The sequence below is a fragment of the Castanea sativa genome, chromosome 5, assembly GCF_040712315.1.
Source record: "Castanea sativa cultivar Marrone di Chiusa Pesio chromosome 5, ASM4071231v1".
Taxonomy (NCBI): Eukaryota; Viridiplantae; Streptophyta; class Magnoliopsida; order Fagales; family Fagaceae; genus Castanea; species Castanea sativa.
In genome coordinates, this window is record NC_134017.1 from 81,551,481 (window position 1) to 81,622,141 (window position 70,661).

The 70,661-nt window shown below is 35.2% G+C and overlaps 7 protein-coding genes and 2 pseudogenes across 11 annotated transcripts; 2 read left to right on the forward strand and 7 right to left on the reverse strand.

Annotated features, from left to right (window-relative positions):
* Window positions 1–2,133: 2,133 nt before the first annotated feature.
* Window positions 2,134–5,156, reverse strand: LOC142633519 (reticulon-like protein B22). Its single transcript, XM_075807758.1, has 4 exons — window positions 4,825–5,156; window positions 4,597–4,738; window positions 4,031–4,100; window positions 2,134–2,508 (listed from the first exon to the last, which is right to left on the reverse strand). Exons 1-4 carry the CDS (start codon window positions 5,046–5,048, stop codon window positions 2,399–2,401), a joined length of 546 nt encoding a protein of 181 aa, XP_075663873.1. The 5' UTR covers window positions 5,049–5,156; the 3' UTR covers window positions 2,134–2,398.
* Window positions 5,157–5,985: 829 nt separating this feature from the next.
* LOC142636171 (pumilio homolog 5) lies at window positions 5,986–15,965 on the reverse strand. Of its 2 annotated transcripts, XM_075810289.1 has the most exons (10): window positions 15,230–15,965; window positions 12,220–13,326; window positions 11,876–12,132; window positions 11,608–11,749; window positions 11,381–11,488; window positions 9,178–9,390; window positions 8,979–9,089; window positions 8,690–8,884; window positions 7,225–7,396; window positions 5,986–6,282 (listed from the first exon to the last, which is right to left on the reverse strand). In XM_075810289.1, exons 1-10 carry the CDS (start codon window positions 15,875–15,877, stop codon window positions 6,224–6,226), a joined length of 3,012 nt encoding a protein of 1,003 aa, XP_075666404.1. In that variant the 5' UTR covers window positions 15,878–15,965; the 3' UTR covers window positions 5,986–6,223. The 2 variants fall into 2 exon arrangements, with proteins under 2 accessions (XP_075666404.1, XP_075666403.1); XM_075810288.1 differs by having other exon boundaries at window positions 11,876–13,326.
* Window positions 15,966–24,948: 8,983 nt separating this feature from the next.
* LOC142634029 (uncharacterized) lies at window positions 24,949–29,427 on the reverse strand. Of its 3 annotated transcripts, none has more exons than XM_075808296.1 (5): window positions 28,986–29,427; window positions 27,991–28,461; window positions 26,561–26,965; window positions 26,201–26,406; window positions 24,949–25,512 (listed from the first exon to the last, which is right to left on the reverse strand). In XM_075808296.1, the coding sequence occupies exons 2-5, from the start codon at window positions 28,427–28,429 to the stop codon at window positions 25,267–25,269; spliced, it is 1,296 nt and encodes a 431-aa protein (XP_075664411.1). In that variant the 5' UTR covers window positions 28,430–28,461; window positions 28,986–29,427; the 3' UTR covers window positions 24,949–25,266. The 3 variants fall into 3 exon arrangements, with proteins under 3 accessions (XP_075664411.1, XP_075664409.1, XP_075664410.1); XM_075808294.1 differs by having other exon boundaries at window positions 26,561–26,977; window positions 28,986–29,376; XM_075808295.1 differs by having other exon boundaries at window positions 27,991–28,628; window positions 28,986–29,351.
* An 8,002-nt stretch (window positions 29,428–37,429) lies between these two features.
* LOC142636021 (uncharacterized) lies at window positions 37,430–42,426 on the reverse strand. Its single transcript, XM_075810082.1, has 5 exons — window positions 42,408–42,426; window positions 41,249–41,509; window positions 38,753–38,904; window positions 38,128–38,264; window positions 37,430–37,796 (listed from the first exon to the last, which is right to left on the reverse strand). Exons 2-5 carry the CDS (start codon window positions 41,500–41,502, stop codon window positions 37,629–37,631), a joined length of 711 nt encoding a protein of 236 aa, XP_075666197.1. The 5' UTR covers window positions 41,503–41,509; window positions 42,408–42,426; the 3' UTR covers window positions 37,430–37,628.
* Window positions 42,427–43,736: 1,310 nt separating this feature from the next.
* LOC142636020 (uncharacterized) lies at window positions 43,737–48,691 on the reverse strand. 2 transcript variants are annotated; one of them, XM_075810081.1, is made up of 7 exons: window positions 48,312–48,691; window positions 48,047–48,108; window positions 47,694–47,760; window positions 46,630–47,610; window positions 46,076–46,276; window positions 45,646–45,841; window positions 43,737–44,286 (listed from the first exon to the last, which is right to left on the reverse strand). In XM_075810081.1, exons 4-7 carry the CDS (start codon window positions 47,515–47,517, stop codon window positions 44,105–44,107), a joined length of 1,467 nt encoding a protein of 488 aa, XP_075666196.1. In that variant the 5' UTR covers window positions 47,518–47,610; window positions 47,694–47,760; window positions 48,047–48,108; window positions 48,312–48,691; the 3' UTR covers window positions 43,737–44,104. The 2 variants fall into 2 exon arrangements, with proteins under 2 accessions (XP_075666196.1, XP_075666195.1); XM_075810080.1 differs by lacking the exon at window positions 47,694–47,760 and having other exon boundaries at window positions 48,312–48,621.
* Window positions 48,692–49,384: 693 nt separating this feature from the next.
* On the forward strand, window positions 49,385–52,671 carry LOC142636343 (pentatricopeptide repeat-containing protein At4g20740). The gene is made up of 3 exons (XM_075810531.1): window positions 49,385–51,877; window positions 52,420–52,462; window positions 52,577–52,671. The coding sequence occupies exon 1, from the start codon at window positions 49,642–49,644 to the stop codon at window positions 51,826–51,828; it is 2,187 nt and encodes a 728-aa protein (XP_075666646.1). The 5' UTR covers window positions 49,385–49,641; the 3' UTR covers window positions 51,829–51,877; window positions 52,420–52,462; window positions 52,577–52,671.
* Window positions 52,672–53,008: 337 nt separating this feature from the next.
* Window positions 53,009–58,495, forward strand: LOC142636344 (NAD-dependent protein deacylase SRT2-like; annotated as a pseudogene).
* A 5,768-nt stretch (window positions 58,496–64,263) lies between these two features.
* On the reverse strand, window positions 64,264–65,183 carry LOC142635936 (serine/threonine-protein phosphatase 7 long form homolog). The gene is made up of 2 exons (XM_075809977.1): window positions 64,938–65,183; window positions 64,264–64,494 (listed from the first exon to the last, which is right to left on the reverse strand). Exons 1-2 carry the CDS (start codon window positions 65,181–65,183, stop codon window positions 64,264–64,266), a joined length of 477 nt encoding a protein of 158 aa, XP_075666092.1.
* Window positions 65,184–70,265: 5,082 nt separating this feature from the next.
* The window catches only part of LOC142635937 (uncharacterized), a 1,600-nt pseudogene continuing 1,204 nt past the window's right edge, over window positions 70,266–70,661 (reverse strand).

Here is a 70,661-nt window from a genome sequence, read left to right on the forward strand (position 1 = left end):
AATTTATATTTTTGAAAAATTTATATATAATTTTTTTTACTAAGTTGTGCATCGCACAGGTATAATACTAGTACTATATAATAAAAGTTAGGCTTAGACGCCGAGATTGCGCCAAGTGGCAGCACCGAATTGCAGAAAATTTTTCACCAAATTGTTGAAATTTTTTTAGATTTTTAAAAGAAAGCGTTTATATATAAAAAAATAAAAAATAAAAAGTCTAATGCATCTTAAATTTCTACAACATAGACGTAGTGTAATCTAATTCTTCTTATTCTTTAATTACTTGACTAAAAAAAAAGTCTAGTGTATCTTAAATTGCAGCAACAATATATTACACGTAAAAAAAGAAGTTTAATGCATCTTAAATTACAGCAATGTACACTAAACTTTTTTTTTTTTAGAGAGTTTCAACTTATAGCGTCCGCTCCTGATGATAGCTCTTTATTATCAAACCAAGACACCAATCAGTTTTTGATGTAGGCGGAGATTGAACCCCAGATCTCTTATACAACCATCAGAGACTTTACTAGTTGAGCTAATTGGAACCCACTCGATGTACGCTAAACTAAATCAAAAGGTCTAATGTGTCTTAAATTGTAGCAACTGTATAGTACACTAAAAAAAAAGGTGTAATGCATCTTAAATTGGAGCAACGTGCACTGCACTAAATCAAAAGGTCTAATGCATCTTAAATTGCAGTAGCGTATACTACACGAAATCAAAAGATCTAATGTATCTTAAATTGTAGCGACCGTATACTACACTAGAAAATAACATAATTAATTAATTACTTTTACTTTTGCAAATTATGATGCATCACCAATAGCATTTTTCTTATGTTTCTTCTTTCGTTTTACTTTCATGAATTCAATAGTTACAATAAAAGATGAATAATTTGAATGACTCCGTTAAAAACAACAAGAGGTGCTAGTGATAATAAAACCTCAATTTGTTGAATTATTCTGATTTATATATTATTTGAGTGGTTTTTTTTTTTTAACAAGCCTATAAAATATATATATATATATATTTTTTTTTTTTGCTAGTGTATAAATCATTAATATTTTAATATATTTAAAATATAAGTTTATGTTTAAGTATATGTTTATATTTTACAAAAAAAAAAATTTGTTAAATCAAACAAATGTTTAAATATAAAAATAAAAAATTTTGAGAAAAAATAATAATAATTAAGAGCGTAAGTTGTAATTGCATGTTATCCATAAAAGTTTAAATTCTCTGCAATTTAAATTGAACCTCAATTTGAAATATTTAAGATTATATATTAAAAGAAGTGCTTAAATTTCTTCTTATAAAAAATCCACCGTAACCATTCTAATTGATTTTTTTTTTTTATAAATTTTATTGGGGCTTATTGCAGAATGCAATTCATTGTTTACACCTGGCTTTTTGCTTCTTTGAACTATTCGATTTTTACATTTAAGGTATAATTGTCTCCTCAAATCCCTCTTTTTAATTATGCCAGAAATGTGCAATAAGTGGTGCTTAATTACTCTATTTGTTAGATTCTACTTTCATTTTTTTTTTTTTAAAGGAAATTTTAATCTCAATAGGTGATAGTTTCCTAACTAATTTTTTCAGCTATCTACATTCCCTGTAGGCTGATATTGACTACAGGGAATTTATTTCTCCACCTTAAAAGGTGCAGGTTGAGAAAAATATATATTTAATAATGAGCCAAAATGTATATTTTTTGAAGATAAAAATTCACTTATCAATTATTAATTGATTTGCAAGTACAAGTACAAATTCAATGTGGCCTTTTTTTCTTTTTTTTTGGAGAAATAATTATAACATGCTATTAATCCTGCGGCTCGAACCTTTTTTCCCCTAAACCCTAAGCACTTTTCTTGCAATGTACAAATTCAACGTATATACTACTTAGTATATAGTTTGATTTTATTTTTATTTTTTTAAGAAAACATAAAAACATAATTAAATGAAGTGTCAAATGCACCTTAACTTGTGCTTGCAGGACACTCATTAACCAAAACTTAAAACGAAAAGGCTAATATTTGTTATTTCAGGCAGTGTATGCATTGTGTGCAATAAACAGTCCAAAAGAAAAAGGGAGAACAGTAGCATCTCCATTGGGTATTAGGATCATCCACATTTAAAATAACTACATTTCATTGCTAAGATTAGATATTACAAATATAACAATGTATCAACGTACTACGTTATTTAAAATTTAAAATAACGTGAGACTTTACACATTGTTAGATCCAAAAAAATATCTTATAAAAAAAATCCAAAAAAAAAAAATCTTAAACCTGAAATTGGTTCTCTACAGCTAACTCTTTTGTTAACACTAATCGAGTGGGATAAATTACAAATATAACAATCGCCATACATTATAAATTAAAAAACAAGCAGACTACATGATATCCTGCTCTGAAGTATCTGTATTGCCATTTCTTCCCCTCAGAAACTGAGACACTGATTGAGACGTCTCTGCTAACATGTACAGACAAAACAAGCACAACCCTGGTGCAAGAAGAAAAAAAATATACAAATAAGTGGCTGGAATTTCAAGCGAGACTCAAAGATACATAAAAGCTTTGAGATCTATAAATGTAACATGGATATATCAGAAAAATAAGCCTGACTAAAATGGAAGACAATCCAAACAAATGAACTTTGAATATTTTAAGCAAGTTACAATATCTTCCCTAGTTTATGTATGATTCCTTTTTGAAGAGTTTTTTCTACACTTTTAAAAACCATAATAGGGCTTTGGAATTTTTCTTTAACCTACATGATTTTTTTTTTTTTTGATAAGTAAAGAATTAACAATTAATATAATATATCATCAGAAAGTTTAAAAAGACTGCCATAAGACGAACTATGCTCTATGATATTGAATATTGGTCTATTTAGAAACATGTTCTAAAATAAGTGTAGTTGAAATGAGTATTGAAATGAATAAGTGAAAATACAAGAGGGAGATATTCAAAATGAAGAGATTTGCTTAAAGATAGCAATGACCCTTATTAATGAAAAGATGAGGAAGAGGAACTTGAGATGGTTTGGTCATGTGCAAAGAAGAGCAGAATATACATCAAAGAAGAGTGAGTTGATTCAAGTCAAGGAAATGTAAAAAGATGGAGGATGACCTAAAATGATATTCGTTGTAAAAAATGAAGTGTCAGAGAAGGAGCTTACAAGAAGTGATTTTGCATAGGATAGAATGGCGGGAAAAAATAACTGTGGCCATCTTTGATTAGTTTGTTGAAGAGCCATAGCTGACCCCAAAGTTTTTGGAGTATAGCATCCAAATTTTAACTGTTGTGTTAACTAGGCATTCGACGTTACATGCATGACAGCATGGATGGTATAGAAATAAAATTGTTAAAGCTAACACAGACAGTTTGACATGGAAACTACAACAAAATTAGATAAGGCTTCACAATTGGCAGTCATAATGATATCAGAAAGGGGAGTATCTCATAAATGGTGACATCTAAGTATGATTCCTACACAGTAGGCACTCCATGAGTAGTAGATCAAATTGGCTAGCATCAATATTGATCTAGGACAGCAGGAGGTCTCAACTTTCTAACCTTATTTATTATGGCCAAACATTACCATGCAACATTACCCAAATATATGTATAATATATAAATGCACTATGCACAGCAAGTCCACATCCAGGAAGCCAGTTGCCTCTCATTACATGGTTCCTAGCAACAGTGTAATATATCCTTCAAGAGAAAACGTACCAGAACCATTTCCCAGCAAAAATGATGGCATCATAAAATAATAAGAGTAGACAATCAGACTCACCACAGACATGTACAAACAGAGATTTATACCAGAAAAAGAAGAATGGGCTAGACAGATGAGTCTAGGGCATCAACCACAATGTATCTACAAATTAGAGACTTCATTGCATCTTTGTTGACAAAAGTTATTAAAATCATGCGCCACCCATGAAAATTTGCTAACATTGATGTAAAACCATTCAGATTGTCATCAAGTTTTGATGTACATGTAAGCAGCAACATACCAGCATAGGCAACCGTAACACCTGAAACTAATCTTCCCAAAGCTGATAGTATGTAAAGACTAATCACCACCTGAAGAAAGAATTACATCGTATATAAATTATCAGGTTAGCTATCCACAACAACCATAACTAAAAAGGAAGCACAGACACAGGTGCAGGTACAGGTACGACACGAGCAATTTTTGAAAAATTAGTGGGTACGACACTCAAAATGAAGTGTCCGTGCTTCCTAGATGAAATGAGCCACCTCCGCCGCACCTAAAGAGAAGAAGAGGGGGGAAAAAGAAGGGGGGTTCCTAATAATTTTGTAGCAGGGTTTGAGTGCTTCACCAAAACATGCTTTAGTATATTTAATTAAACCTATTTTGCCTGCAGCAATGTCATTGTCACATACACAGGAATAAGGTGCGCAAATTAGAAGATCCACTTAGAAAGTCTCAATTAAAAATGAAAAATATATAGTTGCTTGCAGGTTCTTCAAATTAAGATTTTGAAGTACAAAAATCTGCCCCCATCTGAAAAATCAATCATCATCATATAAACAAAGTAAAAGAGAGATGGACCACCTTGAAAAAGAGGCGCTTGTCATGGCCGGTGGCAGCAACCCTAAAAACAGACTCGGCAGCACCAATGGTATTAGCTAACCAAGCCACTATGCTATTCGCTGTGTCCTGAGATATCTGCCATTCCAGTGGGTCTACGGGAACCCTGTATTTATTTATTAATTAATTAGTAAAAATAAAATCAGAATTAATTAATTAATTAATTAATTGAGCAAAGAAAAAGAGAAGTACTGGATGGTGAGTTGGCGGAAGAGGAGGCCGAGAATGGCGAGAGAGCAAAGGAGGACGATGAGAACGTCGGAAATCAAAGAGACGACGCTGGCTCCTCGATAGGCGCAGTGATAGTAAACCAAAGTACCGCTTACGATTGCTCCTATCAACATCAACACTCGAGATTTCTCTTTCTGCCTCCTCCTCTTTTCTCTCTTTGCTGCTGTGTTGTTGTTGCCGTCCATCTCTTTCTTTCTTTCTGTTGCTCTACTTCTACTTCTACTTCTTCTTCTTCATCTTCCTTCCTTTCCTCTTCTTCTCCTTCTTACATTTTGGACTCATTCAAACCCCAAAATATATATATATAAATTGCCGAAATGGGTCGGGTCAAACAAACTCCTAGTTTTTTTTTTTTTTTTAATTAACAATCAAACTTTGACCCACCCACCTATTCAATAGCATTGTCTACTTCTACTTTTATTATTCAACCTACTAATTTTTCATTCTAGAAAAAAAAAAAAAAAAAAAAAAAAAATCTAATTTTCAGCTCTTTTTTTTTTTATAATTATTATTAGTTTTACATCAATAATTTGGAAGGAGAGGTAAGGATTTAAACTTGGATGTCTCCAAATTTAAAAATATCAAGATGTTCCTATCACATTAGTCCAAATTAAGCAACTTGTCATTCTTGGAAATTGATTTTTCTGTTGTTTCGAATGCCATTATAGGGAAAACTCTTTCCACCATTGACTGCTTTTGTTATGTATGGAATTGTTCTTAGGAAAGGCAATAGCCCTATACATTTGTTGGCAAAACATGCTTAGGGTGTTGAGCATTATGTTATAGCTCTTGTTCTATAGAACATACTCTCTCAAACGATATATTCTCTTTCAGTTTATTTTTAAAAATTTTAAGAAATTCATATTTCATTCCGTCTCATTAACCGTTACCAACATCATAAATTCATCAAATGTTTGTTTTGAGCCGATATTGAACATTCCCAATTAATATAGTTTCTTTTTCTATATTTGATTTATATAAATAAAAGTCCAACTGACTAATCAACTCCCATATTCGTTTTTTTCCTCACTTCAATTACCTAGCAGCCACGCAATGGCTTGCAAGAACAAGCTTTCCTTTATAGCATAATAATTAACGGAAATTTAACAAGGATAAAGATTATTGCACATGAAACCACATAATTTCCAGGCAGTGAGATTACTTTGATCAATGATTTATTGATAATTTCTATACATATATATACATAGACACACTTTGATGATATTTAATTACATAAATATACTTGGCAGCCAACAGCAGCAGCAATAATGGGGATTACATTTGAAAAGAATGAAACCAGTTTTTGCCCATCTTAAGTTTTTCTACTACCGTGTACCGACTATCTGCTTCCCACCTGCATTTAACTTGGAAGCAATGCTGTCCCATTCTGAGTACCTTCAGATTCAGAGGCTTGGCTTTCTGCATGTTACAAAATTAACAACAGAAGATATTTATAATCTGATCAATAAAGCCACAGTTTAGGTGCAGCCACCATCCAAGGCAAATATTTGTTTCATTGAACTACCAATTTGTGCTGTCCTATAATCTGTGCTTGTGGAGTGCATCTGAGTGTGAGTATGCAACACACAGAGAGAGGGAGTTGCTGTTCTATTGAACTACCAATTTCGAAAGCCCAATTGCAACAAAGTGATGTGTGCACAAGCTATTTACCAAAGTATATGCTAAGATGAATAAGATCAAAATGGCAATCAGTATTTACGATACTTTCTACTAAATGGTATATTGTTCTGTCTTCGTGAATGATGGTTAGTTATATTGCGTATGACTAGATCAATTGATCAGTCTTTTGACAAAGAATTTTGAAAATATCACTACATCAATTTAAACAAACATTGAGGCTAACTGCAATAAGTCAGTTGAAATAAAAAGAGATCCAAGTTAGTGTTCCTTCTTGTTCAGTAACAAGCCTGTATTCTGACTAGTCGAAGGATAAACTGCAGTGTGGAGTTCGATATACAGCTTAAGCATTAAAATAAAAAAGTTATAGCATTAACAATTATTCTGACTTTGTCAAAGAGAGGTGAGAGGACAAGCGGATGTAATGGTCAGAGATATGGAATCATACGTTAATCGGCCAATGCCTTTCTATTGCAACTGATGTAGAACTCATAGTATGTTCAAAGAGGACTCATGATGACAACTATTTTGCATATTTGGACCCCTTTGGTCTGAATGTTAAATAAGCATTTCGCTCAAGCCATGCTTAATTGCGTGCAAATAAGTGTGTACATGTACAAAGCCAAGCTAAGCTTTAGTCCCATTTCCCTTATAGATAAAATGGACACCAAATAGTCATGGATTTAAATATGCACATGGATTAAAGAGAGACAATTTTCACACCTTCACCAACGAGTTGTTCAAATCGAGCAACTATGTGTTTCCCGTAAGTGTATTTCTTCAACGCTTGTAGATGAACTCTTACACGATTTAGCAATATTTCCCGCTGTTTATCATTGCTCATTTCAAGAATCTTCTGGACCACATAATTTGCAAACTGGTCCTTCATCATTGCCTAGTAAATAAAAATTGAAACAACAAAAAGCTTTAGTAACTAGGAAAAAAAGGTTCCAACTTCCAAGATGCAAAATAATGTATTTCCATATTATAATTCCCAAGACTAGCAAACTATGAACAATGTCCAGAAATGTCCATATTTTACATCACAACAAGCTCATTAAAGAGAGAAGAATATGCAATGACATTGAGTAAACCCCTTTTTTCCCTTTTGGTAAGTTACACATGCACTCAATGGACCTTAAACCCATGACCACACCATGTAAGGAGGAAGTAATATTTGACCTAGAGCTCACTGGTGCACATCAAGTAAAACACAACATTATTTCATTTTTTCAGCGCTTTAAAGAGTTTACAACAAGCTAAGGGAAGAGAAAATGGGTTCACATTAACAATAAAAGTACAAATAAAGTATCATTAGGATATACGGGGAAAAGCATCTCAGCAGTTAAAAGACACAAGAATTAAGTACTCAATGGAATCGGGAATCCATCAGTATTGAAAACAAAAGCAAAAAAAATTAAAAGTTAATTAATTTAATGTCAAATTAGCCATATCTAATCTGTAGCTGGTGGAGACATGAGGAAAAGCACCAGAATGGTATATTTTATTTGCTACATTGTGAGATCTAAATTTCTTGGCAGTAGTTCTAAAAACTAATATGGCATTGGGTGGGCCAAGTTCAATTTTTTTTTTTCCCGATGGGGGACCGGAGGGGGGGGGAGGACCTTGGCGATTTTTCTTAACGAATTTGATTTCTTGTAACTTTCTTTTTAATGGTAAGTTACACGTGCACCCATTGGGTCTTTGATCTACGGCCTCACCCTATACCTTGCTCATTTAACTTTCTGTTAATGTTTATACATGATTCCTGGTAACTAAAAGCATGGCTTAAGAGTTGCCTAAGAAAAAAGGCATGATTTGAGATATCTTCATAGGAAGCATCTAAAAGCAGCAGTTATCAACATGCCTGGTTTGGGGCCTATATATTTGTACTAATCCTGGATCTGGTTTCTATCAAAAAGTAAAATAAAAAAAGCCTGGAATTAGATCCATACTTAACTGTTAAACCATGGGAAACAGTTGAAGCCAATATAAACAGGCTTGGGTCAGCTGACCACAGTGAGTCGAGCCTAAAGGTCAGGCCAAGCCAAAGTACTAGGTAAGAATATCAAGACTGAGGGTAATAATCAATCTTGAGATACCATGATATTACGAACGATATTAGCTTCCTATATCTGCTTTTAAGTTGATTTACCCTAGGCAAAAAAAAAAAAAAAAAAAGGTTTACCAATAAAGTATCATTTTCCTCAGATTGCCCAATAATCTCCTCAATCAAAAGCTCTCGTTCAGTAGTATCTCCATGCTCCAAACATTTCTCAACAACATTTGAAGCGTACTTATGCTGACTCATTTGTACAATTTTCCCAGACAACTTGTTGATAATTTGACTTCTTGCATGCAGCTTTCCCATCTCCAAAACATGCTGCAACCAGTATGATCCATCTTAGTTTCCAAGATTCACCGAGGGAAAGTTAATGCTATTAATATAATTTTTTTGAAAAGTAGATAAGACCAACCTGTGTGACATAATTGCCATACTGATCTTGAGCAAGGACAAATGCCGATTCTAAGATTTCATCCACAATAGATTGAATATGCAGCTCATCTGAACAATGCTCCAAAACTCTCTATCACAAATCAAACATAAAAAATTCAATACCAAGATACAACACAGTATGATTAGAGCCTCTGCAACCAGCAAAATGTTCTATTTACCTGAATGACACGGCAACCATAAGGATGGGTAGAAAGTGAGGCGACTTGACCTCGAAAAGCAGAAATAATAAATCCAATTTTCTCTGTAGGGACACATTCTATGCATTTCTGTATAACATGATTTCCATTTTGATCACGTACACATTTCATAACATGTCCATCAAGCTCATGCACAAGTTGTATTTTCTGATCAAGCTCAATAACTTCAAGGGCCTAAAATAAAAATCCAGCACAGGATCAAGAGTCAATGAGAATGCTATTGAAGTGGAGACAATTTTACAGTAGGATCGGTGAGGGCCATAGCCCCTAAATTTTATTTTTTAAGTAGTGAAACTTTATATTAATTTTATTTGAATCCCTTTATAATAATGTTTATACCCCCAAAATTTTGACTTATTTCAATATATCCTAGCAACAAATCAATACATTCACTTTGGCACCCCAATTCACAATTTGCCAGACCCATCCTTAGAAATGTAAGATTGAATAAATAATGGTAATGTTCTATAGCATTCAAATTGATTCTTCAAATTCACTCTCAAACTAATACAAAAGCATTTTTGATAAGTAATAATGCTTCATTGAAAGAAAAACTAAGCTTTACAAAAACCCAGAGCACACAGGCAGTGCACTATGGATATCAGAACAAAAGACTAACATGCATAAAAAATTACAAAAACATATGGTATATAAAGCGAAAATTCTGTTTTTATCACTCCAAAAAGGTAAGCTCAAGAATATACTATACAACCCAGGATATAGATTACAGGAAAATATTTTCTTACACTTGTTTACATCCACTATTTATCATCAAATCCACAATTGATGCAGGGATGTCCACATTTTAAAACATGAAAACAGATGTTAAAAAATGGGTGTAGGAGTATCATTGCCCATTTATTACGATAAACTAAATTATTCAAAAAGACAAAAGAAAAGAAAAGAAAAGCACTGCAACTATGAAAGTAGTCCACCTCTTTTAAAATGTGATTCCTGAGAAGATTCCTAAGATCTATCTAAAAGATCAGCAACACAATCTATAGATACAAAAGATCATGCATTTTTTCAGAAGACATCATGCACATGATAATTGTGTCAAAAATGATTCTCTATTAATAATATTATATGATAACAGAATTAATATATTCAAGGAGGAAAAAATGCAGATTCAATTAAAATCCAAATATTAAATGTTTTAAATGTATCTCTCAAATTCAGCAATCAGGAACTCAAAGAAACTTCAGGAAAGATATAATGCACTTTTATTACTTCCCCAAAACAAGGTTTCAAGAAAGAAGGCTATTGATATAATTTAAAACTTCTTGATGAATTAATGATTTTCCCAATAGCTTAAATTGTTAGAAAATGATGAATTTAATCACATAACCATAATTCTAACATTCCCCCTTATATGTGAACCCAAACTCCCCCTTAACAAGTGGACCCAACACATGAGATTTTTAACATTTCAAGTGGGAGGTAAAGTGAAGACAAGGATCAAACTCAAACCTCTTGCTTTGATATCATGATAAATTTTCGATTCTCCCAAAAGCTTAAGCTATTAGGAGATAATGAATTTAATCACTTAACCATAATTATAACACCTCTCAATCATTCAAGTGCACCCTGAGGATAGAAGCCATATAACCAACCTTCCTAGTGAGAAACCAATGACTCATTAATCTATCATAGAGATAGTGAAAAGGGAAGATTAATTAGGTTGACCATTGTCAGACTGTGAATTCAACCAAACATGATTGTCTCTCCAGCAGAGAAACATTAAACAAACTCACTGTCAATCAAATACCTCTGTCCCAAGAAAATTCACTAGCCATTATACTAAGCAGCCATTCACAAAACACAAACTTGACAAAAGTAAATTTCCATCCCAAATTTATAGAAAAATTAAATTTCTTTGACTAACATATCTCTTCTTCTAAATCCTCAAGAAAATTCTGTCAGGAAGGAAACTTTAGTGATGCAATCTTGAAATCTACCACTGTTATGGACCCTACATGCTATCTCCATCCTTAAGCTTTTATGGTACCACATGGAGGTCAAAAAGCATCAACTTAGGATTCTTTTTCTTTCTTTTGTTTTCTCTCTTTAAAATGTTAGTGCATAATCTTAAGATCCATCAGCAATGGGCAGCACATTTGGTGGAATTATAAGTCTGCACATCTATCACCACATTCTAACATACCTTCTGGATTACACGACAACCATACATCTGCAAACTTAAAGACAACATCATTCCTGCAAGTTGATCTGCAAGTTCCTTTCTCTGCTCAAGACTTCCATGTTCAAAAAACTGTAAAATACCAACATGACTTAATAATCAAGCCAGCCATTCAGAAAGTTCACGTCAAGCAAAAACATACACAATTATAGAAATCTACAATTTGATGCACATGAATTTGGAAAGCATACCTTTTGGATAACGTAATTACCAAAAACATCTGTCATTAATTTTGAAGCATGTGGAAGAACTTCTTTGAAAACAGATGCCTTGTCTTCACCACTGCAATATTCCAGCTTCTGCTGTATAAATCGACTCCCATGTTGATCAACACTGACGTTAAACACAAATGAAAAATTTTATTTTTAGAATGGAAACGATACTTGAATCGCATTATTTAGATCAAGGGAAAGAAAAGAACAAAAAATATAATTTAGAATAGATACTACAGAACCTTGCCTGAATTCTACAATACGCCCTGCAATATCAGAGAGTTCAAACTTCCGTGCATTGCTGGACTTCAGCTCTTCGAGAAAAGAGTGCCTTTTGGGTTCCTCCAAGCTATAGAGTCCTCTTTGCCCTTGCCATCCAGAATATACTCCTGCATTTCTAACTGAACCTTGTGGAAACCTCATTTCATTTCGCCGACCTGGATGATTCATTCCTCCCACTGGAGATGATGGCAATAGTGGACCAGAAAGAGGTGATGCTGGAAACTGTGTCATGATACCCAAGTTAGGACTTCGTAAATAGCCACTATTAGTTGCTCCCATGTTTCTTGGACTCATTATGCTCAGACTTACATTTGCTGTATGCTGAAGTTTCTGGTCACTCATATAAGAAGCAACGTTTGACTCTTTTTGTAAAGCAAAAGGATCAAACTGGCCTTCTGTGACACCTGTTGATGCCAACCGAGAAGGGAACGCAATGCTATATGCATTATCAAAAGGATGTGGATAGTATTGCACATGATGCGCATCCACAAAAGAAGGTTGAAGCATTATCCCTTGCTGCCCATAAGGCCTATTCAGATGTTGCACATCACCTACAAGTGGGAAACCTTCCCCTGTTGAAGCACCAACAGTTCGACGACTAAAGCTTGGGCCAGAAGTGGCATCAAATGGTAGAGGAATGGCACCATTAGAAGTGTATCCAGCCATATATGGGGGAAGATGTGCTGGACTCACAGCATATCCACCCACACTGTATTGAGGAGTAAATAACCCTGGTGGATAAAAATTGGGGTAATATGAATTTCCTGACGTCATATAAGCTGCTGCTGTTGCATATAAGGGAGGTGTGAGTCCAGGAGAATGCAATGAAGGCTGTACCCCAAGAGAGGAGAAATGGGGATGACCATTTGGAACTTTTTCCATAACAACATGTGAACGATTCATTCCTGGAGAAATAACTTGAGCCTGGACCCCCTGAAATTGATATGGAGTACTGCGTTGTGAAGAAGGATGGTGGTGCAGCATATTCCTCCCATAAGATTGTGGCTCTTCCTGTTTGTTCCTGTTACTCTCTGCATTGGATGCTCTAGTTTCCTTTCTTGAAACATCTGGCCCAAGGGCTCCACTAATTGACGCATCATCCTTTAAAACGACATCTTTCCTGTTTGATTCATTGCCTTCTTGCGTTGGTGAGTTCCCTATACTGTCAGGACTCGTCAAAGAGGTCACTGAAGGACTATTATCAGATATCAATCCAACAGCATGTGCATCAAGAGCACAAGACTCTGAACAAACATCAGTAGGGCCTGAATTTGTTTCTGTTAGCTTTGAAATATTAACAGAAGAAACATTCAATGCAATTGCAAGGACGTCAGAATCAATTGGTTCCTCTGCTGTTGCATGGCCTGCTGAACGAGACAGATTATATACTGGAGAAGGAGTACGGGGAAAGTCTTCCTACAAATCCACCAAGAAAATGTAGAGGATAAGTTCAGACAGAAATAGGATATTGTCTGTAAATAAAAAACAAATAGCAAACTATGAATCGAAGGGCTAGTATTCATCATGTAAAATCAGGCATTAAAATCCATTAGCAAGACATTATGTAACTTTTTTTGATAAGTTAGCAAGACATTGTTTAACTTGAAATTACAAACATATGTCACAAATGGAAAAGGCTACAATCGGGTGACAAGAACTGATAAAGATTTAAAGCACCAAATGCTAGAAGTCAAAGTAAACAGACAATTTGACAAGCAGGCAACTAAAATTAATGAGGTAATGGTTGAATAATATAGAACTCGTTATCTTTTGGATGGTTAGTTGCCACCACAAGATCAAAAAACAGAAAACATCAATGAAGTTTTTGTGTTCTATCAATCTCACTCAATCAAAGATCCCAGAAATTCAGAAACTAGTGATGCAAGCTTCTGAAAGATTATGATATGAAAAATTATATGTTCAAATTTATGTATTCTTTTCTCTGTAGAGTACATTGAATGTACGGAAAAATCCCTAGAAAATTTTTTTATGGGAAACAAATTCCCAGACTATTTCTTTGTTTCACCCTTCTGCCATAAACAAATGTCGAACATAATTCTGTATTGATCAAAGTATATAAAACACATGGCTCAACACCAATAAAAGAAAATTAGATCTTCTCAATCTTAATGTAGACTGTCAATTTCCAATTTGTAGCAACTTGTGTTTCAATCCTAGCTAAGAGATTATCTGTGCCAAAAAAAAACCAACTACTTGGATCATCTTTCAAATGACACCACTAGCATTGCACCACACCACACACAGAATGGCCCTCTCTCAATCTTTCTTTTTTGTTGGTGTATGAATTAATTGGGACAAGAGAGGGAGTGAGTGATGTGGCTCGGGCTAGGAACTTTGGTTTTGAGGAATGGGATTAAGTTGCTTAGAGAATGTAAAGTGGAAACACAACTCTTCAAGAGGACACTCTTGGAAAGAATTGTTCTAGGCTGTACTTTTACAACTCAGATCACAACTGATTACAAAATACAATAACCTTGCCTACTTATAGTTGGAAAGAATGCATGTCATTGCCTAACCTTACAACATAGGCTCCTAGAATCTGGTTGACTAATTGTGTAACTAACTAGCAAACACTTTTTTTTTATGACATAGGAGAGCTTCACTCAAATCAGTTGCACATGGCAGAGCATACTATACAACTAACTAGCTAACACTTATCTCGAACAACTTTGGTTACAATATGCACAAGACTTAAACCGTTCCCAAAAATCAAGTACCAAGGAAAACAATGCAGCTGCAAGGATGCACTGCATCAGTTAGATATACTCCTAATGGGCATTCTTAATACTTTCCAATGATACCCTTCTATTTAAGTGCTTTTTAAGACAACTGATTGGATAGTTGTGGAAAGTGAAGCATGATGCCAAAGTCAACACTTTTTCTTTTTATAATACTAGAAAACTTAAATTCACATGTATCCCAAAAGAACAACACAAATAGATTCTTCTTTTTTTTCGCCCGGGGGGGGGGGGGGGGGGGGTGGTTTGTTATGTAAACCATCTATAAGCACAAATACATTTCTACCCCTCAAATAAGTTTTCTGAAATTCATGAGGTAATCCATGTGAAAGCAAACTGATAATATTTTTCTTTTCCTATCTCCTTGTTAATTTTACCTACTTGAATTGTTGGATATTAGGAACTTTCTTTTGTGATATTCAAGATGGAAAAGAGGGGAAGGGGTTAAACACACTTAATCAAACATGAACAACAGAACATTCAAAAGCACTTAAAAGCTTAATGGTTGTTGATTGAGAATAATGCATATTAGAATCCAAAACACTTACTGAATTCTATACCTGTATCAGATCAACCAAACTTTTATGACGACTAGCCAAAGAAACTGTGTTATGTCCAGGTATATGTGCAGTACTACTTTCAGCAAAATTGTTGGAAGCTGGCCTTGGTGATATGTCATTCTCAGACTCCTCCTTGTGAGTAGAAAGGGAGACCTGAGACAAATGTAAGGATCCATTGCCACTGTCATCTACTGAAGTTAATCTCCGATTATTGCCAAAAACACCCATATGGCGCATCAGGCGTTGATTCTCTTGTGAGATAAGAGGTGGAGGAAGTCTTGGGTTTAAGTTGATGTTAGAGCTGTAGTATGCAACATATGCTGGATCAGAGCGCAGTTCTTCCTCAGACATGCAATTTTCAATTGCATTGCTTAAATTAGCCAAGCTTGAATTCGGATTAGAGTTCTGTTGCATTAAGATATTCTTAATAGCTGCAAGTGAACCTTCCATGCTTGGTGGAGCACTACCACTTCTATTGGGTATTATGTCTGCTTGACCTCCTTTAACTCTTTGCACCTTCGACAGTAATCCCAACTGCTCTGCTGCCATATTTTTCGATGCAGATCCAAAAGTTGCAGCATCCTTAGAAGAGTGCCACTTTCTATCTCCACTGCTTTCCACCATTCTCACAGGGCTCTCAGTTGTCATTTTGCTTTTTTGATTAAATATTGAGTTCACAGTTTACTTTGCACCGTCGTAGAGCAAACTCAATCCAATGCTCCAATGCTCCATGTAACAATTTACAGTGTCTGGCTCTGGCCATATTTTAGCAAATTGACAATGAAAACAAAAGTCAATTTGGTAACAAACTCACAAATTCTGACAGGAAAAATAGCTACATATAAGGGTTCAAAAAGAACTATCTTAAGACATCGCCAAAAGAGGACACATAACATATGCAAAGAAAGAAATGGCATCATCAATTACAAGCCAGTTCATATCAAGCATACTTTGAAGACTTGATCAGAGATTATCATACTACCCAATAACACAAACAAAAAACAATAATGTTGAAACATATCAGCATTCCATCTCAAATGTGCCTTCTCCATAAATAAAAAAAAAGTATCTTTCATAGCAAGCACTGAATGAACAATCACCCATGCAAATACTAGAATTCACCAGCTTTAGATAGAGTGGTCCACCTGTCAACATTATATTATAAACACAGTTCCTACTTCATTGTGTGATTACCAAGGGTCTCTTCTTTTTGCTATATTTGGGGCTAAATGGATGACGGCTTAGGATGCTGTTAAATGTTAATGCCTTTTTCAGCAAGGAATGCTAGGAAAACATAGAAATGATGAAATTTGAGGCACTGCCTCACTCAGCCTTACATGCATGGTTTGGACAAAGAGGAACAACAGTATGTTCAACAACATTGATTTATCCACTCTTGAGTTGAAATTCATATTTCTACATAATTTCTATGAAGGTCTAATGTGACAGGCAATGTCTCTTATCTTCCTTTTGTAGGTTACATTGATGATATTCAATAGTAATTCTTTAGGAGAATCGTTCATATAAAATTTAACTTATTTTGGTGTGGGCGGGCAGGGGGGTAACTCCATTACTAAACCATAACATAAATTGGAGAAATCAATTAAAATTTCCTCCGGCATTCATATTATCTAGGTTCAGGTCTATCAATTCAAATACAATGCCTATACATATACCTCTCCCACAGACATATCATCTGTTTTATGGCACAGGTACCAACATGTGTTGAGTCCATGTCGAGGCCATACCTGGATTAAAAATAATAACAAAATTTTTTTTTTTTTGGCTGCATACCTGTCTAACACTTTGGTACCTGTGTTAGACACGTATTTGATGAGGGCACTCTGCCGAAAATGGCGTGTCCGTGCTTCATTGCTTTGATCACTAATAGTCCATAAGAAACAAATTCATACATGTTGGATTGTCTCCATTAAATACGCCACTTCAGTTTTGACAACACTATTTCAGTAATGTTTTCACAATAATCATAATTGGGTCTTTCAACCTTGTTAAGTGTACAGCTTTAAAAGCTCCTTAAAATCATTAGGAGCAACAAAAAATCAAGCGAATTTAAGTCAAACTTCATCAACATTTTAACATAAAATGGTCAGATAACAGTTTTACATTACCCCACGCATCAGTTAAACACCAAAATTTAAAACAGCCAACATGAGAGGAGAGTTCATCAAAACAAAACAAAACCCATTAATCATAGAGCTGAAAACATAAATCCCATGAAACTATTGATCAAAAACTCAAACCCAAAAGAGAAAAAAAAAATTTCAAAGAAACAGGAAATGAGACATAATTTGAAAATATTAGAGAAAAAAAAAACAAGTTAAACCCCGAGAAGGCCGTAACTGGTTTGAACAAGAAGAACATCAAAAACAAGAAGAAGAACGAGAATTAAAAGATAAAAACCAGAACTTTATAGGACAGTCTTATAAAGCATTGAGAGAGCCTCACCAGGTACAGAAGATACAATCCTCAAAGTCAGGAACAAAAAGCCCCAAGTCTGTTAGAAGCTCTATATCTGTATGAAGAAGAAGTAGGAACACGTTTAAGAATTAGAAAGACAAAGTCTTTGAGAGAGAGTTTGTTGGGTTTGGAGAAAAAAACATAACTTGCTTGGCAGAAGAACCATTTGCAGTTGAAGTTTGAGGTTTTTAGCCCAAAGGCAAGGTGTGACTCTGAAATATGAATATCAAAACTTTTTTATTTTATTTTATTTTATTACTTTTTCCTTTCTTTTTGGTGTTGCTATTAAAAAACACAAAGAGGAATAAATAAATAAATGGAAGTAAATAGTGGGGGCACAAAGTGCGTGAAATGGCATTAATGCCATCACACACATTTAATGGGTGGAATTGGAAATGGGAGCAAATTTGGGTTTGGAGTTGGGGTGTTTTTGTCATAAAAGAAACGTCGACACGCGATCATTCAGCTTTGTTTGATGTTTTTTCAGTTTTTAAATGCTAGGTTCCACACGTGTCTGTGTTGAGTCTATTCCTTTCCTGCCTGTGATCAGTAAGAATTGTTTGGAAGTAACCCTGGGCTTTCTTATTAATTGGTCCTTCAAACCCCCCACAATTCTGGTGTGTTTCGATTAGCTCGATTGGTAAAAATTTTTATAATTGTATTATAAGAGATTTGAGGTTCAATTTTTGCCTACATTAAAAACTGATTAGTTTCTTGATCTTATAATAAAGAGCTATCATCAGTCATAAGTTAAAACCTTCCCCACCCCCCACCAAACAAAAAAACCCACTATTCAAAATAAGCTTCAAACAAAAGTGATTATGTTACGTGTACTTATAAGTTGTTATAATCATATTCTCTCTCTCCCAAATAATATATAAGCATATATATATATATATATATATATATAGAGAGAGAGAGAGAATCTTTGGAATCTCCCTAACCAATAGTTAGTTGGTCCAAAATGAAATAATGTTTCTCTTTCCTAATAGAGTACCCATATGCTTGTAACAATTTTCCTTTGAAATTTTATTTACTTACAAATTACAATAAGTTAATGGATTATATGATTAAAATACGTTGTACATCATATATATGAGTTGGCATATGTATTTTTAAATTAATTTGACGAAAAAACTATCACAGCTCAAATTAATATTTTATCTTCTTGTAAATTTTGTTTTGGATATTGCTAACTTAGGTCAACCTAAGAAAAAAAAAATCAAGAAATGAGAAATCAACCAATAGAGGATTCTATGGTTCTTTTTCGTTGTTTAGCATTTTGATGGTGCTAGGATACCTGTATAGTTAGAAAAAACAAAAACACAATATCCCATTTGATGTATATTATGATTACAAAATTTATCAACTCTAATAGAAACATATATACGTGTGTGTGTTTGTTTCTCAAAAAAAAAAAAAAAACTCTAATAGAAACATATACTTTGAGATGACTACTTAAAATAAGAGCCCTCAACAATTAATATATCCATGAAGGCAGTTCATAAGTTTAAGCCTTGTAATCATTTTAAATTTAGATCATTCCCAGTTTCTTTCTCACTCATTGCCCCCATTTGAAATGGTAAATGTATTTGTAAATTGCTTTGAAATAGCAAGGCAAACAGTCCCTAAAGGTTGCAGATAATGCCCACCCAGATGGGAATATATATAGGTAAGATCTTCATTCATTAAGTTGATACCAACATGTCAAATTAGCAAACCCCAGGTCTGAGATTAAGCAAAGCTGAATTGTTCGTGCTTAGGGGCAATTTTGTACTTATGGAATATTAGAATATTAATGGAGAATAAACTATTTTTAGGTTATGAAAAACGTATCCGTAAAGCAAAGGTAACCACTGATATCTCCACCGTCTGATCCTATTTTTAGTCAAATGGTTGACTTATTTTGTTCTTGAGAGAGAATCAATGGCTGATGCTGCCTTTAAGCAAAGCAATTCAAGTTCATCATCCATATATTCCATAATATTCCAGACATGATACAACAGCCTACAAACAAAACAAATCTCTAGGTCTAGAGGATTGGTACTTGGTTCCCCCTGTTTTTGATGTGATAGGAATAACTTAACCAACACTGTTCACAACATTTTTTTTTTAATAAATATTATATATATATATATATATATATATATGATACTCCCTTCGTCTTTATTTTTTAAACTACTTCTTTATCTCATCTTTCTTGTTTTCAAAACATTATCACTACCGCTCCTCTTTAGTGCAATGGTTATTTTATAAGTATAAATATTTGTGAGGTATGAGGGATAAGGGTCAAAATTCAAGTCTCTAGAGAATAACTTCACACATATATACACCAATTAGTTTTTGGTATAGGTAGGGATTAAACACCAGATCTTTTATTCAACTATTAAAGACTTTATCAATTGAGCTAATTAGAACCCGCGTATAATAAAGGTTTAATAAAAAATGATTGAAGCTGTAACTTTTGATTATTTTATTACCTTTCTTATATGAAGCTCAATTATTAGGCATGATCTTTTTAAAGCTAGAACTTGTCAAATAAGAAAAAAGAGAAAGAGAAGTAGGGTTATCATTATAAAGTCTAGCCAAAGTAAGAAACTATGGTACCAATAATTTCCATTAGAAATTTTTTTTTATAGGAATTTCCATTAGAATTATTCAACTTATTTAGCAAATTAATCTTTTCAAATTGTGTCAATTATGCTAGTGATGACACTTCCTTATCTATTAGTTAGACTAAAGTTTTCAAATTCTAATATGACTCATTGATTTGGTGTTAAGTGTTAACACAATATAAGCGAACACCAACATCAACTACAGTTGAAACGTGTAACAGTCATAATAATGATTCCCAATTATATAAATTGTACAACAAACGAACAATAATAGTAAAATGAGAGTGATGCCAAAATGCCATTTACTTTTAATGATCGAACACTGAAGCAGGTCTATAACTAAAGGCCACCCTTAATTCCCATTTTCAAACATTAAATTAAAACTCATCATACTAACCTTGGTATGTTTTAGGTAAATCATACACATTGCCCAAAAAAAGAAAAAAGAAAAAAAAAAGTAGAACAGAACAGATGCCTCTTAACCATGAGCACAGATTAAAAAAGAAGACCTTGGCATGCATATATAAGTATACAAAAACCCTTGTCCTAGCTTAGCTACAGTATTGACAAGTGTGAAAGGATTCACGGATGGGTCCAGTGGAAGGACAAAATGATGATGACCCAAATCTTGTGTAGGGGAGGGCTTACTGCTCGGGTACGTTGTCTTCATCTGGGGTTGGTTTATTAGGACATTGCAATATTGCATTAATTGCATGTGTGAATTGTGATGGGACTTGTCCATCTTTTCCATAGGCAATTAATGAGATAGATAGATGATGATCCTAAATTAATTCCCCCCTATTCCCTTTGGCTAAAGCTAAAGCCTAGCACCAAAAACTTTCCGAAAGCTTGGTTAGATATCATAATTGTTTCCGTTGGGGATTTTGGAGTTGGGGTGTCGTTATAATTTTTTTTTTTTTGGTAAAGAGGAATACAATAAAAGAGAAGAAAAGAAAAAAAAAACAAAAACAACTAAGGCATAGCAGCACAGCAACTTCGCCTGCGATACAAAGTTTCTAAGGCATCTAGCCTGATTTGATTCAAAATACACAAAGAATTATCAAAATAAACAAAATTTATACTTTTGGCGAAGATAAAATATATATATATCTCATAATTATTGTAACATATAGTTTTGAACTGCTAACTTATTTTGTTAAAATTAAAAAAAATTTGCTGAAAGTATATAGAAAAAGAAGAAGTTAAAAGCTTATTTTTGGAACAATGAAACCCATTTAATAGTGCAATAAAACTCACTTTAGAAGCAAAAATAAGCTAACTTCTAGTTTGACCAGAAGAAAAATTAAATTGTATTTGTGATGAATGAATTCTAAATGATCTTATGTAAGATATCAAATCTGTCAGATATCTTTTAGTATGAAAGGGTTTTAAAAGTATAGATACTATGTTCAGAATATTTTCATAACAAATTATAGATAGTTATTATTGGTTCAAATTCAAACCTAACACTAAAATTACTTTGTTGTCCCAATAATAATAACTAGTAACAACTTACTATTTAAGATATATTATAAAAATATTATAGGGATATTATTTCTCTTTTTAAATATAACAAAATTAAGACATAGAACTTACTTTACAAAGTTGAACATAGTTAAGTAGGTGAAAGTTCAAATCAATAAAGTGAAGCTAGATCAGCGGAATTGGTTGACCAAATAAGAGCATGATTACCACTATCTACTCTAAAACATGTCAGGTACCTTTGTATCGGTTACAGATGATTATATAGCAAATCGTGGAAGAAATGGACAGAGACACGTTCTAATCCAGTAGGTCTACGCCCTTGGAGTATGTACTCGATTATGTTGTATTCTCAATGGGAACCTTGTACTTCCCTAGCACTGTTTTATTCTCCATACGAACCTTGTACTTCACTAGAACCATTAGCAATAATACTCTTTATTGGGCCTTTTTCTCAAGGTTGTTTGCATAGGCTTTGTTCGTGCAATATACCGTCCCCACTCTAACTGCGAAAAAGACCTACCTTACTTTATTTGCAAAAGAGTTTTAAGGACACACATCTTGTTCTCGCTCCAACTACAAAAAGAATTTTGTTAACCTTGTCTTCTTTGCCATACATTATCATGAGCTCTAATATCATTTGTTGGGAAGATAAACACCTTGGGGGAGTTTCCTTAAATAGTTAATATAATATATAATGACAAACTTTAACCCAAAATGTCAAAACCTAATGAGTATGTACTCAGTTATGTTATATTAACCATTCATTTTTCTTATCATTATTCAATGTGGGACTGTACTCACGTGTAAACCCAACGTCATTGACATAACATAATTTGAAAGCCTCTGATAGTTTGAAGTTTGAACAAAAAAAAGCAACTCCACACTTTCATACTCAATTGCCTAAGAAGTTATAATAAATTGTTTATAGTCTTTTATTTCATTTCTCACTTGTTAGTGTTTTAAACGAAGGCATCCATAATTTGAATTCTTCCTCTTTCACTAATCATTGAATTATCAAATAATATTAAAAAAAGTCACAAGAAATTAGCCAAACAAGAATAAACTGATATTAAGGAATAAATTAATTGCATCCATATTAATGAGTAAGATGCAGATGAAGTCCAAAATCAAGCCAAAAATATATTAGTAGTAGAAAAGGTAAATATTATTTACAATATTGACTTTAATACAACTATAAAAAAATTTTAAGTTTAGACCAGTGGTATCACATATTATACTTACCCCCTTTTTCACTTAACCCCATAAACTATATCCCTTTTTATACTTACCACCCTAAATTATGATAGTACACACTTCTCTAAACAATTATTCATGGAATGGGGTGCAAAGTGTTACACAGGTAATAATTTAGGAGAGTAAGTGTATATTTTTATAGTTTATGAGGGAAAGTGTGCATTCGGATAAGTGTAAAATGAGAAATATTTTTTTTGGGGGGGGAGGGGGGCGGGTAAAGTGTAAAGTCTAAGAATTGAATCTCGCTTACATAAAAAATTAATTGGTATTTTGGCTTGATAATAAAAAGTAATCATAGCGAATGCGATAGACTGAAATTCTATCCTATCTAAAAAAAAACTCTTGATGTAAGACATCTAAGAGTGAAAAAATTATTGAACACAATGAAAGAGCAAACAAGTGGTCCTCCCAACTAAAACTATTAAAGAATTTTGGATCCTTTGAAATTAGCAGTCGATAAGAAATGTCTTCTTTTATTGGTCAGAGGACAACATGACTATTCTCTTGCTGTATTAAATAATTTCTCCTATGGATGCACCATGGGTTAATCACCACTCTCTCTCCCCCCTATCATTCTTTCCTACCACGAACATCCTAAGTCTTAAAAGTGTTTTTTCAAATAATTTCTCCTAAGGGTGCACCTTAAATCAATCACCATTCTCTTTTCTTATTATTCTTTCCTACTACCAAGACCCTAAGACTTTGAAGTTTTAACTTTTTCCTTTTGTATTGAATAATTTCTTCTACGGGTGCATCCTAAATCAATTACCCCTCTCTCTTCCCTTCTTATTCTTCCCTACTACCAAGACCTCAAGACTTTAAAAAGTTAAAGTTCTTTTTTCTTTAATGGAGATTGATGCTTTTATCCATTGTTTTTTTTTTTCACTTTCCCTTTCTTTTTACTTCCAAAATTTCTTAAATAATTAAACCCCCTTTAGCTAAATGTTGCTAGATTTGGTTTTGGGGTGTGTGGCGGCAAAGGAAATGCCAAGGAAGAGGAAGAAGCATGATCTTTTAAAGCCAAATTTGTTGAGAGAACTTACAAAATAAGATGTTTTCAATCATTTTGAGGCTTTGGACTATAATCACTATTAATTTAAAAATAGACCAAAAGTCTTGTGGCTTAATAATAATATCTAATTATCCGAGAAAATATTTTCAAATCCTGTAAGCCCAAAAAAAAAAAGAGTTAAGAATTAGCAAATCAAAGAAAAAAAAAATGCAAACAACATTCAAGTGAATTTTCACAGCTTACACAAGAAGACTACATGAAAAAAAAGAAAAAGAAAAAAAAAAGAAGATGAAAACACAACATTTCCAACCCCAAAAATAGAAAAATAATGCCATTTCCTGAAACCTCTAATTGAGATAAATGAACTTGCATTTGAAGTTTGAACCTCATTTAAAGCCAAACAGGGTTGGTGTTTTTGTTTCCAAGACAGAAGCCCAAGATTTTTTCCGCATGCAGTTGATGAAACCAATGTAAGGTCACGAACAAAAAGCAAAAAGCCCAAGATCCTTCTCGAAATTGATGCAACTAAGGTTAAAGCAAAAGTCAAGAGCAAGTTACAGCAAACAAAAATACATAAAAATACAGAAAGAAGAAAAAAGGTTAAATAAAAGTGTAGCTCTATCAAGGCATTCTATTTTTTTTTTTATTATATAAAAAAATATATGGTCTCAGGAATGGTGAACATATCTCATGCATCAAACAGTTACAAGTCTCACAAAAGCTCTACTAGGACCCGCCACATGTTATGAGAAGAATGTTATGTTACTTACACCTCTCGGATGCTTGAGATAATTACTGCCACTAATGAAATCAAACCAGTTGGGGAGTTGATTTTTATATAATTTAGAAATTTGTTAGCAACCACCAAAAAATAATTTTGAAGAAAAAAAAAGGCACTAAATTATACACTACAAGAAATATCCATAACAATCATCCGCACTGCAACGCCAACATGATTATACAAAAGTTGCATACTCTCTAAACATTCTAACGATTTTGTCAGATGATACACAGCAGAGAGCCCTTTCAGCTAAACACAGTAGCCGTTCCTACTAGGAGGATATGAGAATTCCTTTGCAGCATTTAACAAAGGACCAAAATGGGGTTCACTTGCAGCTATCCATCCAACAAAAACAAAAACAAAAACCCGCTTTCTCTACCCATCTTAACAGCACAGCTAACGGCTATTATTATTAACAAGGGAAAAGGGTGGGAGAGGGGTCTCTCCTTAACTTCCCATCTGATAAATCAAGCTTTTTCATCTTTTCTTCACACCAAAATAACTGCTCTTTGGTGATCCTCACCATTCTGAGAACCCTATATAAGACTTTCACATCAACGAGGCTAAACAATAGCTGAATCTCTTCATGTGTCTGGGGCCAAGAGTTCTTCTTCCCGCCTTTCCTCTTTTTTCTCAGTTCCTTCAGTCTTATCCCTTTCTGCAGTTCAATAGGACACGATTATAGAAAATATTCAAGCCATCAAAAGTTTTTAACTTAGTGAAGCAAGATGATTTTTAGCAAATTTTATTAAACGTGCAAACAGTTACTAGCATGGATAATGAACTTTAAGTTTGTGGCTTCATGTCTACAAAAGAAGATGTTATTCATTCTCTAAGTTAGTGAAGCAAGATGAATTTTAGTAAATTTCATTCAACTTGCAAACAGTCAATAGCATGGATAATGAACTTTAAATTTGTTGCTTCATGTCAACAAAAGATGTTATTCATTGAATGTTCAATGAACAATGAATTTTTATTAAGTTTGTTTTATTATTATTTATACTTTTATGTTGGAAAATTTTACATCAATTGTTACCTCAGCTCAACCAAAAGCAAGTTGCACCATCATCCAAAATAAGTTGCACCATCAGTTTGCATTTCATGCAAACTAAGAACAGGTTGAAAGCAGCCATTCAAACAAGAATTAATGATTTGAACAAAGGGCAGTGTGACTCTCAAACAAACAGTGCATTTAATAATACTGATAGGATATTACATGATTGGGAAGGTTTAATGAGCAACAAGCATTTCCCGCACTATACTCCTAAGAAGACTTGCTTATGGTTATATCAGATAAAGATGTTAGCATAGAAAGTTGAAATACAGGATATATTGTAGAACCTTACCTTCTCAAGAGCAGATTGAATCTGTTGAAGAGGGGTTGCATTCTGGTTCTGATTTCCAAACAGTTGAAGAACACCACTAGATTTTTTCTTGTCCATCTTCAGGAACAAGTGGAAAGTGAGGATTGAGCTCTCAAGGATTCTGATGAGATCTGGGGCGAGGACTGTCAGATCTGATTCTTCTTCGTCCATTACTTTCTTATCTGAACCTGAACAGATAATTGAAGCAATTACTTAACAGCCCAGTTTGGCAAGTAAAGCATACTCATTTGCTAAATATGATCTAGTTACTGTACGCCAAGTGAAGCAATAATCATGAAAGAGTCGCATCAAAGTTTTATGGATTAATTCACAAGAATTTACCTTTTATATTGGGAACCTGGAGCAGTTTAGGCAAAGTATTCCTTGATCGAGCATAAATTTCTGCCCTCAGACCTTCCTCAAAGGGTTCATTCTCAATAAACCTTTGTAATAGAACCTGGAATTGTTGAAACTGCTGAGCACTGTGAATATAACTGGTGGGATTATCAGGTTGGCATGTGATTTTCTGACTCAGTTGAGTGTATTGGCAGTGAAGTGCTTCCCAAGTCAAGCAAATTTGGGCTACATATGCTGTTTCAATATCTTGGTATGGGTCATGACCTGGCTGCTGAAGATGCTCAGTTTCATCATCAGGTTCTTCAATCTTCTTCAAAGAAAGACAGCGAAGAGGCGACGTGAGCTTCTTAGATGCAGATCTTGGTGATGGAGTTGCAGGGGTCTGAGATCCTGGAAGACAACCTTTATTCATGAAGAGGATTTAAGAAATCTGTCTTACAAAGTTACAATTACAAAGCAAATTTATAGGAAGCTGGAGAATAAATTAAAAACTGGAGATGATTTATGACAAAAGCAAAAGAAAGTTAATACACACCAATATCATATACGTAATTTTTTTATCAGTAAATTGTTTGTTACTTATCAAAGAAATTATATATATATATATATATATATATATATATATATATATATATATATTAGGCAAGTGACTCTACAGAGCATACAGTTGCAACCCAGGTATGAATGCAAGCACCAGATAGACATGCTTGTTTGTTTGTCCAATGTTGTCAAGTGCAAATTTGGTCTCTATATCCCAGAAAAGGGCCAGGAAGCCAAAAAGGTGCTTCACTTCCAAAATGCGTTTTTTAAATCGTTTCAGATGTTTTAGTATGTCTTCCTGTCCCTCTTACAATTGCCTTCTAGTCTTAAATCATAGCAAAACCATTTTTTTTTAATGGTAAATCAAAACAAATCTATTAAAATCCAGCTTAAACATTAGAGCATAGAAATGAGCATTTATACCTTTTTATGATTCAATTTTCAAACAATCTGATACAGTGTTTTATTTGTGATTCCCATTTTGCACAAAACTGATGCCTTGGTGAAACAGCATAGCGAATTTAATAGGTTTTATAATGATACTAAAATTGACTAAACAATATTTGAAACTGGAAGCTCAATTGGCTTTCATCAAGTCCAACTCTGAGCTCACTCCAAACTCATGGGAGCTCAAATCAATCAAGTTTCTAGTATTCTGAAGCTTGTCTAGTCAGCTAAGTTTGATCAATTCTTTGAATACTATTACTATTATTTCACCGGGCATTAAACATTTAAAATTCACAGATGGCACGGGTAAGAAAAGTATATATTTTGCTAATTAGAAAATACAAATAAGTTAGTCACTTGTGAAACAAGAAATAACACTCGTTAAAGAATTGATGCATTCAAAGACATCATCTATAAAAGCAAGCTACCTTTACTAATTTCATTGAGCTGCTGCCTGCTCATCCGATCAAAGAACAACATCCGATCACAGTACTTGTCATACACAGCATCAAACCCACACCACCACTGCCGAGCTTCTGCTTCAACATCCCTCCACTCACTAGAGCTTGTCTCACCTTCCTCCTCTTCATCCTCTTCCTCTTCTGCACATGACTCTTCTTCTGGAATCAGCACCATGAAACTATTTCTTCTCAGTTCTTTTAACCTCCTCTTCACCTCATTTGTGATAAAATCATCATCGTCGTCCTCAGCTTCAGCAACAGGATCACCATTAGTTGATTTATTCAAATCACCACCACCATTGTCATTCTTTGGTTCTTCAGACTCTGCCACTGGCTTATCCTCTAAATCTTTTTCTTGGACTGGTTTGTGAGCTTTTCTGAATTTTTTGACTTTAAAGAAATCCATGTTCAGCTACCGTTCTTCACTAATAAGCTTTTCTGTTGCCAAGAGTATCAATAAGATTATTTCTTCAAAATCACAATTCAAATCCCCCCAAAATAACACTAGTATTCAAAAGCAACTTGGTAGACACAGAACAATTTTCTTATTCTAGGAATAAGACCTCCTGTTTATGCCTAACAGCTAATAGGCCAAATGTGAAACCCTACAAAGAAAAATCTGCCTAATTAAATCATAAACAAACAAATACCCAAGTTTTTTTTTTTTTTAATGGAAAATCCAGAATCTGATAAGCAAGAAACCATTCAAATCTTTCCTCTTAACAAGGAGTCAGTGATCAAATACCAAATAAAACAAAAGTACACTTACTTTGAAGCTGATATCAGATTCAAAATAAATTATTTTGAGAAAGAAGGCAACTTTCCCAATTGTGATGCAACCTCAAAATACAAGTAGATTTTTATGGGTCACAGAACTCAACTAGAGCACAATTGGTTACAGAAAGTACTAAGTACTCAATCCATTAAATGCTTGAAAGACTCAGAATAGATGAAGCATTTACCTTTTGGTGAACAATGTGGGTGCACTTACATAGAGACCACAACCCAAAGGACTTGTCAAAGGTTTGCAGATCCCTCCAGCACTTTATTGCTTAAAGCAGAACACTTTTTGTCAGCAACAGTACGCAACAAACCTCTCCAATGATCGTCATTGACAATGATCAGAAACAAGAAGATTTCCCAACTTCTTCATCGTTTGAGTGCTGAAAAGGCACGTCTTTGGGCAGCATTACACAGAAAAGCAAAAACAACAGACACCCAACAAGAACCCTCAATGCCTCTCACAAAATAAAAAAGCCCATTTTGGTGAGAAGAGAGAAGTGAAGAGGGGCTTGAAAGAGAAACCCTAGGAGAAGAAGAAGAAGAAGAAGTGAAGAAGAGAGAACAGTGAATGTGGAGGTGTAGTGTTGTGACAGTGAGCAATAAATTAAATTGAGTTGATTTGCATTTCCAATAAAAATTTGGTTTTTTTTATTTTGTTTATAGTAATAGAAGAAGTGTAAGTAATTGAGTTAAGTAGTAATTAAGAGGGTAGTAATAAATTTTTTTTTTTAAAAAAGTTGGATTTATATGGTAAAATGGAGTGAGATTGAAAACACAAAGCCCAAAGAAAACAGAACAGTGGACAGAACTGAGACAGAGTCCTCGTACAGAGAAAGAATATTGTCAGAAAAGAAAAGAGAAAAGATCCACTACACTACACTACTCTACTAATACACTATCATTTCTTATTATTGTTTTGCTATAACGTCTCAAAAAAGCCGCGCTAATAAAGGCGTTTTGATTTGAGTCCGGATCGGATGCCACCAAATTGACGCTTCTGCCCTTCCTATAACTCCTCCAATCCAATCAAATTCATGCCCGTTGCCATTGTCCAACTTGTTTTCGAATGAATTTAGACCATTTTCTGCCGTGCTTAATTTGTACTTGCATTTGTTTTTATGCATACCATCTCTATTTGTAAGAGGATTTTTTTTTAAAGATTTTTTTATGAGTTATAAGAGCAGTTGTAGCAGTGGAGCTAAAAAGTTATACAGCTTTACTAAAATACAAAAATAACCATACAGCAATGGAGGTAAAACTATTTTTTTTAGCTTCATTGCTACAGTGCACATCTATGCACTGTAGTTTAGAGCTAAAAAATAATAATAATTTTTTATTTCCTATCTAGTTGTGTGTGTGGCTGTGATGGTTGTGTGTATTAGATATTATTTTATTGTGTTGAAAACTAAAATAGATCCACTGTTGCAGCATGTGTAGGTAAAATAGATAAAATAACTTTTTGTGGTGCTAAATAGCTAAATTTTAGCTCCACGCTGTGGATGCTCTAAATACCCTTAAAGTTTAGATTTAATAGGTAAAAATTTAAGGATAGCCTAGTAAAAATATTTTTCCAACTCTACTTAAAACGCATATAAAATAGAACACTATCTTATTAATCCATATCTTTAAAATTAACTTTTCCAAAATTTAAAAAAGAAAAAGAAAATTATGACAGGAACACGCAAAATATGTGCAACGAGGCTTTAATATATATAAAAACATAACTTATTTATTTCACCGCATAAGAATTTAATTTACCTCCGTATAAGAGGGAAAAAAAGAAAATGAAAAAAAGGGAGATATCACCTTATTCTACTTCAAAATATGGCAGGAAGGCCTTACTTATTATTTATCTATCATTTTCCAAAAAATTAAGGGTAACCATGTTATAAAATAGCAAAAGTTCAAATTTACCAAAATTGATTGTGAAAATATTTTAAGCTTAATAAAGATCTCCAAACAAATAATAGGAACGAAAAAAATTAATCCAAAAGAAAATAGACACAAAACACCTTACGTGGTTCAACAATAGCCTACATCAACAGACAACAATGAACAAATTTCACTATAACAAATTTGGAATAATATAAATTGGTATAGAGGTATTCTTATAAAACCCAAATTCCAAATACACCCAAATAGCTCTCTCTTTCAGATACAAAATCTAAGAACCAAAGGTTCACAAATACCAAATATAAATTGAGCACAAACCAAAGAGAGAGCCACAAATCAAATTCAAAAGTTGCAACAAACCAAAAGAAAGCAAATCACCAAATTGCAGAACCAAAACTAAGTGGCAACAAACCTCTCTCACTATTCCAAATTTCAACCCACAAATATCAAAGAATTAAAACAAGAGAAAGCCTCTTTATCTCACACACTCTTTGCCGTAGCAGCACTATATTTATATAGGAGACTTGAGTTGGCTAGCATATCCGAAACTAGGAAAGACTAAACTTATTTTCAACGCACAAAAGAAAAATCACTCACATTCCAAATAAAACTCAAAATCAAGTGGTAAACAGGACTTATAATAAAGCTTAATAACTTCAAATAACAGTAACTCAAAAGAAATAAAATTCCTTTCTTATTCAAATCCAACAAGGAGTCCAACTCCTAATTCAAGCCATATTCTACAAACCAAGTTGAGGTAGTTTCTCTTATGACGATACACACCATTTACATGAGACTTTTTCCTTTTTTATGACAAAATACAGTAGAATATTTGGTAAGCTATTCCCAGATACTACAACAACAACTTGATTAATTTAACCACCATATTAGAAATATACATTAGTAAAAGTAATGCAAGAAGCTATAGCACACATTCCTTAATACCCAAGCTTGACCAGTTTAATTATCCTCTTCTAATTAGACTCAATAGATTTCCCTAATTCTTCACAACACAGCACAACACTCTAAGATTTTGGGTTAGTTTTTCTTTATCCAACAGCTCACAAGTCTCCTTTGTGAGGAAAAAATATTTTTATGTATGTCTTCTATCTCTATCTAAAGCCACTCCTACACTTTTCCCTTCAGTTTTAATTTCCTAGGGGCTTGGAAGTTGGAACACATCATGGAATTAATCTTGGGCTTGGGCTCCGCGTGATAGTTTCATTTTATGAAGAAGAATATAAGTATGAGCTATCCTATTCCTAACCAACTACACTACAACGGATTTGTGAAAATGGTTTTATACTATCCAATTCTATTTTTGAGAATCTGTAATGAACTTGCAAGTGTTAATTATAATTATTATTGGTAGCCTTTTAGTTTGTTCGACAAGGAAAGTCTTCACAATTACAGAGCGAGCGACATATTCACCATCATTCAATAGAACAAATAGGGACAGAGGGAAGATCCATGCACTATTTGATCGTCGGACATGTGGGGATATTTTGGCAGTGCCTCTCAATCAGTTAAGCTCCCCGGATAAGCTGATTTGGAAGGAGAATAGAACTCATTCCTTCTCGGTTCGGACTGCATACCAAGTGGCTTTGAGGCTGAAAAATCCCCACCAAGCTGAGCACTCATCTGTCCAGGTCCACGGGTCCACATGGAGGAGAATTTGGAAGCTAAATGTACCACCAAAAGTGCGTACTTTCATCTGGAGGGCATGTTCCAACTGCTTTCCGACGCGCGAGAATCTTCACTGGGAGACGGATTAGAGTTGAGTCGATATGCGAAATTTGCCACCAACAACCTGAGACAAACAGCCACCTGCTTTGGGAGTGCCCATTTGCACAGAACGTGTGGGCTTTGTTCAAAGGGAGAATCCAAAAAAGCAGAAATGAGGCAAGTGATTTTCTTCCCTTCTCTTTAATCAGATGCAGCAGAAACTCAGTAAGCTGGACTTGGAAAAATGGGCAACCACGGCGTGGGCTATATGGAATGCAAGAAATAGATTCTATTTTGAGCATGTACAGGTCCATCAGAAGGTAATTTTTGAGAATGCAATGTGCTGTTTGGAGGAATATCAACGGCTTATGGAGTCGCAAGTCCAACTTCTATGAATATAGAGGTGTTGGGCATGGAGCTATCTTCTTTTGGTCTTAATGGCTCTCTGTGGTGTTTTATTTGGGACTAAACTGCATGTAGTGAATGTTCCACCTAAGCTAGTGTATGCACTAGTTTACTTTGAATGACTATATTTGGCGATTAATAAAAGATTTCTATCGTTCTGAGCTCAAAAAAAAAAAAAAAAAAAAAAGAAAAAGAAAAGAAAAAAAAAGAAGAACAAATAGGATAATTATTAGGAAGGCAAGGCTCATAGCTATTAGCTTGGGTGATTTGTCCTCCCACAAAAGTGATTATAACTATGGGCTCCACAGCCCTAAAATAAAATACAAATTCTCCAAGTATCCCAACTTATATTAGCATTTGAACTCTAATTATGAAATTTAATGTTATGGACATGTCTTGTTCTTCTGGATGTTAGGTCTATTACTCAGATACACGAAAAAATACACCTTGTTTCGGGTGCATGTTTTCTCTCACTCATAGTTAGTGGGACCCACCTAGTTATGAGTGGGAGGAAGTATACACCCGAAACAAAATATACTTTATCCTGATATACATCCCTTTCATTGGCTTGACAGAACAAACAACTAACATGTCCACTGCCATGATTTAGGTCAAATCAATGCCAAAAATATCTCTCTATACTCTATAAATATTCCCCCACTATTGAAATAGGCCTAAAAAGCTCTATGAATCGGAACTCTCCCATTTTTCATCTTCTCTACTAGTTTTTTGACTTAATCATCATAGCCTTTTTGGCCACCTGCCTTTAGGTGACCCAGGTTGGTCTGAGACCATCTTCTTTAGCAAATGATTGGCTCTATTAGGAGTTCATCACAATTCAATTGTATTAGAAGTTCTTCCAGTTCCATTATGTCCCTCAAATTTCATTTACCCACAATAACAAACATTTAGTCCCAAAATTTGAAATCATCTATATGAATGATCCACAAACTTATCAAGGTTACTTTAATGTATTCTTTTATGCCATTATATCTTATCCAAAATTAGACATTTTGCTGTTTAATTAGTTATATTGTTCATTATTTTTATTGTACCAGTGTTATTTTAGGTATTCTTATATCCCTTTCATCTTTGTGACTTGAATCAAATCACACTTCCTCACTAGTACATTGATTGCTTTTATTTGCACGTGACAAGTCAATTATGTGGGGGTCCCCCTATAAAAAAAAAATTATAATCACATATTCTCTATTCACCCACCATAGCATATTCCCTTGAGCTCCTACAACCACACATTCTCTATTCACCTACAACCACGTATTCCTTTGGACTCTTATGGTCGCACATCTCTCTATAAGAAGGAAGACCCATTTTCCAAAGGGGGGGGGGTTCTCTCACTCTCTCTCTAATTCTACTTGGACTCTAACCCTCTTAGGAACTATCTTTAACTTGCCCAAGGTGATCTTCTGGAGTATTCTTTTTAACTCTTTTAGATATATACTCTCTAACTTGGCTGAGGAAACTATCCCGAGGATTCCATTTGGCCGAGGAGACCTTCAGGAGTACTCTCTCTAACCCTCTCAGACACACTCTCTAACTTGGCCAAAGAGACTAGCCTAAGGACTCCCTTTGGCCGATGAGACATTTCGGACTACTCTCTCTAATCCTCTTAAGTACACACTCTCTTTGACTTTGTTGTGGAGACTAACTCGATGACTCCCTTTGGTTGAGGAGACCTTCTTAAGTACTCTCTCTGACTTTCTTAGATACACACTCCCTGACTTGGCCAAGGAGACTAGCCGAAGGACTTCATTTGATCAAGGAGACCTTTTAGAGTACTCTCTCTAACCCTCTCAAACACACTCTCTGACTTGGCTGTGGAGATTTGCCTGAGGACTCCCTTTACTTGATGACATTTTCCCAAGGACTATCTTTGATGCTCTTAAGCACACACTCTTTGATCCTCTTAGGTACACTATCTTTGACCCTTTCAAGCACCTACTCCCAAGGACACCCCCTAATGACTCATGATGTACTGAGCTTTAGTAGACACTCCTTCAATTAATAAATTTATTATAGGAAAGTCAACCGAATTAGATTTGAACCCACTACAATATATATATATATATATATATATATATATATATATATATATATATATATATATATATTGGTACTTCCAATTATCAAATTTAATATTCTTATTTCAATTACATTCATTTTATGGACACAACTACTTAATAGCTCATCTTCTTAAAAAAAAAAAAAACTTAATAGCCCAACATTTAGTATCGTATAGCATAGCTAGTCTTATAGCAATCACATGAAAAAATTTCTCTAGCTGAATAAGTATTTTATGATCACATAATGCTCGTAATGCACTTTTTCGCTATATCAACCATGCTCTTTTTGTATGATTCATACAATTTTTAATCCCTCCATCCTTACGGATTATTGATCCAAGATATCGAAAACATTAATTCGTTGAATTCTCCTAATCAAGCTTTACAACATTTCTATCTTTGTTTTTCCTTATACTAAACCTACATTAGGTTTTTTTCATGTACTCTGTTATAAATGTTCTTAACCTAAAAATTTTAGATTCTAAAACATTCATCCAAGTTTTCATCTTAAAATCTCTCAACTTACCCGTATTGCCTAACCCTTAGGTGAAATTTCCCACAATCAATTTATAAAATTTGCTCCCATCCTACACCCTACCTAATACTCATGCACATGCATACACATGTTCCACACTGCCTGACTTTGGATTGTAGTTCTTTATATCATCTGTGTCTCCAGAACCGGCTCCAAATTTTAGCCAACTTAGACAACTACTTCAGACCCCAGGTGGAAGAAAATTCTAATGCCTGCCATATTTTTACCTTCATTTATTTTAGTAGAAACTTCGTCCATAGAAAACTACCATGTGATAAATATCCTAATTGGAATCATACTAGCTTACTAACAACATATTATACCTGCTTTATTCATCCAAAAAGAGGAGGAAACAAGCGTTGTTATATATTGATCATCCCACAATTGTTGATAGTTGCTAAAAAGGTTTTAATATATATATATATATATATATATATATATATATATATATAATTTGATTGTTACAATGGAGATGAGAGATTTGAACCTGAACATCTCTATTAAGAACACTAGAAGGTGTTAGTTGAACTACAAGATTCTTGACAAAACACACACACACACACACACACACATATTCCAGTTGAAAGTAACCAAAAGATGGTTATAAGTTATAACTTTAGGGCATTCACAACAATGAAGCTAAAAATTTAGCTATTTGGCACCACAAAAAATTGCTTTATCTATTTTACCTATTCACTTTACAAAACATTACACAGCAGTGAATTTATTTTAGCTTTCAACCCAATAATATAATATAAACATCACAATAAAATAATATATCCACTAAAATAAACAACAATCACAACCATCGCAACCGCTACCACTGCCGCCGCCAACTCTTCCGCTACTGCCATTACTACAATGATATTTTTTTACCACTTCAATTTTTTTTGGAGAAAATTTACCACTTCAAAATTAAATATCCCTTCTTTACTATTTTTTATTATCTCTTTCTCTCTCTTCTTCTCTGTCTCTGTCTCTTTCTCTGAACCAAGATGAACAAAGTGATCAAACTTTCCAAATACCCACTACAAAGCGACCTCCAAATACCCACTACCTAGTGACCATGATCATTGCCAGATACCCACTGCTCAGCCACCATGACCACAACCCATCATCGCAAGATCGACTCACTGAGACTCACCAAACTCATAGCCTAACCACTGTGATCACAACCCAAACCCCCACCACTGTTACCAAACCCATCATGAAAAAACCCAACAACCCAAAATTGCAAACCAATCGGTAACCCCGAACCTAACCTCTCTTCGTTCTAACAAAGAGAGAATAGCCCAAAAAAGAACCAAAAAGAGAAAAAAAAAAATTATCAGATACCAGTGATATAGACCAACTAGTCCCAGAGAGAGAGAGTGTGTATAAAAGACCTATGGGTCAGCGGCGTGGGGAGATGGATTCAAGGGCGGTTGCAAGGGCGTGACCAGCGGCGACAAGGGCAGGGCCTGATATGTAAGATGAGAGAGAGGGATGAGAGAGAGGAGCTTAGGTCTGAGAGAGTAGAGAGGGAAGTAACGTGAGCGAGAGAGAGAGAGAGAGAGAGAGAGAGAGAGAGAGAGATGAGCTGTGAAACGGGAAGAGAAAAGAAAAAAAGAAAAGAAATATTATTTTAATGAGTGTAATAATTTTTATTTTTAGCTATGCCTTCACTGCTACAGGACGCATTTTTATGTTTTGGTGGAGCTAAAATAGCTATATAGCTCCACTGCTGTGGATGCTCTTAGAGCTTTGAATATTCTCTATACATAAAACTTAACATGATTGATATCTATCTTAGGAAGACATTGAAGTAGTAACTACAACTGATGGCACCCCTTCTCTTTATCACAGAAGCCTATTGAGGAACTCGTCGAACAAGATTGTTGAACATGTGTTCTACAAAACTAACTAATGTGCAAATGCTTTAGCTAAAATAGGGGCTCAACAATCTTGTAATAATTTTGTTGTTTATGATAACCCACCACACTTGGAGAATTTAATATCCTTTGCACAGGCCAAACTTGTTTGTGTTTAATACATTTCGAATCTGTTAACCAAAAAAAGTAGCAACTGCAACCGATATACAATTTCTCTTTTCTCTATACATTCATTGTATAGGGATAAGCAAGAGTTATATTCATATGTACAAATATGTGCGTGATCCAGGAATATGCATTTGAAGTGGGCTAGTAACCTAACCAAGCAGATGGTATAGGCTGAAACTTATTCTTGGCACATGCCAATACATCATAGTAATCTACATGACTAAAGCAGTCTCGGAAATCGGTGAAGAGCTTTTCAAACACCCTCCATTGGACTTTGGTTGATCTTGAGTACGGGTATGGGAGAAAAACCTGCAAAGTGATAGAGGCAGGGTAATCAACATCTATGTGGATTTAGCAGTCACAGAAAGAAAATACGTGGGACACCTTAAATTATTGTGATTGTAGCAACTAGCAACAACAATGTGCACATATTTATCTTTGCAGCACAATTTGTCCATCACCTTCTTAAGGGAGAACCTCTCTCTCTCTCCATACATACGTATGTGTGTGTGTATATATATATATATATGTACAGTGTTTCATTATTCTACTCACGAAATCTCTCAGTATCTCTAGAATGGTTTTGTAGCTACTAGTATGTCACAGAAAGACAAACAAATTTCTGAATGGTATAGCTTACATCACCCTCTTGTGCAAAACTTTTAAGCAAGCAAAATGTGTTCTCGTTTTCTTCCAAACTGTCAAGAACAGCAAGCCAGATTTGCGAAGCAAGCTCATGGGCCATGTCATTTGATTTCCCACAAGCAATAAATTGATCTGCCAAAACACAATGAGATCCAGTCAGTCAATATTGAGCACTCAGGGTTCTGGGCACCCCACTGAGAAACCAATGACTGTTAAGTCATTGATGCAATGACTTGAGATGCAAGTTACATGAAGCCTAGTAAAGTCTTGTTGATGAGTGATGACCAGATTTCACTTATTGATTTTGTCCAAGTTGTCTTTGTTAAAACAGACATTATCACTACATGGAACATACAAGGATGATGGGCTTGATAAGGGACGGAGATACAAAGCAATAAACTTCAGAAATTTGGACATTGACAATACAAGTACATCATGGCATATAAGTGGAAGGCAGAAGCAAGGACCTTCAAAATCACATTAAACAAAAAATGTTGACATGCGACCATAAGGAACAAGCAAGTGCCAGCTTATAAGATGTTTATCTGACCTACAATGAATGAAATGCAAGAATGGAATTGACACTTAGCTCAACTCATAAATAAAGATAGAAGACACACCAATTATGGTTCCATGAAGGATTGCCGACGGAGGTGTCATAGAGGAAAGTTCAAGTTGCTCTTTCAAAAACAAATAAGTGTGTCCAACAAGCTCGTCTATGTCACCATCAAGAGCAAAGATGTGTTTACTAATGTACAAAGCTGTGAATCTCCTGAAGAAATTTAGTGAGGCTGTTATAATGCTAGTAAAGCTTATAATAATAAATTTTAGTGCCTGAAAGCAACTATTTCCTGTTATTGAAACAAATATAAGAGAGAATGCAAATATTTTTCACTCTATGTTAGTCTATTTCTTTAGCATCTTTCCTTAGTTTTCTTTATGAGTGGTCCTTTGCTTCGGGGGTAACAGATAGTACTTCTATTCAAAAAATTTCATAGAGTCTTCATATGTAGATATTTTTTTCCAATTGTAATTCTTTAAGCTACTTTGTGTCATTTTTCATGAAGTAATCTCTTTTAAATAAAATGATTCTTACCAATCAAAAAAAAAAAAAAAATTTATAATCTGCGACAAAGCCAGAATAATTCTCCAAAGAGAGGCCAAGGTTATACATTGACATAACAAATGTTAGTTGACATTGATAATAATGTGACAAAGTGACAGGCGTTACAAGCTGAAATTGATGAACTCTACTTATGGAAAAGGGTAGCAATTAACTATCGCTTCATTTAATGGAATGCATAAAAAATGACATTGATAGTTTGAGAAGAATATAATTATAAGAAATATATTTTATTTCAAATATAGGACTGTAATATGGAGAAAAGTTATCTTTGAATTGAAAAAAACTATTATGGTTAAAGGAGGTAATGTATCAGGGGAGAAAAAGAGGGCCATGTATTTATAGAAGTAAAATGGTCAAAATGATGACTAAGGGAGGGATTCAGAAAGCCAGGGGGGGCCATCCCTCCAATTCCCCCCTCCCACTTTCCTCTTTTTTTTTTCTCTCCCTGGCCACTGAAAACCGTTCCTAAGATAGCTCCATAGAGATAGAGTATATGTTACTGAAAAGAAAAGATGACTTGCAAGCAACATGCCACCGAGCGTTGTAAAAGCTATGAGAGAAAGGAAACTTCTATTAGAAGCTGACACAATTTTGGGAAAATTTCTAAGAGTATCTAGCTTAAGGAGCTGGAACCCATACTGTCAATTTCAGCTTTTGATTTTTTGGGTAAATTTCTGTTTTGGACTTGCAGTGTGTTTCTTGTGCTTGGGTCAGTTTGTTGGTATTCTAAATGTACTCTTAGGTCCAGGTAGAGTTGACTAGGAGAAACTTGGTCAGCAGGTTAGTTGACAGTAGCCTGTAAGTGATGTATATGGTTAATGAAGAAACATTGAAATCCCAGCTACTTCGCTTGATGTGCAATGCATCTTTCTTAATTTTAATTGCGATCAATAAGAACCCTCTGACTCTGATGCCTAGACCTTCGCTCTTCACTACCCACCATTTTCATCATCTCCATTTCAAGTTTCCCACAGCTAATATTTAGTTTCCAGCTTGTTTTCAAGCAACTTGCACCCAAATCCCTGGCATTTGACCTTTATTCAACAATTGACCTCAATTAGAAGACCAGTCTCAAGATCCAGACTTTGTTAATCTGTATGATGGAAAATTTCTCTAACTCACTACATAGAGATTCAAATGATCATCCACACATACTTTGCTTTGTTTAAATGGTTCAATAGATCATGTGATTAAAAAACACTTGAGCGGTTGTTTAAATTGCCACGTAAGATACTGAGATTTCTACAAACAGAAATGAAGAAAATTTTGTCCCTACAAGAATGCAATCTCATATATATTTTGTGCAATAGAGTGAATTTGCAAAACACGTCACAGATGTTTGTGTTTATAAAAAATTGATTCCATTTAACAAGTAGTGGGTCAAGGTCAACTTATGAAATAAGAAAATTTATATTGTAGAGTGATGTACTAGGACAAGTAGACTTCAGTGATAAATGCCTAACAAGAAGTAGCCATTCTCACATGATCAAATATCACCAGATTTTTTCATCTTGAAGAGCAAGATGTCCATCAAACTCCATATCAACCAGGGGAAGCAATCTTTGCATACTTTTTTTAATACTATATTTCCTTAAATGACCATTCACAGAAACCAAAGGGGTCCAAGGAGAGACAGACAACTTTTAGTTTTGGAAGAAAAGGAAAATCCAAGATACACACAATATATCCATTACTGTTACGACACTGCATCTTTGTTTTTATCATCTACAGATAATCAAAATTTAACCAATCATGCTCTACCAAATACATTAAGATAATCAAGCTAAGCCTAAAGGCCCTAAACCATCACCCAAAATAATTCCTAGCTGCATGTTAGAATTTTGGAAGCTCATGTCCCGGAGAAGGCAATCCATTTTCTATCAATTTTAGTCTTTCACCAAGCCATTAAAATAAAAACTAAATATTGCAACAAGAATTTCTGAGTAATGATTTGTCTTATGAAGAATACTAACAAGCGACTCAACTTTACCTTCTGCTCAAACCTTGAGGGATAGGTCCAGGCCACCTTTTAGCTCGGCCAGCCAATGGATAAGTGTTGATTAGAGCAGCTTGCCACAAGCATTCTCCACGAAACAGATTAGCCCATTGCTTTTTCACACAAGATATTTGCGCCCAATCTGAGATAGGAACTCGAATAAAAATTTCTATCAGGAGATGATCAGGAAGCTTTTTAACTGAATTATCAACTGATGTTATAGTGTCATCGTCTATGTTATCTGTCATTAGAATTCTGCAAAACAAGAGCCAAAGTCAAAAGTATATACATACAAAAGAATTAATGTGCCACACAAAAAGTTTCTACTGCAAGTTCAGATTGAGAAAAAAAAGGGAAAAACATTGCTATCCAAATAGGATGTTATAAATGATGTGAAAGAAGGAGTTTAAGATAATTATTTTTCCTTTTTTTAAGTAAGAAAGCAGAGTTTCCATGTTTACCAAAATGGGGATAAAGTTTCCATGAAAATGACTAACAAGAAAAGGAAGAAAAAAAAAAAATCATGGATTTTTTTGAGTTCCACAAAAATGACTATATATTTAAATTTCCTTTTGAAAGTCATAAGGCCCCAATTGTATCATGAAATGACATTTCAAGCAGCTGTCAGTACAAAGCCTTAATCTGAAATTCTGAATCTGAACTGATTGGGTAAAAGCACCCCAGAGATGGCTCCAATCCCCCACCCCCCAAAACAAAAGATTATGTTTCAAGTTTTCATTTGCAAAACATCAAATACTGCACTACCAAAATCTTTTTATTTAATCTCCAATTGTCAGTTTATTGGTTTCTTTTCATTTCAAGCAGAGGGGATTAACATATCAAATGAAGACTCATGAACTCATTTCTACAAAAGATCTCAAATTTAGCTCCTAGAAATAAGAATATGGAAAAATAAATCAACTGAAAGCTGTACACATAGCCTCCTGACATTGAAACTGAATTACAAAGAACCCATATTTTGTTTGATCAAATCAATCCAAATTTTGCTACATTTCCACAAAAAACACCAAATAGTTCACATAAAAAACGAAAGAAAGATAAACCCATTAAACAGAACAGAGATATAACTCTTGTAATCACATGGGAAAGTGGAAATATTCAAAAACTATATACAGGAAATGATCTTACGTACCCACAAAAGAAAAGTTTACACCAACCAAATGAAAAAGAAGAAGAGATGAAATGGGCAAATTATGATGACTCAATGGCATAAGTTGAATAAAACAACTGGCAAAGAGAATTATTGAAAACAAAAACCAAATTGAAAATAAACATTAAAACTAAGTACATGAACCTGAGAGAAATAGGCAAAAAGCTTTTGAGTTTTCAGCTGAGAGTGTGCAAAGCGGAAGGCAAGAGACAAACAGTGGCAGCGAAGGTTATCTGGCGTGAGTTGTATTGGTGTGGCTTGTGTTTTTTTAAAAAAAAAATTATATTTTCTCAATTTTAAATGGACTCCTATTTTTTTATTCATTTATTTTCTCTTTTTGTATTACTAGTCAAATGTCAATTTGGTCATCAGAAAGGTGAAAGGTGCTTATCAATTTTAATCGATAAATTAACCCAAATTTATTTTTAAAAAACCTTTTAATATAAACAATGACACGCAACTACCTAAAGAGAACTCCTTATAATATACACGTAGTAGCCCACAGAATCTGTTGTGCCATCTCTAGACTCAACAAATACCTGTCAAAACCAATGAGCATATAGTTAAGGATTTCTATCAAACACTTTGAGTAATCCACAGCCAATTCAAATGTAAGATTTTCAATTCTTCACTTACCTTTAACCAGATCCTAGATTGATTGTTCTTCCACGAAATTGACTCCAATTTCAGGAACAAATCGAAAACTGGCTTGATGAGCAAAATAAAAAATCAAGCAAACCCACAATTTCTTGAAGGCTCAGGTCCTTCCATCCAATTTTGGAGAATACGCATTAATTCAAAAATAAAACCACTTTCAAATTCCAATGATAAAGTCATGTCAAAAAAGTTCCAAAAATATATACATACATGTAAAAGTAATGTGAAAAGTGAATAATGTGTATAAATTGTGAAATCAAACTTCTATAAGTAATATTTTTTTGAAATGCAAATTAAGCTATTAGAAAATCCCCATTTATTAACAAAAAAAAAAAAAAAAACTATTCGTGTGGGACCTTTTTTAACTAAAAGGTGACTTCTTAAGCTGAAAACTAAAGCAAATATCTGAGCCAAACACATTGTTAGGTAAGTCAAGAGAAAAATAGAAAATAAGAAATGAGAAATGGGTCAAAGTTTTGAGTGATAGGTATTGAATTTGAAAATTTGAGTTTTGAGCAATGCTCAAACCAAACACCCCTAACCATCTTCACACTCTTTTTATGTCATTAGTAGACAACTGTTTTTCAAACAAAACAGACAAATGAAAATGAACTCATCCAAATACACTTGACAAACCATTTGATAAGTACTAAGTAATATTTGAACTTGAAATATTTAATTCATGCCAACTAAATTTAATTTTTATCATTCTGTTGCATATATACATGTAGAAGTCCCAATGAATCTTAGTATATTTACATCATACTATACTTACCGGTTTGAGAATCACAGATGAATAGGATTAAGATAGAAACAATAGACTAAGTTGCCTATGGCATTAAGTATATCCCTTTATACAGATAGAAGATGAAACAATTCGAAATAACTTTTTTACAGTTATAAATCTAAGATGAGAAATCTGTATCAGAATCCAGATATGTCTGACAAGTGATCTACACCAATGCTCATGGGGATGCTTCACATGCATCAGAAAGATGCCAAATTGCAGACAACTGGAATTATCACCGCAGACTGGAGAATAGGTCTTCAAGTGCGGCATACAAGGGCTCAGCAGCCTTTGGTCTGCTCACCATCCCAAGAAGAATATCTGATGTGGTGAGATAAGGATCACCATAAAAACGTAAATTGGTATCCATCCTTGTTGCAACAACATTCCCTTCCAATGACACTCCCACAAATGCGCCTGCCATAGTTTGCAAGTGTCAGCAGTTATCCAACTTTTTTTTTTTTGGTTTGATGAATGCAGTTTATCAACTTTCAGGCTACCGCAAAATTACTTTAAAATGCACAAATCATACTAGAAAGGGGAAAAGTACAGAAAACAACATCCTTGAGTAGCACTACCTTGCAAAAATGAATATTTATTTATTTTAGGTTGATCTCTAAAACTAAAGATTTTGGTATCTTCCTCTAGTCTCTTCACTACTTGCATTTATTTTAGGTTCTCAATCTTTAAAAAATATTTACGCTTCCAATTCAGTTCAAAACTTTAAGATGTTGATTACTATTAAAACAATTAAGAAGATTTAATCTTAAAAGAATCAAAGGTGTAAAGCAAACACGAAAACAACAAGAACAAATTAAGTAATGCTGTTAGAGTCGCATAGGAGAATACAAGATAATCCACAATCTATTGAAATTAGAAATATGATATATATCTTGCCTCCCTCACCTAAAAGAAACTGTCCTAACAGAACCATGCCTTCCCCCACCCACCCCATACCAAATGCCAGCACAGAAACATGTGGACATCTAACTATTGTAATTCTACCATAAATCACTGGAATATAGGTAGATTAGTATCGACTAATGTGCTAGCATCCACTTAAGATATTTTTCACAACAATTTCCTTTAGTTTTTAGTCCAACAATTCTTGCAGCCAATGCCCAACCTTAATCAACTGGATTAAGGTTTAGTAAAGTCACTAATTGATATGAAGCCATAAACAGGAACCATATGAGGAAGCAAGTTCCAATGTTCCCACAATTTTTCTCCCTTTTCAAGAGATTGCAAAATCAACAAATAGAAGAAAATGATTGAACAAAAGAAGCCTACGGCATGCTTTCAATAGCCCAAAGAACAATCCGTAGCCATTTGGGTGTCAACTGTTAGTAGATTCCAAAGATTTGAACAAGATTTTAGGAACATTCAGTGCTGCTTTTCACTCTCCCCCTTGCTTTTCTCTCTTACACTTGTTTGATCATTGTATTTTAAATTGATTGTACTTCTCTCTTAGTACACCACTGGTGTACTAGGTTTGCTTTTTTCTAATAAAATTTTTCGTTTATCAAAAAAAAAAATTTTAGGAACATTGAGATCGGCCAATGATACTATAATAAAAGGTTTGCAGTTTGTAACCTCTAAAGATCTTCATTTTTTCTTTTTATGTTAAGCCATCATACACAACCTCTAAAGATCTTCATTTTTTCTTTTCATGTTAAGCCATCATACACAATAGCACGTTAAATACATGTATGATTCTAATTATTCATATAACCAAAAGTTACAGACACACACACAGCTTAAATCATGACGCAATACCTTTGCTACAACTGTATGTATAGCACATTCCAGAACCTCTATCTCCAGCACGAAGATCTGCTTCCAGCACTCTCCCTACAGGTCCGGCTGCAGCACTACAACCAGCACCAAGAGAAAAATGCATGCGACTACAAAATGTCTTCACAGCTTTTGAATCATGAAGCACAATTATGAAGTCCACGAGCTCTCCTCCAATCTGGGAACACATAATAAGTACAATTATTAGCTGTAACATAAATTGAGGAAGTCTTGATAAACAATTAGAAATTCACAAATAGTTAAAAGGAACTCTTGCCAAACTTGTGCATATCCTAGATTTTTTTTTTTTTTTTCGGGCCTTCTACCTAAGATTGACACTTACAAACATTATAGTAGTAATAATAACAAAAAGAAATGAACACTAGAAGTAACATTACAATTTTGTTGTTACCTGAGCACCCCATCCTAAACCAACAGAGAATATGGCCGATGGGGCAGACCATGATCCATCTGACCTTCGAGAAATGACCAAGCCTGTGCCAAGTTTGTAAGCAAGTAGAACACCAGCTTTAGCTACAGTTAAAATTGCCAGGCCTTTTGCTCCTTTCAAAATTGCTAAGGGTATCGACTTGTCAGGATTCAACCTAGCAACCTGTCAATTCCAATCAAAACTATAAAGTCAGGAAAAAAAAAAGAGAAAAAAAAAAAAGAAAAGAAAAGAAAAGAAGGAAAACCGCTTTACAAAGGACTGCATATTTAGAATGTTGATGCAAAGTATGAATTTCTAAAATACCATCATAGTCCAGTTGACAAGTAGGTGAAAAGAAGCAAAGAGTAAACACAGAAACAAAGCTCCAAAATAGACTATGACCTAGCAAGAACTACCCATTAGAATTTTACAATCCTATCTCTTTGACACTACGAAGCAGGAAAGAGATGTTAGTTTTACAAAGATAAAACAAGTTGACATGTAAAATTAAGCTGAGATGCAATTGAAAATCAAACCTGGCAATAGCTTCTCAAAGTATTGGAGGCCTTGTATATCTCATGTTCCATAGACAAACCAAGTGGAAGATTCAACCATCCTCTTGTGCAAGTCCAATCTATCACATCATGCTTTGCTACTTGCACGGCATTGCTGATGCTGTTAATAAGAACACCCTGTAATGGATCAAGCCTATCATAGCAGGCATCACAGACCCTCTGGGGATCCCTCTCCCTGAACTTAACAGGTAACAAACACCTCCCCTTGGTACATGCTCTGCAGAAAACTCCTCCACAAAACCGACAATGATGTCTGCCACGAGTAAGTGCAGTGAAAGGAGTGGTGCACTGCATGCAAACTGTAGTAGAACTATCCGGCAGCCAGTCAGGAGGCTCAGCCTCCAATACATCCTTGTAAACACTATAATTAACCCCACTTGATCCACTGGGCTCAAGGAGTGGTGGGGCACTAGGTATGTAAACGGAGGAGTTCAAGAAGGTATCACCATCCTTTGCGGACCCAAGAAATGAAACATTTGAAGCAGGGAGTAGCGACTGCTGATTTGAAATGAAGCTCGGAAGTTTGCTCCGGCCCGTCACAATGGCAAATATACCATTGAGCACATTCTTCAAGTTAACCTCAGGATGATGCATGCTATTATTATTATTATTATAAGGTTGCATGGAATTATGAGTGTCATCGCTTGAATCATATCCTTCTCCATCAACAGCAAAATCATCCTCGTAAAACGCATGATCCGGTGGAGAGGACTTTGAGTTTGAGTCCCATGGAGAGTCAGTGTAGTCATCAACATAGTGGAATTGGGCATTATTATTATTATTATTATCCTTTTCAACAACCTTAGAAAGTGAAGAATAAGAAACCCTGGGTGAATCAAAGTTTGCCATGGCCCATACACTCACACGCTTTTCTTTTTTCTACAATTAAAGCCAGCCAACCCCACCAGACAGACAGAGCTCAGCAAAGGCCTAAGCAAAGCACTGAAATTTGAACATAGATGCCCCTCTCAGCAACAAATGTAAGACAAAAATTATACAACAATTAATAATAAAACAAAGCATACCCATTAATAAATTCATTAACCCAATTATTCAGATGGGCTCCTAGCCTAGGATTGGTGCCCATCTCATCTACAAATACAAGACAAGACAGATTCAATAATAAACAAACAAACCCCATTTTTAGAATCAAGCAAGCAAGCAAGCCTGTCAATTCATAATAATAAAGCTTAGTATTCAATTGAAATGAGCTTGGCAATCAATCATGTTAAGGTCCTAGAGGTAGAACAACAAGAACATAGAAAGAATTAATTAGGGTTTTGAAAACGGTAGAGACATCACATCATATGTTCTATAGACTGATTAGGGTTACCTTAATTTCAAGGAAATTAAAAATAAAAAATAAAAAAAACGATACCTTTTTATTATTAGACGACTTGGAATTCGAATTCGATGAATATCCGTGTTTTGTAATTCTCACTGCAAAAGCAAAACGCAAAGAATAGAAATATAATCAAATAAATTGAGATCTAAGATCATCTAATGCTGAACGAAGGAACATATATAGAATAGAAGATCCGCCGAATAAGAATGAGAAATTAGAAAAAATAAATACGAAGGAGCGAACGGAGACAGCAAAATCGGAATCAAACTGATAGTTTGAACTTATAAAGAGGAAGTACCTGATTCTGAATGATTGATTTGCTTAAAACAAGGCCAGCTACAGCAGACAGACCCTTAATCATAAGAATTTGTGAGAGGGTTTTCTCGCAGATGGGGAAAAGGGACGAAAAACAACGTATATAAAACTGAGAGGTGAGGAAGAAACGGAAAATACAAATTATGATGGATAAACAACAGTGGATTGAAAACTAACGTGTTACGTGACTGAAAAGTATCTATTCTTCTCTTAAAAGTAATAATTGTTTTGTTCCATAATTAGTAATATGTAACTATTATAATTTAAAATTACTAAAAAAAATTTTAAAGTGCGAGATGAAAAATTATTTAACAGGATATAAAATTATAAGGCCTTAAAAACTTAGAAGGATTTTAAGATTTCGATTATGTTGAACACGTTGTCACAAATCCTTTTTGTCGTGTTTTTTTTTTTTTTTTTTTTTCTTCCGCCACTTTAGAAAAGATAATTGCCAGCCAAACACTATTAAAACAGGTCTATCCAAGTTAGAAAACGTTACGATTTCTTTCTTTCGTTCTACACTTTCTTTGTAGAGTACTATTTTATTTTGGTTCCTCACAGTCACAACTCACACGCAACTCTAAGCCCGAATCCTTGGTTTTTGGTCCTAAGTCTAGGCCCACTATAACGGTTCCTGGGCTACACTATAAGGGCCCATTCCAAGGCTTAAAGAAAGAAAACACACTATTAGAAAACACGGATATTCATCCAATTCGAATTCCAAGTCGTCTAATAATAATAAGGTATCGTTTTTTTAAAAAAAAAAAAAAAAATTATTTCCTTGAAATTAAGGAAATTATGAAAAGGCAATATACATATATATGACAAATATGTATATTTGTCATATATTTATCCGAGAGGAAATTATGATGTAGGAATCTGATGACATAGATCAGCCACAAGATATAAAGAAGCTCAAAGGAAGAAAATATATCTTCCAAATAGGTTTGAGTAGATATATAATATCAAGGATGAGCTTGAAAATTTGTGACAAAGATTTATGTATGAGACAACATATTAACTCCAAGGAAGAAGAAAAAGATACAAAACCCGCTTAACTGCACAATTAAAACCTTTCATTAAAATATCTATTACCTCTAAAATGAAGAATAATTAACATATCACCTAAATACTGCAGGGGTACAAACAGGACTGCACTTTCATAGTCTGAACAGACTGCTCAACCAGTAAGTAAGTCAGACACAACATAAGACAACAGTGTAAATTGGTCACTAAAGAGAAGCTGGAAGCTGATGAGTTGTGGTGGTGAAAGAAATCAATGAAAGAAGAAAAAACAAAACATAGATTTAGAAATGCCTCCTCAGCCCCCAATTCCCAAACCCCAAAACCAAAAAAACAAGTTCTACTTCTTCTACGGCCACCGTAAACCCTCCCAACACCGCCCCACCGTCCGTGGCGGCCTCTTCTCCAACCGCCAATCCATCTCCCTCCACAAACCCTCTCCTCCCCACAATCCTCAACCCTTCAATCTCCACCACTGGGACCCACAACTACATTCCCCCACCACCACTGAAACCCGCAACACCAACACTAACACTGGGACCACCCACACCTCTCTCATCCGCCTCTCCCCTATCGCTCGATACATCACCGACTCATTCCGCAAGAACCAAAACCACTGGGGCCCTCCCATCGTCTCCGACCTCAACAAACTCCGCCGCGTCACTCCGGACCTCGTCGCCGAAGTCCTCAAATCCCAACCCGACCCGAACCTCGCCTCCAAGTTCTTCCACTGGGCCTCCAAGCAAAAAGGCTTCCACCACACTTTCGCTTCCTACAATGCCTTCGCCTATGCCCTCAACCGCTCTAACTGTTTCCGCTCCGCCGATCAACTGCCCGAACTCATGATCTCCCAAAACAAACCCCCCACCGAAAAGCAGTTCGAAATCCTTATCCGATTCCACTCCGACGCCAATCGGCCCCTTCGGGTTTTCTACGTGTATCAGAAGATGAAGAAATTCAATGTCAAGCCTAGGGTTTTTTTGTATAATAGGATTATTGATGCTTTGATGAAGAATGGGTATGTGGATTTGGCGGTTTTAGTTTATGATGATTTTAGGAATGATGGTTTGGTTGAAGAGAGTGTTACTTTTATGGTTTTGATTAAAGGGTTGTGTAAAGTTGGGAGAATTGATGAAATGTTGAAGGTTTTGAGCAAAATGAGGGAGAATTTGTGTACGCCGGACGTGTTTGCGTACACTGCGATGGTGAGAGTGTTGGTTGAATCAAGGAATTTGGATGGGTGTTTGAGGGTTTGGGAGGAAATGAGGAGGGATAAGGTGGAGCCGGACGCAATGGCATATACAACTTTGGTTACCGCGTTGTGTAAAGGTGGGAGGGTGGAGAAAGGGTATGAGTTGTTTAGGGAGATGAAGGAGAAAAGGTGTTTGATTGATAGGGCGATATATGGTTCGTTGGTTGAGGCGTTTGTGGCAGATGGGAAAGTGGGCTTTGCTTGTGGTTTGTTGAAGGATTTGGTGGATTCTGGGTATAGAGCTGATTTGGGGATTTATAATTCGATTATCGAAGGTTTGTGTGGTGTGAAGCAAGTCGATAAGGCTTATAAGGTTTTTCAGGTCACGGTTCAGGAGGGTCTTGAGCCGGAGTTTGTGACTGTGAATCCAATTTTGGTTTTGTATGTAGAGACGAGAAGGATGGATGAGTTTTGTAAATTGTTAACCCAAATGGAGAAATTGGGATTTTGTGTCATTGATGATCTTTCGAAGTTCTTTGCTTTTGTGGTTGGGAAGGAGGAGAGGACAATGTTGGCTGTGGAAGTGTTTGAGGACTTGAAAAAAAGAGGTTATTGTAGTGTTTCCATATACAATATTCTTATGGGGGCACTTCACAAGAAGGGGGAGTTCAAAAAGGTGATATCACTCTTTGATGAAGTAAAGGAATCAGATTTTGAACCTGACTCATTGACTTATAGTATTGCAATTGAATGTTTTGTTGAGATTGGTGATATTGAAAAAGCATGTCTGTGTTATAATAAAATCATGGAGATGTCTTTGGTTCCTTCTGTTGCTGCTTATTGTGCTCTTGCTAAAGGGCTCTGCAAGACCGGAGACATTGATGCTGCTATGATGCTTGTTCGCAATTGCTTAGCCAATGTTACAAGTGGCCCTATGGAGTTTAAGTATACACTTTCTGTTGTCCATGCCTGTAAATCTGGTGGTGCTGAGAAGGTGATTGAGGTACTGAATGAAATGATGCAACAAGGTTGTCCTCCTGATGAGGTTATATACTCTGCTATCATCTTTGGCATGTGCAAGTATGGGACAATAGAGGAGGCAAGGAAGGTTTTTTTGAATTTGAGAGACCGCAAACTTTTAACAGAAGCCAATATGATTGTCTATGATGAAATGCTAATTGAGCATATGAAGAAGAAGACCGCAGACTTGGTGGTGTCTGGATTGAAGTTTTTTGGTCTAGAGTCCAAGTTGAAAGCAAAGGGTAGTACACTGCTGTCAAGTTGAACGTATGCTGTTAGGTTCAAGTTTGGAAATGGGCACTGGAATTTATAAAGTACTACTTCACATTTGATGAAATAATTGCTATAATCATATATTTGCTTGCTGCTTCTTTAAAGTCTATTTCAGTTATAACTGGAGGCACTTTAATCTTTCATCATTGTCAAATTATTTTGTATACAGCTCTACAGAGAAAAATTTATTGAGTTGCATTTTAGATTGGTCTAGATTATATTAAATGTTGAGCAGAGGAAAAAATAAAATGTCAAAAAGGAATTGTAACAAATCATTGAATTGAAAGCAAATAAGAACTCCATTCACAATCTTATGCGAACATATCTGAGGAGTATATTGATAACTTTTAGTTCTCAAAAATAATGATTGGAGATTTTATTATAGTGGACAAATGAAATGTACATTCTGCAGAAGCTTCTTTGAATAAAATTTCATCAAAATTCATATATGTCTATCCATTTGAGTCTACAAGAAAAGTAGTCTGTACTGTTTGATATGTAATTTTGGCATCATTTCTCCATGAATCTGTTCAGTTGTGGATTGAATTTCTTTAATACTGAATTATTCACTTTGGATAAGCAGACCACTAGAAGTGCAAGTGAAGTGCTGGGGAGTATTATGACAGGCAAGTATGCCTATGCCTTCCACCAAATTCTGTAGCATTATTAGATAAATTTCTTACTTATGTTCTGTATAAACGGGTGATATTAAGTGCTAACAAACTCTTTTTTATTTTTAGGTTTTCTTCAATCAAGTCACAATAATTGGGAATTCCCAAGTAGAGGAAGAAGAGTCATTTTGTTTCAGGGCTCTATAAAGTCTATTAAAACTTCATGCCGGATCTCATTTCCTGGGACCTCATCAGGGAGAGGAGAAAGAGCACCTTCAAATTTTTCGAGGGACAAGAAGTTGGTTCCTGATTCAGATCCTCCTAGCACTAGTGATGTCAACCTTTTATATCAATTCTTTGATCAAAGGTCAATCTTAGATGTTCTCATTTATAGTTATATTTTAAAATTCCAGGTCTCTTATGAAATTTATCTTATGAATCCTAGTGCTTAGTTGTTAGCTCTTTTTTTAACAGTTTTCTTGCCAGATTCTGTTTCATTGGTTATTTGCTATTATGCAGTAACAAGCTCATGGTATTTACGGGGGCTGGAATCAGTACAGAATGTGGAATTCCTGATTATAGAAGGTTCTACCTCCTCTTTGGTTCTTGTAAGCTTATAAGATCCACAAATTTCTTGAAACTTTTCCCAAATTACTATTTAACATAAGCACACAGAACTAAAGGATGTTTCTACCTTTGTGTTTTATATGTTTCTAATAAAGACCATTTAATATTGCTGATGCAGCACCTAATATTGATCACATTAAGCATGTGCTCTTTGTTCCTTGGCATATATAGACTCTATCCAAAACATTTTCAATTATTTTGCATAATTGTTTGTAATAGTTGATACTTCTTCTCAATTGTCTCATTGATCCAGTCAATCCTCATTTTCTTTTGACCATTGCCGTACCTTTCAAATCATATTAATTATCCAAATGAATATCAAAGGTAGGCTTCCAATACTGTTTAATATGTGTATTCTTATATGATGTTTGTGGCCTATGCTGCATTTTGTTAGCTGGTTGTCATCTGCAAAGAAAATGAATAAATCTAGCTATCTCAGTTTTATACAAATTTGTTCAGCAAGCTCCTGTTAGAGGTAGACTCACCTATTATCTCAATATTTTTTTTTTCTCATTTGTGATTTTATCACAGGACAAAAAAATCACCCTTCTGTTAAATTGAATATACATAACTGCATAAGCCTCTGGTTCATCTAATTATGCGGTTTAGCATTAACCCAAGAAAAACCTTATTGTTATTTTTTTTTTGGAGTGGGCTTTGAGTTGATTAAAGTGTTCTTGCTCTCAATATGTCACACTAAATATATTTTTAAGGCTTTGTGGTGGAATTTATCATACCTGTAAAGTGATGCTTCCTTTTAAAGTTTATCAAATGCCAATTTTTTTTCCTTATTTTCCCTAAATGGTAATATTTTTCTACTTTTTAAATAATATCGGCTTTTATTATTATTATTATTATTATTATTATTATTATTATTATTATTATTATGTTGCAGCCCCAATGGTGCTTATAGTTCTGGTTTCAAACCAATTACCCATCCGGTGATCTGAAGGCATGTGCTGTGATATTTATCCCCTATAGCAGTATGTTTTTATATGTATTATGATTACCCCACACAAGTATTTAGATATATTAGGAAAATTTTTTAGTGATTTCTGTAATATTTATATTTTAAAATTTTCTTCAATGCTTGAAGTAGGAGATGTAGGTCTGATGTATCTTTGTATGAGGACAATTTATAGATCTAGAGTATATTTCCCTGTTCCCCAAGTACTGCAAAGCTTTAGAAGGCATCTTTCTGATTCAGTAAAGGAGTAAAATAGTTGAGTACTTTTTAAATTTTTTTTTTTTTTTTTAATACTTTTCTATATGTTTAGTTTTTTTTTTTGGGTCTCCCCTCTTGCCTTGCTATCCCATTTCTTCTTTTCTAGTGCACTGCTCCCTTATTCATCTTGCTCTCTTTTTCTTGGTATGATATTTCTCTATATCTCATCGCTTTCTATACCCCTAATCCTCTCAGATGTACTCTCCTCTCTACTTTCTTGCTTTTCTTATATCCTGATCCGTTCCATCCCTTCAACCTGTTTCATCTTCTCTCTTAAATCTTCCCTTTTTATTTATTTTTGATAAATCGATAGTTGGGAGGGGAAGGGATTTGAGCCTTGGATGTTTGCATTGGAAACACCAAAAGGTGCCAGTTGAGCTACAATGTTCTTGGAATTAAATCTTCTTCTCCTTAATTTCTTTCCCTCTATATATTCAGCCACAAGTTGTCACACCCTAAATCAATTTTTAATAAGGAGGGGTCACACATCTAATTTTGAAGGTTTATTGAAAAGAGCAAGACTAAATAGGGAGGTTTAGTAGCATATAAGTTATATTCGGATAAATTTAATATTATTCAAAACTCAACGAACATGCTAAGAACTTGAACATAATCATCTATTCAAACCAATGGCTCCAATAATTTGGCATATTTTCATTAGTTACCACTTCCTCCATTCCATAATGAGTGCTCAATTCGCATTTTTTTTTTGGTCCCATAATGTATTTCCATTCCAACTATCAAGGAATTTCTTTCCCACAATACATCTAATGCATGTTTGGAAAGTAATACAAAAGGATTTTTTTTTTTCCCTTCTGTTTTTTATTAAATTTGTACATGTTCCAACTGGGTCACTCATTATGTGACAAAGGGAGTATTAATTTAAATTATGATACTGGTATCTTATGTTTTATAGTGTCTATTTCCAATTCCTTTCTGAAGACATGCCGTTGTTTTTAAGATTGAGTGGAGGAAGAAGAAGAGTTAAAATTAATTCACAAAACATTGACGCAGTTGATCAAAGCTCTGAATGATCATCTTGTAAATTACTGCTGTTTGTGTTTCTAAATATCAAGTTTTCTCAAGTTAGTATTGTGGGTTTCTCAACAGGAGTTTCTCTGACCAAGTCGGGCCCGAAGGCGGTATTGGGCAAGGAGTTATGCTGGATGGAGACGGTTTACTGCAGCACAGCCTGGTGCAGCTCATATTGCTTTAGCATCTCTAGAGAAAGCTGGCCGGATAAATTTTATGATTACACAAAACGTTGACAGGTAAGTAGCAGTTGTATGTCCTTTTCTTTCAAATGTGTAACTCTACTTGTGTCATGAGCAAAGCCAATGGGATTAATTTTATCATTTATTTTGTTTCAGGCTGCATCATCGTGCTGGTAGCAACCCACTTGAACTACATGGGACTGTGTATACTGTAGTTTGTCTAGATTGTGGATTTTCTTTTTGTCGGAATTATTTTCAAGATCAAGTGAAGGAGCTCAATCCAAAGGTTAATTTTGAGTAATTTATTCTTCCTGGAGTCGCAACAAGAGGCTTCTCATATCACATCATTGGTTGCTTTCACATTGTCACCTTTTTTGGCTCAGAACATTGTCATCTTCTCTCTATGCTTAAGAAGGGAGATTTATGAGTGAGCCTTAATCTATATCCAATGGAAGGCTGTGTTCTTCTAAGAAGAATTCAATGCTATATTCACGATCTAAATATATAATTGTAGGCAAGATCTATCCTTTTGCATTGTAAATTTAGATTTTCTGGCCTTCTAATTTATGTATCCTTTAACTGTCTGTCTGTCTATGCCTGGAAAATAAAATCTAATTTTTCATCTGGCCTCAAACCCTTGTTTTCTTTCTCTTCTATTATTTGGGATGCATGACTGATTAGCATGATTGCAATTTTTACTGCAGTGGGCAGCAGCAATTGAAAGTTTTGATTATGGAAACCCTGGTTCTTCGGACAAGAGTTTTGGCATGAAGCAAAGACCTGATGGTGATATTGAAATTGACGAAAAGTTTTGGGAAGAGGATTTTCATATCCCTACTTGCCAAAAATGCAATGGTGTTCTCAAACATGATGTAAGATTTTTTTTTGCTGTTATATAATTAAAAGTTTTCAATCTACATTTTCTGAAAACACTCATAATTTAACAGAAGTAGGATCATGAATGTGGCCCTCAGGTGCATATCCATGTGACAAGCTCGCAAAAGGCACTATCACACAACTAAAATGGAATTGACTGGGTCTGGTCATTATAGTTATTGTTATTTAAAAAAAAAAAAAATTAAGAAGTATAGAAAGATCCAAAAGCAGTTTTCAACTTCAGAAACATGGCCTAGATTTTCATGCTAGAAAATAAGTATTTGATACTGTTTATACCCTTCAAATGAACACATTATCCCCTTTAAGCTATGGAAAAGTTCTTGTATATTTTGTTGTACAAATAAAGGGGAGATTGCATCTTGAGTATGCATTGTAGGTCTATAAATTTATTTAAATTGTTTGAAAGCTGGGTGATTACGTTACATGCAATAAAATGAGGGCCCTTTTTTCCATTTTTCTTTTTTGTGTTATTCAATTTTTTTTTTTTTGGTTACTGCTCATTTGCACCCAGCAGTTTTACACACATTTCATAACTTTTCTTAGGTACATTGGAAACTCAATTAAGGTGGTCTTTTTGATACTTTTGTTTTACGTGGTAACATTGAAGGTTATTTTCTTTGGTGATAATGTTCCCAAGGATAGAGCTGATAATGCAATGGAAGCTGCAAAAGGATGTGACGCATTTCTTGTGTTAGGATTATCTCTGATGACCATGTCTGCCTTCCGGCTTCTCAGGTACATATTTATTTTGTACACATGTTTCACATTGAAGTGAGTGAAAACTTTAATATTTCATTGGCAATGCTTGCTGCATACCTCGACAGAAGGAAATATCTTCTCTCTATTGTGCTTGGTCTATCCTAATTAGTATGCATAACCTGCAGCATATAAAGGGAGTGAGCAACGATATATGAATTAACAGCACATAATCATAGTTCAGCAGTTTCAAATGTATTGTTGCAAGAATTAAATACGCTAAATTTATGATTATTTTCTATTCGAATTCAATGTCTATTTGGGCTAGAGTAAATATACAGTTTGATGTCTGAATAAGTCGTTTCCATGTACACATGTTATAATTACTTCTTGATATCCTGTATAGCTCAGATTAATTAAGTACTAGAAGATTGTTTGATTTTAGTATCAAGATTCTGATTTAGAAAGCAATAAAGCTGATAGAGAAGGAGCCACCCACACAATTTTCTCTTAGTATTTTATTCTTTAGCTAAAAGGCTTTTAACATTGAATTCCACAGAGCTGCTCAAGAGGCAGGTGCAGCTTCTGCGATTGTGAACGTGGGTGTAACCTGGGCTGATGATATTGCGCCCTTGAAGATCAATGCCTGATTAGGAGAGGTATAGTTTCTTGAGATCTTGGCCACTAGTTCTACACTGTTATTGGCTTTATCAGTGCTTACTTTCCTTGTATTGTTACAGATCTTGCCAAGAGTGCTTGACAGGGGATCTCTCAGTATCCCTGCTCTCCTTTGATTATACTTGGAATGAGGTACCTTGGAATCATAAATATAATTTTCGTCTAATGGTGATTTTGATGGTTGTTGGGCACCACATGGACTTGGAATGGTTTCAGCAAATTACTAATATTAATTGCAATTGTTAAGTTATTCTTTTATCATTCTCAAGACAGATGACTTTTATTTGAAGGATGGTTATCTGACTTAATGAGCCATTTAAATGGGTCAATGTTTTCATTTCCTTGGCATTCAGAAATGATGCTGGACACAGCCACCCTCCCATGAATTTACAAGTTCAGCTGACAGAGATGAGCCTCAAGATTTTAAAGGCTACATCAAGATACTGGGAATTACATGTTTATTAACACCTCTTTTGGGCAAAATATATTGCCTACAGCCTGAAAATTTATACAATTCTTGGGTAAAGAAAGGAAGAAAGTATTGATCATTGATCTATAAGTCCCTTATGTCTTAAGTTTGGTCTAGGGTGGAGAAGATTGAAGTAAAAAGTTTTTTGTAATGAGACCATTGAAAAGCATCTCTATCTCTGCTTTAGAACATTGTAAAAAATCATATTTGTTAGTTTACTGGTTTAGATTTTTATTGGGACGAGGAAGATTTGTTCAAAAAAATCAGAATTCTTGGTCATGTCAGATGGGGAGAGCCCTCTTCAAGCAGTTTTTTTATTTTTAAGTTATCAATTTGCCTTCTGTAAAGGGTTAAATACACCATTTTATGCGTGGATATATAGTGACTTCTTTTTATTTTCCTTGTATGAGTAAATGTGTGTTTTTTTAAGTAGGTAATAAATGATTTAATTAACGAATAGAAGAACCTCAAATGCAAGAGTCCACTGAAAATTTAAGGGATTCATAGATTCTTCACCATTTTTTTATTCATTATATTTTATGGAAAACTGACATTATATATATCACTTGATATTGGGGGGGGGGGGGGGGGGGGAATTTGTAGATTAACGGTGTGGATGGCATCAATATAGTAAGTTAGACATTGTTTGAAACTATAAAGGAAAATAACAACTCGAGTTTTTGAAACTCGAGATTTACATAAAAACTCGAGTCTCAGAAACTTGCTTTATGCTCGCTTTGCGCTTGTTGAGGTGGACAAAATGCCACCTAGATCTCGAGTCTCTAAAACTCGTTTTACTCTAGATAAAACTCGAGTCTATAAAACTCGAGTTTTACTATATCTTATTTTTAAATTATGTTATCATACGCATGGAACTTGAGTCTTAGAGACTCGAGTTTTATGAGTAACTCGAGTCTTATAGACTCGATTTCCTCTGGACAATATATTTAAAATACAGCCCGTGGCATTAACACTCACAGACAGACTCTCAACACACTCACAGAGAAAGCCTAAAAACAGAGCTCCTCTTAACCTCACTAACTCTCACTCACTCACCCTCACTAACTCTCACTCACCCATAACTCTCTCACACCACTCACTCTCACAAAATCACATTGTCCACTCTCACAAAACCACATTGTCCACTCTTACTGCTTTTCCCTCTCAGCAAATTCATATCTCAAGTAAGGGTTTGCATAATTTGATTGTCATTGTAGTTGGGTATGTTGTCTATGGGTGTGGGTTAAAGAGTTTTACTATTTATTTTGTAGATAGTTAACATAACTTAGTTAATTTATCAATATTGTGAATTATAGAACTTTGTTTTGTTAGTGTTAATTTTTTGAGTATTTATTTGTATAGTTTTTGTTATCAAAATTTTATTCATCATTTCTAGGTTTTTATTTTTATCATGATCTTACAAATTTCTTTGACTTTATTTATCATTGGTTTGGGTATGAAATGGGTAGTGAATGAATGTAATGAATGGGAATGGGTATGTAATTATCAAAATTTTATTCATCATTTCTAGGCTTTTATTTTTATCATGATCTTTCAAGTTTTTTTTGACTTTATTTATCATTGGTTTGGGTATGAAATGGGTAGTGAATGAATGGGCATGTAATCATGCTCCTCTACCCACCTAGTTCTTTCAGAACCCTTTTAGGCATTATAGGTCACCACACAATGGAGTAATAGATAATTCCGTCTCTCCATCTACTAGGATTAGAAGGTTTATGTCTTGCCCTTTAGATATTAATGGGCACTCTATAACCTGGCTTGAATATATTCATTGGTAAGATTGCATTACTTTTTTCCCTCACTTTACGACTATGTGATTTAACTAACATAGGACTTGACTTGAACAGGTTCACAATGCTTGATATTGTTATAATCATATACCACGGTGGTCCGCTTAAGAATCCCAATGCGAACAAGGGATTTCCATTTGAGGGGCCGGGTATGAAGACCTATTATGCCCAAATTAATCGTAGGTTGAAAACCCTTGATGAATTGAAGATGTTTGTCATGGAAGAGTTGTGTAAGAATTCTGATGTGCACAACATACAAATTACTTATCGTATGCCAAATGAAATCTTCAAGCACCGTATTAATTACAAGTATATGGTGATAGAAACAGACAAACATGTAAAGATCATGTTTGACAAGTTGGAGAGTATAGCTGAAGTAAGTAACATTAAAATAAAATGTAGCCAACAAGCTACAACTCAAATGAAAGGATGAGGTAAAGGGTTCAAGACCCATTGCTTCTATTGGTAACTAACAAGCTAAAAATAAAACCAATGTAGCCAACAAGCCATAACTCAAATGAAAGGATGAGGTTCACCATTCGTTGTGTTGGTAATTAACAAGCTAAAAATAAAAACCAATGTACTGCTCCATCAGCAAAAGCAATAGCAAATGAGACTATCAGATCAGTAAGAAAAGTGGGGAAAACAAAAATAAATATAAAAATCAAGAGAGTTGGCACTGACAAAGTGAAAAAATTTAAGAGCTTACCAGATTTTAAATATCCACCAAACTGAAGTGATCCCAGCTTTGGAGGCAGTAATACAGCTCTCTTGTTTAGATGCCAGATCAATAAGAAGGCAACAATATACCTGAAGCATTAATATTTTATAGCATGAATTATGGTTAAATAAAGCCAAAGAGATAGGTATAGAGGAAGAAAGTCATCCAAAAAGCACATACGGAGACAAGACAGTGGATATTGCTGCTCCAGTTGCACCCAATTGAAAATAATACATAAGAATGGGAAACAAAAATACTGCTGATAGAATTCCAATGCCTGCATATGGGACAATACATTAGTTTGTAGGAAGCAGTGTACAAGAAATGAAAAAAAAAAAACAAAACCACAGGATCTTGATAAAGTGTAAACTCAAAAAATAAAGGCTGCCAACTAATAAGTAGGAAGCACCATAGGACAACATCAGACAAAGATGAAATACAAATTTTATTTTAAAAAATATCTCATAAATACTATAAAATAAGATTAGAAAAGATCAGTTTCTTCCTTGTTCACTACCACAAGTATTGCACTAAAATATGCTTCTACATTTTTCCCCACGAAAAAATTACAATTAGGATGAAAGGCATTGATGCAGATGCACACACTCCCAATACCGGGAATGTATAAAATAATGAAAAATACCATAAATGGTATCAACATAACAAAATTTACACAATGATTTCTATATTTTTTAACAAAATTTTCATTAGTTTTTACATTGGATAGTTTCTTCATATAAATCAGTCGGAACATCTATAAACCTTGCTTCTACAAAACCTTCAGATTTGTAATTTGATGAGATGTATCCAAATAAGCATATCCCTTGTATCCTATAAATGATGACCAATATCTTTTGGAAATGCATTGGAAAATATATGGGCTCAAAACTGAGAACTCAGCTCCCACCCAAAAAAAAAAATTCAAACAAAAGAAGGAAAAAGCCCCCTGGTTGGGTCAAACAAGGAAAAGAATATGACGTGACTCATTTGAATTTGATGATCAAATGAGCAAGCATTTCAAGATGATATCAACCACCATGAAATGTAATTTATTCCTTCTATTCTTGATACAAAACACATTAGAACCAACTGAAAGAGAAACAATAAAGTAAATTACAAGGCACAAAAGGAATTGGGTTAAAAAAATGCTCGAGTATTATGACATATTATATCTATATCTGTTATATACTCATAGTCATACCATCAAACCAGAATCAAATACAATCAACAAAAACACTCAACGCATCAATTGTTAATTTTACTTGACCTGAAGCAGAATCTTTGACTGAATTCTTCGAAATGTCTTCAGCAACGAAAGAAGTGGCAACACTAAGGAGAGGAATATTAAATAGCTTTGATATGCAGTTAAAGATGTTTGTGGAAATACCAGCTGAACCCAACTCCACAGGACCTATGAATAATAAAACAAAGGGGGTGAGTTAAAGCTCCAAAGCGAAATAATAATAATAATAATGATTGTTAATCCAGTGTGTATTTTAGCTCTTATACCCAGAAATCAGAACCAATCCAAAAGAAAATAACTTTTAGGTTGATTAAATTTAAGTTTTCCTAAATCATGAGATGCGTCCATGGTTTTCTATTGCCTTAAATGCCACATTAACTAAGTCAGCCGAAAGCACAAACATTCTCACAACTTTAGTTCTAGGACTATAAAACCAACCCGACACTAGCTAAATATTGATTATCAAAGACGCAGCAATGGTTTTCTATTGACTCCACACTATCTAAAGCAAGGGAAAGCACCTACTTCACATAACTTTAGTTTTAGAAGAACAAAACCAGCCAATGACCACTAAACACACATCATGATCATGATTTCCTATACCATAAAGAGGACATTATTATTTTATAATAAATTTAAACCAATGAAAGGGGCTCAAAATATTACCAAGAAGGTGTTAAAATTAAAAATTAACAGAAGGAAGGAATCATATATCAGTAACAGATAGTACCTAATCTACCAATATAGGCAGTCTCCATCAGCTGTGCTAAGGGTTCAAGAGCCTGTCCACCAATTGTAGGAAAAGAAAGCATTAAAACTTCATGGTTTACATCCCGAGACTTTGATTGACCAGCAGGAGTTCCTGCCAATTTACTGCTTTACATCTCGAGACTTAGACATTACCTCTGTAACAAACCTCTTTTTCAAGGTTCACCAATTTTGCGTTTTTTAACCCTCGTGTAATGTTTGGGCGGGGCAGGAGGCTGCGGGGCATCATCCTTAGGCTCATCATCGTGCTGCAAAGACATTAGATGCATACAATCAATATTTGGTGAAATGATAAGGTGTGTGAACTGCAAAATAGGCCTATACATCGTAATTAATGGTATCGTACCATAGAGCTGCCTTTGTGTCCTATTTTGTGTCCACCTGTCCCACAAGTGGGAGCTCTTCTAGCACGTTGCGGTCTACCTCGTGGGGGTGAGGGCTGATGAGGGGGATGCTCGTTCGGTACATCAGTATTTGGTTGTAGAGTGTCAATTCCAACTGGAGGTCCTAGATGGTCAGATGAGGATGAGGTAGGTGGGTAATGATGCTTTGTGTACAGGCCAGGAGTGGGGATCATTGTCATGGGTTCAGTACGGGGTGCGTCTATGGGCTAACTGGGTGCACTGGAGCTAGTGGATGGGTTTGAGGGTGTCTCGGGGTGCATAGGAGGGGTCAACTGAGAATGAATACCGAGATCGAAACTGGGCTGCGAAGGTGGGGTGGGTGAAGGGACCTCGGGCTGAGGAGATGCATCTACCATGGGTGGAGGGACCTCGGGCTGGAGAGATGTGTGCGGGATGGGTGCAGGTATCTCAAGACTACTTACAACCTGAGCGGTTGTTGCACACCGACCACGGCCCCTAGCTGCACTTGTCCTTCGGTTTACTATAGCAGGCCGACCATGGCCCCTAGTTGCGCTTGTGCTTGGGCTTGCTGTAGCAGGTCCACCACGGCCCCTAGCTGCAGTAGCACGGGTCGGTGTACATACAGGTGCTGCGCTTGTGCTTGGGGTTGCAATAGCTGCTGATTCAGTCTCATGCCCATTGTTTACCTCTCCATTTGGTGCAGGACCACCACCAAGCCCAGCCAGATCATTTAGGACGCGTCGGACATGGTTGTGGGCTCGGCTGCCTACAGGAAGCATCTCCAACAGCGCTAAATGGCTTTCAATCTAAAACCGAGAAAGAACCAGTACAATTAGATTTGAGACATTTACGTATCAATTGTAGAATGGATAATATAGTACTTATTAATCTACCCAAATACTCAACTAAGATATATCTAATTAAAACACATTACCGATATATCTAATTTTGCGCTGTTGCGGTCGACATACTTTCGAGTGACTGGATGGTACCAGCGGTAATAGTCATGATCGCGAGGCATCTCACCAGTCTGAGGAGGAGCATGGCAAAGTCGTTGTTGTCTCATATCCCATGTAAGGATATATGGTCCATGCTCCTCCCTTCAATTCTTCTCCACCTTCCCACGTAAGTCTATTCTATGCAGTCTTTCATCGTACACAACATGGTCGGGCCGCTCTTGCGCCAACCCAAACTGACGAAGGACACGATCTGGGTGGTGTATCTCTACTATGCAAAAACACATAAGTGGCACCCTTGCTGTCCACGTATCCCTCCCTGCAACGCAAAAGTCAGGAAGGTGGCCGAAGTCTGCCTCGTATGGCTGCCACACAATCTACAATAGAAACAAAAAACAATTATCATAACATCAAGTTTATTAAAACAAGGGAGAATACATAGATAAAGGGAAAAACAAAAATTAAAACAGAAGATGTGTTAAAGGATGAAACAATCATATTCTTAAGGAAAATTAACATAACCAAACATAATTTTTGTTTGCCATACTTGGTCCGGCTAAATTTTAACTAATTGCTCGCGATAGTGGATCAAGGCCATGCTGGATGGCCTACTCTTCGAGCTTGGCACCCGCACCCACCTACAGTTAGAAGCGAATAATATAAGATAAGATAATACCCATGTTATAGTTACTAAGAAGAGTACATTGCACACACAATATTAGAAAAATACTTACTTAAATGCAAGTGGAGCATATGACCATGGGCCATAATCACATCCAGGTGGGGGCTCTATCCTCGGGCACAAGAATGGCAACCTTGCCCATGCCCAATACTGGACCAATGTGCACGCCCCACCAATTTGCGATGCCCTTTTCTCGCTTGCTCGACACAACTCTCTGTACAACCAGGCCAAGCAACCACTACCCCAACTATACTGTGGCGGATCACGAAGGTCACGTAGGAACGCCAAGAACATCAAATGCACCCTATCTCCCGACTTGTCCATGAAAAGCTTATCCCCTAGCAGTGCTAAAATATAGCACCGAGCATACTGGTGTATCTGCATCTCCGTTGCGTCATAAGGCAGTGGCACTGCAATGGCGTGAACAAGGCAGATGATGAGAATTCTTTGCCCCACCAAAGTTTTGTTGTCATTCGCCGGAGTAAAACCAAGCAACTCCATACACAGATCTCGCCAATCCCCATCCACCACAGCAGTCGGCCCAACCAAGACCTCACCGTCTATAGGAAGTCCGAAAATGACCTCCACATCTTGTAGGGTGATTGACATCTCACCATGTGGAAGATGGAACGTATGCGTCTCCGGCCGCCATCGCTCAACTAGGGCCGAAATTAGGCAATTATCTATCTCTCTAGAAGGGGCCCTAAACAATCCTTCCAGCCTTAACAACTTGATAATGTCAATCACCCGATTATCTCCCATCTGAATGCTTGCCATCTCCTTAGTGCGACCACGGCACGTAAGTGGGCCCGGGTCTTGCAAAATCCATAAAAATTATAGTGGTTGTTACAACTACAAATTGTGTTTTGAAAGAACTTGCTAACTAAAAGTCAAAGACAACGTAAAAATTAAAGCGATTGTTAGAACTAGATATTTCACCTCGCCATTCCAAATGTCCTCTGATCGATGATATCGTTGTCGCGTCAACAATGACTCGTCAAGTGGACCAAGGTGCAAGATCTGTGGCTCGTCATCAATCCGAGGCTCCATACTGCAAACATTCAGATACTCAACTGTGAGATCATTAATAGTGTGGGGGCAAAGGAATGCTATTCTACATGCAAGGAAATGTGACTAAACATGAGATAGATCCCCATTCAAAATAAGACTATATATTGCAACATCTCAAAATGGAATACAGAAAAAACTAGTTGGGACAAAGGGAGGAATGATTTAAATGGGAATGCTAAAACAAGAGTTTTTGGATACTTATAATTGAAATGTGTTTTGATGTTATGATGCCCTTGAAACTCAAACTCTATTTTATGACACCAATGCACCCATCTGTATACCGGAAAACCAAGCTCAACATGATGAACTGAATAGATTAAGGTGATTGTCAAATTGTTAAGGTAAAGTTTAAATCCAAAGAGATTTGTTTAATCTTCTGAAGACAGCAGTGTGACAGTCTAACAGATGTTGTCTGTTAAACTTAAAGAGTAGTTAGAATTATCTTGCCTAGTATACTAAGAAATTTTCATATAATTGATACAAATACACCAATTTGATTTTGTGGAGAGGGGGAAGTTGAGTTTTAATGTCATTTTAATATTTTTAATGTCAATTTGGGTAGGTTGAAGATGCTAAATGTGTTATAAAATTATAGACAATGCTTATAGTATCACTATCATATCTTGGAAATAAGTTGACCAAGAATGGTCGTCTTACCATTTGTTTCTAGATGCCCAAGATGAAATTAGCTTAAGATCATTAAAGTCACATTTCTGAAATGAAATGTTTTCAGAGCAAAGTGCTAGACTTGAAAATCAAGCTGCCATATGTGCATTTTCTATGATTTTTTCCCCATAAGTTTCATATAAATTGGTGCTTCCCAAAACATGTTCTATATGGCTTATAGCATCTCTTATTTGCTTGCAGGGTAGTCACTCTGATATTGATGCAAAACAAAGCGATGTCCTCATAAGGTATCAAAACTCAAAAGCACAAAATAATTCACAATTTTTTTTCTTTAAATTTTCCATAGAACAAAATAAGGTATCAAAACTCAAAAGCCCCAATTTTTTTTTAAAAAATTCGTAATTATAACCCAAGAACAAAAATAAAAGCACAAATTTCTCTAATTTTGAGCCCAATGAAGAAATTTGCATCATTCTTATGCATTTTATAAGTATTACACTTTGAAAGAGTTCTGCAACATTTGCAACCACCCCATAACAAAGATTTTACTAACATTAATCCCAACAACTAAACACATATCAAGCATTATTACCCAGAAACCAACAAAAACAGAGACAAAAACAGAATATGCCAGCAACCCAAATCATACAACAAGTAACAAACCAAATTCGTCTAACTTAAATCTTACACTAACAAGAAAAACTAAAGCACTAACAACAGACATTATCAAACACAAACACTTGGCAAAACCCAGATGGAATAATTATTTAAAAAGCTCAAAAACATACCTGCAAACTTCCGTTGGTAGGGAACAAAAGGGATTTTGAAGGATCGCCTAAAGCCGGTTGTGAGGAAAGAGGAGACCGTTTGAGGGTGAGGGTGATTTCTGTTGAACGCCGAGGGGTTGAGGGTGACTGGTTTGGGTGTTTGAGTGAGAGTGTTTGAATTTTGAGTGAGAGTGTTTCAGAGAGAGCGTTTGAGAGATTGAGAGAGTGTGAGTGTTTGAGTGAGGTTGAGAGAGTGTGATTGTTTCAGCAAGGGGTTTGAATATGGGTGTGTGTAGATTTCGAGTCTTATAAACTTGATTTCTACGTGGCTACACGTGGAAAATTTGTCCACGTAATGGTATTGACGAACACTACAAATCGAGTTTTAAAAGCTCGAGTTTTTCTTGGATCTCGAGTTTATAAAACTCGAGATGCTAGTTTCCTACATTCTTTTGCACAGTGACAATTAACGAAAATGTTAGATATTGAATGGTAAATGGCAACAAAATTCCTTGATATGGATATTTGTTGTTTTGGCACATGAGTAAACTATCCTAAGCCTTGGTTAATAAGATTCCAATAGAAACAAAATTGTAGTCAGGCAAAATTTATAGGAATTATTTGTAAAAATCAGTAGCAATGATTGACAACATTGTCTGCGCTAGAGCCACCGTGTCGCTTACGAAGCTCGTCAGAAATTATCCTCATTATTCTAGTCAAAAAATAGTTGCTGTCATCTACCTCCCATTCTACACTGTTGATTTGCCGTGCCAAACCCGAGTGGTTTTTGGTCTTTCAAGACTTTAGCCACAGGTCTAAAAGGCCACTTCCATGGGTATTAAGTCTTCACACTTCAAAACCAAAGATTAATCATCAATAAAGTAAACTATCCTAAGCCTTGGTTAATAAGATTCCAATAGAAAAAATATTTTACCAAAAAAAGAAAAAAAAGAAAAAAGAAAATATTTGTAGGCAGGCAAAATGTTTAGGAATGATTTGTAAAATCAGCGGCAATGACTGACAACAACTCAACAACATTGTGTACGCTAGAACCACCGTAGATGTTGATTCTGTTGAATATGAAATTCGTCAGAAATAAATGATGAGGTCCAATTTTTTCTTGAACATCATGAGCTTATCACCATATCTAATTGAAGTGAAGTTGCTGTCATCTACCTCCCATTCTACACTCTGTTGACTACTGTGCCAAACCTGAGTGGTTTTTGGTCTTCCAAGACTTGAGCCATAACTCAAAAATGCTATATGTAAATTCCAAAGCCAGAGATTAATATCATCACCTAGGGGTGTGCAAAAAATCGATGAATCCAAAAAACTGGCTGAAACTTATCGAACCGAATTCAATTTTTCAGTTCGGTTTCGAAGCGGTTCGGTTTCGGTTTCGATGCTGGATTTTTTCACCCTAAAATTGACTGATAGATAGATAGATAGAGGAAGTAGCTTAGTGGAAAATCGCGCGCGTGTTAGCCACTAGATCACTAGTTCGAGCCTTCGCGTCTCCATTTTGAGTTTTTTTTTTTTTAAAAAAAAAATTAAAAAAACCCTAGCATCTTATATATAACTTGTAGCCCTAGCCACCCCTCGTAAGTTATAACCCTAGTCGCCCCTCACCCAATTTTCTCTCCCTCTCTAGCACTGATTCGGTCTCTTCGTTTCTTGCTATGGTATGTCTTCTTCTTGATTTTGTCTCTCATCCCAAATCACCCATGCTTGTACCGATTCGGCCTCTTCGTTTCTTGCCATGGCATGCCTTCTTCTTGATTTTGTTTCTCTCATCCCAAATCACCCATGCTTGTACTGGGATTCCATGGGTTTTGTGTCATCATGTGATGTTTGTTTTAAAGAAACTTTGTAGCTGTTAATCTTAGTTTGTGTCTTATGGTTTTTAATGTGTTGCTCTATATTTTGTGTTGAAAACAAGGTCTGTGTTTTTACTATGTTTTTCTTTCAATAATATCTCTGTTTGATGCAAAAAAAATCCTTCTTTCTCAATAACCCTCTCTTTGGAAAATCGAAAACCGACCGAAACCAACTGAAACTGAAATACACTGAAACCGATTGATTTCCAGCCATTTTGGTCGGTTTCGGTTGAGAATTTCACACACCAAAATATTCGGTTTCGATTGGCCATACCCAAAAAAACCGACCGAAACTGAACCGAGCACACCCTTATCATCACCTCTTCGATTCTTGATTGTATGAGTGTTTCTTATTACAACCTCTCAATGAAAATTCCATTCTTTTCATGGTTCTTCTTGATACCAATATGCTAACTTTTTGTCAACTTTCCTATCTTTGTGGTATCTGGCCAATGTCGTGGTGATCAACAATCCTGTTTGCTTGATATGAAGGACAATCTTATAATCGACACAACTAGGTCCACAAAATTGGTGCATTGGAATGAAAGTATTGACTGTTGTTTGTGGGAAGGGGTCACCTGCAACGGGGGACTTCTTGTAGGCCTCAACTTGGTCAACGAATCAATCTATGATGAACTTGACAGTTTAAGTAGCCTTTTTTGCTTGTAGTATCTCCAAAACCTGAATTTGGCTTATAATAAACTCGATTCTCCAATTCCTCCAGAGTTTGGAAATTTGACAAATTTGAGGTATTTAAACCTATCATATGCTGACTTTGGAGGGCAGATTCCCATTGAGATTTCACGTCTCACAAGGTTGGTTTCTCTCAATTTGTCTACCTATATGCTGAAACTTGAGAACCACATTTAGCTTCGTTAGTTCACAACCTTACGTGGCTTACAGAATTTTATCTGGATGGTGTAAATATATCATCTCGAGGGAATGAGTGGTGTCAGGCCGTATCATCTTCACTCCCAAATCTAAGGGTGTTGAGCATGTCAAGTTGCAATCTTCGGGGGCTCCGGATTCCTCCTTACTCAAGCTTCATTCTCTCTTAATTATTTGTCTCAATGCAAACAATTTTTCTGCTCCAGTTCTAGAATTTTTTTTCCTATTTTCGAAATTTAACATCCTTGTTGTGATATCACCTTTTTGAACTCCCCCTTCTTATGAAGTGCCCCATAAGAATATTGTATATGGAAACACTACAATAACCTCTTTTTTTCAAGTCCTCAAACACTTCCACAGCCATTATTGTCCTCTCCTCCTTCCCAACCACAAAAGCAAAGAACTTCGAAAGATCATCAATGACACAAAATCCCAATTTCTCCATTTGGGTTAACAATTTACAAAACTCATCCATCCTTCTCATCTCTGCATACAAAACCAAAATTGGATTGACAGTCACAAACTCCGGCTCAAGACCCTCCTGAAGCGTGACCTGAAAAACCTTATAAGCCTTATCAACTCGCTTCACACCACAAAAACCTTCGATAATTGAATTATAAATCCCCAAATCA

Bases quoted from the DNA above. Each gene is read 5' to 3' on its own strand.
- LOC142634029 (XM_075808294.1), bottom strand. From the start codon at position 28,429: ATGGATTTCTTTAAAGTCAAAAAATTCAGAAAAGCTCACAAACCAGTC. The intron at 26,407-26,560 runs GTAAATTCTTGT...TTATCTGTTCAG, and splicing joins CCAGGTTCCCAATATAAAAG to GTTCAGATAAGAAAGTAATG. The intron at 25,513-26,200 runs GTAAGGTTCTAC...ATTGAACTGCAG, and splicing joins TTCAATCTGCTCTTGAGAAG to AAAGGGATAAGACTGAAGGA.
- LOC142635936 (XM_075809977.1), bottom strand. From the start codon at position 65,183: ATGCAGATACACCAGTATGCTCGGTGCTATATTTTAGCACTGCTAGGG. The intron at 64,495-64,937 runs GCAAGGTTGCCA...TTTCTATTGTAG, and splicing joins TGGTCCAGTATTGGGCATGG to ATTGTGTGGCAGCCATACGA.
- LOC142633519 (XM_075807758.1), bottom strand. From the start codon at position 5,048: ATGGACGGCAACAACAACACAGCAGCAAAGAGAGAAAAGAGGAGGAGG. The intron at 4,739-4,824 runs GTACTTCTCTTT...AAATAAATACAG, and splicing joins TTCCGCCAACTCACCATCCA to GGTTCCCGTAGACCCACTGG. The intron at 2,509-4,030 runs GTATGTTGCTGC...TTCTTGCACCAG, and splicing joins TGTTACGGTTGCCTATGCTG to GGTTGTGCTTGTTTTGTCTG.
- LOC142636020 (XM_075810081.1), bottom strand. From the start codon at position 47,517: ATGGCAAACTTTGATTCACCCAGGGTTTCTTATTCTTCACTTTCTAAG. The intron at 46,277-46,629 runs GTTTGATTTTCA...TGGAATTGACAG, and splicing joins CTTTGAGAAGCTATTGCCAG to GTTGCTAGGTTGAATCCTGA. The intron at 44,287-45,645 runs GTATTGCGTCAT...AAACTATGGCAG, and splicing joins TACATACAGTTGTAGCAAAG to GCGCATTTGTGGGAGTGTCA.
- LOC142636343 (XM_075810531.1), top strand. From the start codon at position 49,642: ATGCCTCCTCAGCCCCCAATTCCCAAACCCCAAAACCAAAAAAACAAG.
- LOC142636171 (XM_075810288.1), bottom strand. From the start codon at position 15,877: ATGACAACTGAGAGCCCTGTGAGAATGGTGGAAAGCAGTGGAGATAGA. The intron at 9,090-9,177 runs GTAAATAGAACA...GATTTGTGATAG, and splicing joins ATGGTTGCCGTGTCATTCAG to AGAGTTTTGGAGCATTGTTC. The intron at 8,885-8,978 runs GTTGGTCTTATC...TACTGGTTGCAG, and splicing joins ATGGCAATTATGTCACACAG to CATGTTTTGGAGATGGGAAA.
- LOC142636021 (XM_075810082.1), bottom strand. From the start codon at position 41,502: ATGACAGATAACATAGACGATGACACTATAACATCAGTTGATAATTCA. The intron at 38,265-38,752 runs GTGTGTCTTCTA...GTGTTTTGGCAG, and splicing joins CCTTCATGGAACCATAATTG to ATCAATTTATTGCTTGTGGG. The intron at 37,797-38,127 runs GTAAGCTATACC...ATCACTTTGCAG, and splicing joins GTTTTGCACAAGAGGGTGAT to GTTTTTCTCCCATACCCGTA.